Raw genomic sequence first — 72089 nt, forward strand, 5'->3', positions numbered from 1 at the left:
ACGGTAACCTTACCCATTTCTAAGGTAACTTTCAAAAATAGGGACCTTTAGCTCAGGATTTGGTTAATATAGTTCAATATTTTTATTAGTTGTATATGAAGTATCTAAATTTCAGGCGTCAAAGCGCGCGAAAAGTAGGATTGTAGGCTAAAATGTATAAATTTTACATCAGGTAAAGGAGACCTATGTCGAAGGGTTTTTTCCTTCAAAACAAACCCATGAAAAATTAACAGGTCCGTAATGATATGAAAAAGTGGGGTGAGGGTGAGGGGGTTGTGATTACAGTACTCATCCCCCATGGCATACAGTGTGTGTGGAGGGAGGGCTATATCCTCACCCCAAGGATCTAATCCCATGGGTGAGGCGTATATTATGGTGATTTCTTAAGTCTAGATCCTATTTTATCTTTCCTAGTTTGGTATCACTGCGACACCCTAGAATATAATGTATTTGTTTCGAAATCCCCGCCCATATGTTGCCAGCTCAACATGTGTATAATCTATAATGTATCTATTCTGTTTATTTGCAAGTTTTATTATTAAGTTGTATTCAATATTAAAACATATTAGTTATGCATGCAATGTATATTTCATCTGCACTGAAAACATAATGTCGTAAGTTCTACTAAGTAAAAGTTAGTAAAAACGATGTCTCGTTCTACTAATCAATGATTTGTACGGCATGACAAGCGATGCTATATGTTGGTTAGGCATGCTTAACTAACGTGCCTTACCAACGAAATGATTAGTACGGCATGGGTTTTACGAATTTCAAACCTGCCGTACTAACCTATAGGATCGTAAAAACGATGTCTCATCCTACTAATATTGGTTAGTTGGACAGGCTCAACTAACTAATATTGGTTAGTTGGACAGGCTCAACAAAGATTAGAACTCGTTTGACTGGCGGAACGAATCAGTTGTACAAATGTGATGTACGATGGTTGTGAAGGTGGAAAAGTATGCATACAGGTAATATTTCAAGTTATTTCTCTCAAAATGAGCACTAGATATTGTATTGATGGTGTAAGCTTCTTTTCTGTATGATCAGAAATGCTGTGCACATGTACATTGTGGTCGTAGAGACTAAAAGTCATAACTGCGTCACATCGCATGTAAGCTTATACATGTAGCTTTAAGCTTACATGCGATGTGACACAGCATCGTGACTTTTAGTCTTTACGACCACAATGTACATGTGGCACAGCATTTCTGATCATACAGAAAAGAAGCTTACACCATCAATACAATATCTAGTGCTCATTTTGAAAGAAATACCTTGAAATATTACCTGTTAGCATAGTTTTTCACCTTCAAGTTTGTCGATGCACAACCGCTATCAGTCGTCTGCAAGCGTGGTCGAGTGCAGAACACATGATCGAAACAGCGGGAATGTTTAAAACATCGTAAAACCACCAGAGCTTTGTAAAACCAAATGGTACAACGAGTTCGTAAATGCTGCGATGACAGGGTTTACGAATTATCGATGCTGTACTAAATGTTGCATTGTCGTAGAACTTCCAAATCCAATTGGTAGGACCCACTCAACAACTATTATTCCTTCATTTACGAGTCTTGCATACGTCCGCTTAGTTACATATATCGTAAGACATCGTAAAAATTGGTAGAATGCGCTCAAGCAGTTTATTTTACTAATTTAAATTAGTAGAACACAACGAAAAACAAGCTTTTGTTTTCAGTGTGCTTGTTCGTGTGATTTACTCGTGTATTTGTCATGTGTACTGAGTTTCCCCTAGGTAACTAAGGGGTCGTCCATAAATTTTGACATGTGTGCGTAAGAAATATGGCGATTTGTTCGAGTAATAAAAAAAAGGAGTGAAAAATTTCACTGGTATTTTCCAACAGTTTATTCATAACTTAGTAACCAATTAAGGGATCTGGAATGAGCGTTTTGAGCGTTTCGACAGTATTTTTTATGGAACATGAGAGCATCTCAGACGTATCGAATTGCATTCTGAATACGAAGCATGTCTTTCTGATATCAAATAATTTTCATTTTTGAAAATCACGATATAATACAAATTTTATGACAAATTATAAAAATTTGATATTTTTCAAATTTTTGATATATAACAGTCCTCGAAGTAAATTTTATAAATCTAATGATATATTCTTAAAGTGTATATAGCTGGGAGGAAAAGCCGACGATCAATTGAAAATTTTGACCTTTCGTATTGAAGATATGGATTTTTTCCTCAATTGATCGTCGGCTTTTCATCCCACCTACATACACGTTAAGTATAAATCATCAGATTTATAAAGTTTACTTCGAGTACTGTTAAATATCAAAAATATCAATTTTAATGATTTGCCATAAAATGTGTATTACATTGCGAATTTCAAAAATCAAAATTATTTGATATCAGAATGTAAAAAGGTATGAGTAGTTATTCGTTTTACAATGTCATTATTTAAAGACGGACTCAATGCTGGCAACATCAATCCATGCATGCTTTAGCAATTGCGAGTCTGCAGTCTTATTAAGTGTCAGTGGACCAGTGTAACATTAAAAGGCAAATTGAGTTAGGGCCTTTCTTTTGTTTAAAGTAATGATTTAAATAGTGTAAAAATGATGCATTAAATGACTTCATTTTGCAAAATTTCCCAACTTATGAGGAGGGAAACATCCCCCTCAGACACCCCCTGCGTATGTATAAAGAAGTGCCCGTTTTCGCTTTTGCTTTGGATACCCGGCATTTAATTTATACAATAACGATAATAACGAATGGCTTCAATTGGGCCGCCATTTCACAAATTTGCGGTTTCTTCAAACTAAACTTTCACAAAATAATATTGCCAAAATGGTCCACCAAATGGTTTCAATTAGGTCGTCAGTTTGCAAAAATTTCACACTTCCCAGAAAGGCACCCCCACACCTCAGACACCCCAACGCGACGCGACACGATTCCGGCTTCGCAGTCATTTGTTACATTTTCTATGTATTTCTCAAATTAAAAAACTTTTGCAAAATGAAGACGCAATTGAAGCTATTTGGTGGACAATATTGGCATTATTATTGTAGAAACTTAAGTTTGAAAAAGCCGAAAAATTGCGAAATGACGACCCAATTAAAGCCATTCGTAATATGAGGAAAGTGTGATGCTTGAGTGCTCATGAAACCAGGTTAACCCAAGTCCAGAGACCCCAGAGCACACATTTCACTGCATAAGGTGGACTTTTTATTAACAAACTGATCAGGAGTGCTTAGGCTAAGGTGACAGCGCTGTGTTCTACCAATGAACTATCCTTTCATAACACTCTTCGTAGCTTTACACTAGTCCACCCCGTTGCCTTATTTATACCACGAGTCGACCGTTGCAATAGTACCTACGAAGTACCGTGGAAAGATCAACTTGTAAACTAAATGAAGATTAACCCACCAAAGTTTGGTCCCAAGAAAGCATTCTAAAAGTATTGCTAACAATGAGCTTGCACCTGGGTGCAATGTTATTTAGATAAGGGGCTGTATAATTATTATAAACCGGGCGAGGCTAAAATTGGCTAAAAAGCAGGGCACCTTTTAAATAACACGCTCTAAAACTTAGGAAGCTTAGGAAAACACTACAAAAACGTTTAAATATGCAAAATTTCCTACTCGCTACGCTCGCATCATAAAAAATAGTTATCTAGACCATTAAAGCGTTACAAATTTGGAACCCACAAATTGTCCATGTGCAAAGGGGGCGGGGCAAAGATTTTTTACCGAACGGGGGGGGGGGGGTAACCTTTTTGGGCAATGGGGAGGGTTGTGGCAAGCAATTTTTGGCACTACTGGGGGAGGGGGGGGGGAACATATAATTATTGCAGTGTCGTTTGACCATTATTATGTTTTGATGAGTCCAAGTGTGTGAAAATATTGGATCCAAAGCATAATAATGATAAAATTGAATATCAATATACAAGTACCTCTGTCTGGAGCCCTCTATGTTATTTGACCGGGTATTCCATGGTATTCTGGAGTATGGGGTATCACTGCGGTATTCGCACGAACTTATTTCCGTCGTGTACTGCTGATAAGCATGCATTCAGATCGTGATTTTGTGCCTTGTATACTAGTATTCAGCATGTTCAATTTGCAAATTCCCATTTAATACAATCATTTTATTATGTCCGTGGATATTTTATGTGTACAAACATTGAGAGCTGAAAATAATGACCTGGAAACATCCTTAGGAGATCTTTGGTTTCGGCACAGTAATCAGGTAGGCAATTTACTGTAATTATTTGAAAAAAAGTTTACCCAGCCTGGGTACATTGCTAAATTATAATGGACGGTAGCTTCCATTGGTGTCTCGTCAGCCATTACATAATAATTAACTACCCATTATCATGAATATTTATATGTTACGTAGGTAATAATGGTATTTAAAAAAAATTAATTTCCAAAATATAAAACCAATTACAATCATGTTCATTTTTGAACCTCTATCTCGGTTAGGATTACAGTTTTATGATGAAAAAATAAAAATGTATGTGCAATAATATATATTTTTATTATGACCCTGGTGGGAGGGTAAAATTGAGTGGGGGCATGAAATTTTTGGCGAGCCGAAGGGGGTGGGGGGCAAGCAATTGTTGGTAAGCCGGGGGGCCGGGGCCACTCATATATGAAAGTTGTCTCAAAACACTCATTTTACTGAAAGAAGGGGTGTTTTTTAAGGACGATCCTCGCTTAGGGTAGTTTTTTTGTAATTAACCAATTAACATTAGTTTTGACATATTTATCAAGTTATTCGGCACAACAGAGTGGTTTCTGAGCAATTTTACTAACTAGATTTTTAATAAACGGAGCCGACTTCAACAGCACCAATTTTAAGCTTACCGATATTATCACTGTCACTGAATGACACTCTACCGACACACACAATGCCTATCCTAAGGGGGAATTTCAAACCAATTCTTCGCTTTTTAATACTTACTTACTGCTCCTTTAACCGGCTTGGTCGTCGGGGTACCACTGATGACATCTTGACAATCTCTCTCCATCTGTTCCTGTCTTCCACTGCCCTCTGTGAGGTGGCAAAGTTCAGGCCAGTCCATTCTCTTATGTTGTCTTCCCATCTCTTTTTCTGTCCTCCTCTTCTTCTTGAGCCATCCACTGTACCCTGTAGGATTGTCTTTGCTAAACCAAAGGAGTTTACGTTGCCTGACTGTTGTTAGTAGGTCATCGTAGGGACCAATAGCTTGCTTCACCCTGGTCCGCACCTCCTCGTTGGTCACATGGTCTTTATATGAGATGTTAAGGATCTTACGGAACACCTCAACTCCAGTGCTTGTATTCTCCTTTCCAAGTCAGCTGTCACCACGTTTCACAGGCATACAGGAAGATGGATATGGCGAGGGTGCACATTAGTTGGATTTTTGATCCCAGTGAGATGTTCTTGTCATTCCATAATGGTTTTAATTTTGCCATCGCACTGGCTGTTTGTGCAATCCTGGAAAGCACTGGTTACTGTGCCTAGCCTTTGCTGACTTATTTCCACTGCTTTGCTGATTCTTGATGGATTGTTGGTCATCAGCTTGGTCTTTTCTGCACTTATTTCCATTCCATACCTCTGTGATGTTTGATGGAGTATATTAATCAGGGACTTTAGTTCTTTCTCACTGCCAGCTAAGCCATCTATATCATCAGCGAATCGAAGATTAGATACTGCTCTGCCTCCGATGCTAACAGTTCCTTCATGGTTCTCTAGTGCATCAGCCATAATTCTTTCCAGGAACAAGTTGAAAAGCGTTGGTGATAGCAGGCAATCTTGTATCACCCCGACTGATGTTTGAAACCAATTTCCTATGTTTCCATTTGCCAGCACTGCACTCATGGCTGTTCGATGGTACGCACTATAGTGTTGGGTTGATGTTATACGCCCTAGTGGCCCAAAGTGCAGCATGCAACACCCTATCGAACGCCTTCTTAAAGTCAATGATGACATGGTATCGGTCCTGCTGGTGTTGCAGATGTTTTTCACACGATATTCTAAGGTTGAATATCTGTTCTGACTGTGTGGTAGTTCCGACAAAGATTCCCTTTCTTGGGGAGTGTAATCACTAGAGACTGTGTCCAAGAGACTATGTCAAATTCTTCGCTTAGGGTGTTTTTATTTGAGTAAAATCCACGTTTAGGGTTAGTTTTACAAATTTTCGACATCCTAGCTTAGGGTCATTTTTGAAAGTCAATTCACGCGGATGCTTACAACGGGGGGACCGATTTTTGGTTAATGCAGCACCTTTGTAATAAAACGCTCTCAAAGGCTTAGGAAAACAGTACGTAAACGCTTAAATAGGCTGTGCAAATTTTCCTGCTCGCTGCGCTCGAAACGTGTATCTAAACCATTTAAGGTTTGCAAAGTGGGATCCCCAAAAATTGGCATGTGCAAGGGGGGTGCAAAGAATTTTTTCAGGCCAAGAGGGAGGGGAGGGGGCAAGCGATTCTTGGCAGGTCGAGCAGGGGGGGGGGGTGCAATGTTTGGCATGCCAGATGGAAATTTTACCCCGCTCATAATTATTGCACAGCCCCTAAGCAATCTTCTTCTATATCAACTTGTGTTAGGGACGCACCATTCGATTTCAATGGGGGTTAGGAAGTTTTGAAAAAACAACTTCCCCCACTACATGGGAAAAAATGTCCCCACCAACACTAAAAAAACAACTTTCCCCACCTAAACTGTGTATAAATGCATGAAATTTAAAAAACAATTCCCCGACCCAAACTTCCTAACCCCCCTTGAAGTCTAATGGCGCGTCCCTTACATAAGTAAAACGGACGTATTCCTTGCCAAGTACTAAGGCTACGGTTTAAAACATAATTCTGTCTCATTTATTATGTCTTCATAAAAATAAAGGCCCATTCAGTGATTTGCTCATCCGGACGATCGTAAAAATCATCAAAATGTTGGTACCTTTGTCATTGTCATAGAATGATGTGCTAACATAGCCTGCAAGTGGTTCAGCCGAAAGCCGTGTATTTAAGACAAACATAAGACATTTGACACAAATCTGTAATTTAGATACTGACAGTATCTAAAGTAGCTACATGTATTTGAATGGGGCTCCAACTTCGCCAGTACTGCTGTTTTCTTCATTTTTTGCCAAATTTGTCATTTCAAAAATACGAGATGACAATTTGAATGACTTACCCTTCACTTTTAAGCAATTTATACACAATTTTAATTTTTTTACACTTGCGTTGGGATCACTTAATGTCATGATTATAGCACTCATGAAACAAATAATAATCATAATGCAATAAATAAGCGAAAGCAGCTTGAAATAGTTTACAATACGTAAGGAAAGATAAGGCAGACTTTAAGCTGAGCCCCACCAGAGCAGTTCATCAGGGGTGAACCAAACCTGCCTGGTTATCAAATCAATCAGTAACAATTGACAAATGACTTAGTTTTTGACTATGTTTATACAATTTTTTGGCAACATTTTCTTAACATGAACAAGGATATTTCACTACTAAGGGTTTGGTTCACCCTAGAAGAACTGCTCTGGCGAACAAAGTTTTAAATTTTAACCCTCTATGACCTTGTTAAGTCGACAGACATACACACAGACCACTCATTATTTTAGTATGGTAGGTGTAAAATTATTTTTATTGATTTCGAATTTTCGCCAGCCCATAGGGCTGGTACCTAATTCTGAGATGGGATTTGTGTACACTAAAGATTAGCTAAGATTATAGCCTTCTTCTATTGGTATGAATTTTTTTTACTTCTTGTGGTGGAAATGTTTTTGATGTCTGCTAATTCGATTTGCAAGGAAAAGAAGGTATGTTTTGCCGTTTCAACGAACGAAAACGATTGAGTATTGCCAAAGTTATGTTTGAATTAATTATGACTTAAAAAGTTATCATAGGTTAGGCCTACACATATAAACATAAACTTGTTCAGCAATCAGCATATCAAAAATATGACATGGTCAACAATTAGTAATTAGCGGGGAATGATCACTGGAACAAGGTCATATCAGTGGACTACTGAGCATAGCATGAGCGCATAATTGATGTTGATAACAGATCTAATAATGTTGTAGAATCAAAATCTTCATTATATGGACCACATTGAAGTCAAAGTAATTATCTATCCTATCCTGTATCGTTTTATGGATAAAATTGACTCAAAATGTTATTGATGATATTATTGCTATCTTTAACATTAGTTTTGTCTTTTCAACAGGAAAAATCCGATGGAAAATAAAGTTTTTAGGGGTTAGTAGTAGTAAGAGTATGAGCGGCGTGAGCCGCGAATATTCTTTCAAACTAGTAGCACCCACCAAAATGCTCTTATAAGTAGGAGGTGTGCTCTTATAGCCAGTTGTCCTGGTCTCAAACTTGTCATCAACTCCAATATGTTTATCTATAAACCTGTCACCAACTCCAATTCCTTTACCTTTGACAAGAGTTGATCTACATGTAGGGACAAGGCAGATAATTGGGTAATTTATTGCATGGGTCTGAGGGAGCAAGGTATGTGGTCATTGTATGTCTCTGGACTGGGTTTGAAAGTTTGTTGTTGTGTGGCAGCCTGGATTCCTTCCTATACATTGATTTTTCATTTTTGCCTTTCTTTCTTTCTTTCTTTCTTCCTTTGTTTCTTTCTTCATTATTTTCTTTCCTATCTTTCTTTCTTACTTTCATTCTTATGATTCTTTCTTTCCTTCTTCCTATACATATCTTTCTTTCTTTATTTCTTTCCTTCTTCCTATGCATATCTTTCTTTCTTTCCTTTCATCCTTCGTTTCTGTTATCTTCCTTTTTTTCCTTCTTCCTATACATATCTTTCTTTCTTTATTTCTTTCCTTCTTCCTATGCATATCTTTCTTTCTTTCCTTTCATCCTTCGTTTCTGTTATCTTCCTTTTTTTCCTTCTTTCTTTACATTTTTCCTTCCTTTCAATTTTCTTTCATTCTTTCTTTCTTTCTTTCTTTCTTGAAATCCAAACTATTATTAATAGTTTGGAAGAGTATCTTAGCTTTACTTTAACCAACTTCATATTATGATGTTTCAAACATCAGTCAAATATGGTACATATCTGTTGTCACTACTACTAATTAAAAGGTGGTCTCTTAACAAGAATGATCTGGTTTAGTTTTGTATGTGAGGTGAAGGTCAGAGTCTTTGCAAATCCAAAATAAGGGTATTGGTTTTACACCTACCTATGTTTACAACATCAATCTGTCTCAAAAATCTGTTATTGGTCAAGTATGTCATATATCTGTTGTCACTTACTACTATAATTGAAGTGTTCTCCTATAGAAAGTTCTCTTCCAAAAAGACACAATGCACAGTTCATATTGCATTGTACAATTTATTTATGGGAAATTATAGCACTGCTGGAAAAGGGTACGGTGTGCTACTAGCTATAATATTGAACAATAAATCCCATATTTTGGCATGCACTTATAGAAAATAAATAAATTATTGTCTTACTTTATAAATTATAAATACTGTAAAATGACACATAACTAAAGTGAGGCCACTTTCTATCTTTTTTATTTGATTAATAAAATTACATTCAACAAAATGATTGAAGACTGAGAAAACACACAATGCAGACTATTACAGAATGGAGTAGGTAAGATGCCATGTCCATAGCTTTGCAGGAGTTTCGGACTAACAATCAATACATTAAAAAAATACAGTTTAAAAGTGAAGATTGTAGTGAATGATCAGTCCTTTTATCATGTGCTTGCCACTATCTACTTTATAGTAAACTATACATTGCGAAATAATATAAAATCATTTTAAAATAAAATGTGCATGTAAGTTGAGTTTACATAGCGAATTAACTAACAACTGCAGTGTATTTCTTGATTTTAATAATAAGCATGGGTAAAAAGCAGTAAAGACAAAAATACAGAACAATTTGGAGTAATGAATTAAGAGTTGACAGGAGTTATAGGAGTTAATGCTTTTTGCTGTTTCAGTGTGCATGTTCTCAGCATTGATGGTTTGGTGAACTGTCATGTAACATGGATGTAAACGTGATCCTAAAAATGCCTGTCACGGTGACCCAAACTATTTACAAGACCTCTTCTGCATTGAGGCTGGCCTTCCCTTTTAAAGGGAATTTTTATTATAGTTTGTACATTATAGTCGCCAGTGTATGTGAAATTTCACCGTCAGTTGGAATTCCCCAGGTCATGTAAGCAGTAATTCTGATTCGCTGATAAAAAATAATCACGGCGTATCCAACCAGACAACGTCGACCTTGCTGAGCGTGCCATTAAAGGTCATTTCATGAGTAGGGGATTCCCCGTGCTGACAAATATTGCGAAATATCCATTATGCTGAATCTATAATTTCTCTACTCAGTAGAGAAATTAGCTACACGTGATTCGGTGCCTGCCCATTCACCATGTACAACATGCAAATTCACATTTAATACAAATACTGATTGCAATGAAAAACTAGCTTTATTTAATATGTTTGTGGATATTTGAGGTGTACAGGAAATAATGACACGGAATCCTCCTTATCGGCTTATGTGATCTTTGGTTTCGGTACATAATCAGGTAAGCAAACTACTGTAATGATTGGGTTAAAGGTGTTTACCATGTCTACGGTGCATCCAGCCTGGTTACATCGTTATCAAAAATTGCAAAAACACAACAAACAAACCATTGCTATGAGCCTAAACCTTGAAGTTGCTCGTCAGCCACTTAACATAACTACCCATTAGCATGAATATTTATATATCCCAGATAGCAACACTACGTTGGCCTAACGTTGGTCCAACGTGGGCGAACTGACCTTACTACGTTGGGCCAACGTTGCTTTTCGACGTTGGCCCAACGTGATTTTGGCCGGGCAGCCAACCACCACAACGTTGGGCCAACGTCGATCCAACTTGGACCCAACCGCAATACAAATGTAATTTGCGACTTTGGGCCAACATCAAATCTTTGATGTTGGGCCAACGTTATTTGACCAACGTTGATCCAACCATTAGCCAACGTTGATCCAACCATTGGCAAACAAGCCCAATGAGAAAAAAAAACGAAAAAAAATCAGTTACTTGTGTATACTGTGCTTTAAGTTTCAAATTACCTGGCTCTCTTTTTTACAACGAAGACAACTTAACTACCTTAAGATAAGGATAATGAACTGAGTGCAATGCATTCGTCAAGATAATCGCACGCGCCGTGGAGTTATTGCATTTAGCTTGAGAGCCGATAGGCTCGAAAGCTAAATGCAATAACTCCATGGCAAGTGCAATTATCTTGACGAATGCATTTGCACGAGTACATTATCCGTCATACACTTTGAGTGTAGGCCTATTAAAACAATAGGCAATATTAATTGCTGCATTCATTATATGACCCCGGCTTGGCATGGGGCATGTTTGAAAGTTTATTTATTCCCATCTGCGATGTTCACGCCCCATTTAGGCAGGTTAAAATCCCAAACAATCCTCCTCAGTGGATTGATGATGATTATATTGCGTGCAGACAAGACCTTGTGCGTGCGAAATCTCATGCCCAAAATACCTGCTCTGAGGTTGACTGGGATGCTTTTAGGTACCTCAGAAACAAAACTAACAATCTTGCTACCAGGCTCAAGCGGAATTTCTTTGAGTCTTCAATCAATGAAGCTGGAACAAACTCACATAAATTGTGGAAAACAGTTAAAACTGTGCTTCCCGGTTCTAAACAACAATCAATCAACAGCATAAGAATAGGTGATGAAATTGTCAATGATGGTAATTTAATTGCTAATCATTTCAATGTTTTCTTCTCAAACATAGGTCAAAATCTAGCCGATGCCATTTGTTCCAACCAAACCCCTATGAATGTCAATCTACCTTGCACTGAAGAGACGATACCGGAGGAGAGTCCTTTTATTTTCTCTAAGATATCTGAGGAGGATGCTCTTAAGCTTCTCAAAGGTACTGATAGTAAGAAAGCCACTGGTCTGGACAATATCAGTCCAAAACTCCTCAAAATTGGGTATGTGCAATTATGTAGGCCACTAACCTACATCATGAATCTTAGTCTCTCCACCGGTGTCGTACCTTCCGCATGGAAGAAAAGCAGAGTTTCTCCAATATTTAAAGAGGGTGACCACATGGACACTAGCAATTATAGGCCAATATCAGTCATCCCGGCCTGTATGAAGGTGTTTGAAAAGTTGGTCCATGGCCAGCTTTACAGCTACATCACAGATTGCAATCTTTTGTCTCCTAACCAGTCAGGCTTCAGGGCCATGCACTCTACTCAAACATGCCTTCTCGGTGTTACCGACTACCTTCTCGACAATTTTAACTCTGGTTTTTTCACTGGTGCTATCTTTTTAGACCTGAAGAAGGCGTTTGATACGGTGCACCACAACGTCCTGATTAACAAACTTCATAGCATAGGTGTGCATGGCACTGAACTTGACTGGTTTGGATCCTACCTTAGAGATCGCCAACAAGTCACTAAAATTGGTGATGTGGTTTCCAGTCCTGCTCCAGTAAACTTTGGAGTCCCGCAGGGATCTATACTGGGGCCCCTCCTCTTTACCCTGTACATCAATAATTTATCAAGTGTTATTACCCATCCTGACTCCAAGGTAGCATTATATGCTGATGACACTGCTATTTTTGTCAGAGCTAAAACTATCAGGGCCATTAATGACATTTTGAACTATGAACTCACCCATGTTGCTGAGTGGCTAAACCACAACTTCATCACACTCAATGTTAAAAAAACCAAAGGGATGATTTTAGGTACTGCCCAAAAACTTGCTCGTAAAGACATGGAGCTTGAGGTTTACATCAATGAGTCTGTCATCGAGAATGTTGAGAAGTTCAAATACTTAGGTGTTTGGCTGGACCCGTCCCTCACTTGGTCTTCTCACATTGAGAAGATTTCAAGCTCCGTTTCTAAACGTAATGGTTTGTTAAGAAGGCTGAGAAACATCTTGCCCAAGGAAACTCTCATTCTTTTGTATAAAACGCTCATCATTCCGCAACTTGATTATTGCGATACTGTGTGGGGCAACGCTGCTAAGACATCCCTCAGTAGACTTGATAAACTTCAAAATGCAGCTGGTAAGATCATTCTGGGGCTCCCACGCAGATATCCCACCGAAGTACTTCTCAACAACCTGAAATGGGATAAACTGGATTGCCGCCGAAATTTCCATCTAAATATAATGGTGTACAAAAGCCTTTGTAACCTACTCCCATCACCCCTGTGCAATATATTCCACACAGTTGCTTCGAGTCACAACCACCTGACTAGAGCAGGGTCACAAGGTAATCTGGTCATCCCACTTAGTAAGAGCGAGTCGGCTAAGCGAAAATTTACATCCAGAGGCGTGGTCTCTTTTAATTCATTGCCAACCCAGGTTAAAGTACCATTACCTCATACACTAGGCCGTTTCAAAGCGATGTGCAATTAAATTATTAAATTATTCAGGTTGTTGCATGATGGTCGGCTGCAGTGCGGACTCTGTCTGCGGGCTGTCTTCGAAGCCTGCCGACATTGCTGCACAGATGTGCTTCCTTGGTTTGCATGTTCATAATGATGTTATTTGTTAAATCCATGGTATGTAATTCTTTGTATTTCATTTGTATTTTTGATGTATTTTGTTTGACCCCTGGGCCAGACTGGAAAACAGTGTGGACCACTGAGTTTGTTCCCCAGGCAAAATAAGATCTAATAAATAAATAAATAAATAAATATATTAGTTTTAATATTAGGGAAAATATCTTACATTTTAAAAACACCGTCAGGACATTGACCAGCTACGTAGCATTTAACTGGTAAAGAAAATCAATTCCTGTAATCAATGGTATCGATTGCGCCATACGTCATACTTAGGTAACTTATTCACGCATGGTTTAATTGACTTGACTTTATGTTGTGATCATTTAATATCGTGGTTTCGAATACAGAGAGCACTGAACCAGTTGGAAACGATCGATTTAGATGTCAGACTAGTACTACGGTGAATATCAACTGGACTTTATAGCTCTATAATTTGAACTACTTATATTAAAACACACGACATTGGGATTTAACAATTTGTTCAGTATTATCATAGGCCTTCAAACACATGTGTTTAAAGGCCTAAGGTATTATAAAGCATGATCATGATATTATGCGCTAGTGTGTGTTTCCCGGGCCCGGCTATGTTATTTTAGATTATAGGCCTACATGTATTTCATTTGTAAAATGCTGAATATTTTGCAATGGTGTCATCTTGTATAATTATGATCCACCTGTTTTTGGCCCTTTTTAATTAATAGAAGCTCGATTATTCTCATTTGATGTTTGATTTATTTGAGGTCATTAATCATAATTTATGACAATGATATTTGCAAGGGTGCAACTCTACTAGTCTTATTACAAGACTGCTCTATCCCAACCCTAAACCCTAATCCTAAACTCCGTAAACGAGGACTGGACTCAAGTCTAGCGAGTTGCACCTTATTCGGTAATTGTACACTATTATAGAACACCGTTTGTAACTATACCATTTTAACACCGAGATCTACTCTCTTTCCCTACTCGTCTCTCTGCCTATATATCGAACAGACAATTATATAGTTATGTGATCTCTGTGTCTAAAGCGCCACCTAACTCTACTTTATGGTTATGTGAAAGTAGTATTTCTAGTATTTGAGCGTGCACGTATTATCTAGAATCTATTGTTTAGCGTGCAGGTTTTAGATAATGCATTGTTTAGCGTGCAGGTTTATATAATTTGGGCTGTGAAGGGTAGTTCGCGAAAATAATGCACGGGAGAAGAATACATAACGATGAATAGAAACGGGCACTAGAAGTGTATATTTACATAAGTCACTTGCCTTAGTACCTACCGGGATTCGAACCAGGGACCTTCTGTTTATAAGCCTGATGCTCTACCAATTGAGCTAACTGGGATTACATAGTTGAATAAGTGTTTGAAGTTAATATAAGCTATATTTTCATGACTAAACCTGCCAAAGTGCATCTTTTTAGGGATATTGATCAAATTTACTGTGAATATTGATAACATTTGCTATAAATGTTGATTTAAAAAAAAATAATAATATAAAAATATAATTCTTATTGTTGATTTAATTCCAAAGCAATATTGTTACTACATGTATTATAATTACATACCTAGTAGGGTATAAGCATTATCATTATTATCATCATCATTATTATTATCATTGTCATTATTATTCATTAGGCCAATTATTATTATTGTTATTGTTATTATTATTATTATTATTATTATTATTATTTGATATTATTTAATATTATTATAAGTTTATCTAGTGGGGCTTTTATAGTCTTTATTTAATGTCACTCTTTAAGGGCTGGGGTATGAACGTTTGGACAGTATTTATTTTGGGACATCAGAGCACATCAGACATATCGAATTGCACTCTGAATACGAAGAATGTCATTCTGATATCAAATAATTTTGATTTTTGAAATTCGCAATTTAATACACATTTTATGGCAAATCATTAAAATTGATATTTTTGATATTTAACAGTACTTGAAGTAAACTTTATAAATCTGATGATTTATACTTAAAGTGTATGTAGGTGGGATGAAAAGCCGACGATCAATTGAAAATTTTGACCTTTCGTATTGAAGATATGGATTTTTTTTCCCAAAACACCAAAAAAAATTAGGTCTTTTTGGGAAAAAAATCCATATCTTCAATATGAAAGGTCAAAATTTTCAATTGACCGTCGGCTTTTCCTTCCTGCTACATGCACTTTAAGAATATATCATTAGATTTATATAATTTACTTCGAGGACTGTTATATATCAAAAATTTGAAAAATATCAAATTTTTATAATTTGTCATAAAATTTGTATTATATTGTGATTTTCAAAAATGAAAATTATTTGATATCAGAAAGACATGCTTCGTATTCAGAATGCAATTCGATAGGTCTGAGGTGCTTCTCTCATGTCCCACAAAAAAATACTGTCGAAACCCAATAAACGCTCATTTTAGATCCCTTAATACGCCTTAATAGTAAAAAGAAAATAATTATAAACATGATCATTTCCATGACTACAACAGTTTATACCATCGTTGGTCCAATGTTGGGATTCCAACCGTTTGTGCGACGACATTGGCCCAACCTCCACGTAACAACCGTCATTTTACGACTGGCTGGCTACGTTGGTGCAACGTTGGCATACCAACTATCATTTTAAGGTTGGCACAACAACGTTGGCCCATCCTCGGCGTACCGTAAGGTTGGCTTGCTATGTTGGCTCGACGTTGGCATATCGACCATCATTAAGGTTGGCACAACAACATTGGCTCAACGTTGGCATACCGACCGTCATTTTAAGGTTGGCTGGCTACGTTGGCTCGACGTTGGCAGACCGACCATCATTTAAGGTTGGCAAAACAACGTTGGCCCAACGTTGTCATGCCGACCGTCATTTTAAGGTTGGTTGGCTACGTTGGCTTGACATTCCCATACCAACCATGACTAAAGGTTGGCATGTCAATGTTGGCCCAACGTTGGCTTGGCGTCGGCTTACCGACCGCGACCATGCCGACCATTGCCAACGTTGGGCCAACGTTGTCTTGCTATCTGGGATGTTACGTAGGTAAAGGTATTTCTTACAAATTAATGGCCAAAATGCACAAAGGAAAATCATTACATATACAATCATGTACATTGTTTTAATGATGTAAACCTATCCTGGGCTACACTGTAAAAATCGGTGACGTGTGACGCGTTTAGAAACTAAATAATTGCGTGACATGTGACGTGTATAGAATCTGAACACAGAGTTTAGCTGGGAATCTAAGTGTTTAGCTGGTGAACACATAAATAAAGATTGATATGCTAAGCATAGTGTTTAAAATAGGTGACATGTGATGCGTTTAGAATCTAAACATGTGACCGATAATGTGACGTGTATAGAAACTGAACACAGTGTTTAGCTGGGAAACTAGATGTGTTTAGCTGAGCGGTCAGGCTGTTAATAACAAAAAGACGTGTTTCTACATCACCGGGAAAAATCTACCCTGAAATTACATCTTTCAGAGGGTAGTTGTTCCAGTTGTTGCTCATAGGTGAAGAAATACTTTGTTAGCGAATGCTACCAGGTGAATTTGCTGCAAAAGGTATAACTGTAAATAAACATGTTCTGCATGGCAAGAATTTTATCATCAAGCTTATAGAACAGCTTGGTGAATTCTGCAACCTTGTACTGATAGCCTGGGCTACATGTAGGAATAAGTAGTCTAATTTTGCATTCATCATAGACACATAGTGCCAAGTCAAGGAAGCTACCATCAACTACTGACTATTATTCATCCGCCTAAGTCCACCGGTGCTGAAATCTGAAATGGCAGTTGACATTAATAATGGTGTCTTTTTTGCTTTAACTTTTCTTCAAATTTCTGCTAGCTGTGATGATGTTTTAACAACAAACTTTGAGTCATGCACCCTCCTAGAGAAGCTAGACTCCAGCTACATCTACTTGCGTCATAAATCTGTTTATGAACACTCTACTGTTGAATGTTCATCAATATTTATTTGCCCTATATACATCTACGATTCAAGTAACTCAATGACCAGAAAAAGATGCGTTTCCCACACTTCAATTTTTCAATTTGATTCATCAACAACTCTATTCCAGTTCATGCTGAAATGAGGTGATGATGGGTCTTCTACTTCATCCTGGCCCAATACAACAAGAATTGTCATCAAACTCCAAGAATGGCCCGATTATTCCTGCCTTAACAAAAAGGACTACATTTTATTCATCTAAACGTACGGTCACTTCATCCCAAGATTCATGGACTCTGAGAACTTTGGTTATTAGGAAAAGCAGCCGTCATACCCGGCCGTCATATCTATAAGCGAAACTTGTATTGATGATTCTGTGACTGATAGTGAAATAATGATAGTTGGCTACTGTGCTATAAGAAAGGACAGAAATTGAGAAGGGGTGGGGTTTGCACTTTTATCAGAAATGACATTGCCTTTAGGAATAGAGATGACTTGACCGATGACTGTTTAGAAACCCAATGGTTTGAGCTTTTATTACCAAAAACCAAACCAATTGTGGTAGGCACTGTTTACCGTACTCCTGAGCAGAATGATTTCTTAGAACATTTTAGGTTCTTACCCAAATTAGGTCAGATGTTGAGGTTCTTATTTCAGGCGACTTCAATATTTGCGTTAAAAAATTTTGCCCTTTTCAAAAATACTCCGATATTCTAAATCTGTTTTGTCTGTAACAACTCATCAAGAGTTACACACGTATTAAGGAGACCTCTGCTACCATCATTGATCCTGTTTTATGCAATCAGATGCAATACACCAAATAAAATTTCCCAATCGGGGGTCATTCCAATCGGCTTGAGTGACCAATTTATAATATTTTGCACAAGAAAAACAGTCAAAGTTCAACAAGCACAAAGTTATCAAAATTAGATCACTGAAAACTTATGATGCTGTTAGAACTGTCAACTGTAAATTGGCAAGACATTTCATCTATTAGTAATGTGAATACCAAGTTTAGACAAAGTTGCTAAATGTCAATTTGTTCACAAATTCTGAAAAGAATGTGTTAAAACATGGAAATGGTTGAAGGAAGAAATGTTTTTTCTTAAATTTGATTCATTAATAAAATGACAAAGAAAATGGAAGGTTTTTGTATGGTGTAGGAATGAAAATCTATATTTTGGTTTAAATCACATTATACATGTCACATCATGTTCAAGATTAGGTACGTGATTGAAAATCCTAAATCTTGGCTAAACACATTGTCCTAAACATGTCATGTGTTGATTGTTCAGTTTGAACAGTCAATGCCATATTTAGAAACTAAACACTATAGTGTCCAGGTCAACTAAACACTATAGTGTTTAGGTTCTAAACATGGTGTTGACTGCTGTAGAAACTAAACGTGTCACAGTGTGTAATAAGTGTTACAGGTAATTAAACATGTCACAGTGCTTAGTTTCTAAATGCTTTGACATGTTTAGTTTCTACAGCAGTTGAGCAAGATTCATGGACTCTGAGACACTATATTGTTTAGTTTCTAAACATTGTGTTGACTGTTATAGAAACTAAACACTGTGACATGTTTAGAAAATAAATACTGTGACACGTTTCATAAGTGTTACAAAAAGGTTTTAGAATCTAAACGTTTGAATTTTACAGTGTAGGATTACAGTTTTTCCTCAGGAGTTTCTTTGGAGAAGAAAATTAAATCATAATTATATTTAGGCAATCTTCTACATCAACTTGTGTTCTGAAGACCGTCACGAGACGTCAGTAACACGAACATATTCCTTGACATGTAGTACGGCTACGAAAGGTAATTTTTACAAATCTGGGCTGGGATTCGAGTTTCATGAGGAGGAAATAAACTTTTATCGAAAGCAGCTTAAAATAGTTCACGAAACATATGATAATGTTCTTTTAATCTTGTACATTGAATCACATCCTCGTTCCTGATATTATTTCTTTTGTAATTAGTACTATTAAGAGAAGCATGCATATGTATAGTTGCTTACCAAACAAACAGTGTAATGCTTACCGTTGTGGCAAGACATCAGTATAAGAGCTTATGATCATGGGTAGGTTTTAGGGATTCCTTTGTAACCATAAAGGTTCCCCTTTTAGATGCGAACGTAATTGTTGGAATTAGTAAAGGTTATGAATGGAATAGCGTCCCTTATTATTAAAGTATTACAAATTCTTTTATAAACATGTTAAATTGCCATGCTATTCAGTGCTAATTCTCTTTATTGATTATAATAATTACATCTAGAGATCACATGAGATTGGAATAGCAAAACCAATAGTCACACCACCATGCAGGTCACAAATAGTTTAAATGCTAAAGTCCACCGTCAAAGATAATGTTAAAGATGTCAGTCTTGTAAGTTTTGGCCTCTTTTTTACATTCTGATTGTGAAATGTAACAAATTTAATCTTATGTAAGACTTTACGAAATACATTAAGATCATAATAAGTTGACAAGATTTAAAATAGAAAATGAGTGCAATATTTGTATCTTTTGATAGATTACTCTATTATTATATTTGGCTGTGTTAATTTCCCCGCCCCATATGATATCATAAAGCTGTCGAAATTACTTTTGATCTGCGTATCGCTTTAATCGCATGCTTCTAAGTTCATGACCAATGGCCATAAAGATAAAACATCGTTAAATTGTCACAACGATAAGTATTCAAATTGATTATAATATCTGAATATTAATTGTTAAACATTCGATAAGTCGAATGGACCTTCACCCTCCGTTATTCAGAAATTATAAAATTGTATATTATATAGGCTATCAGCTTCGATATAATGAATCTAATTTGGAATAACATTCTTGTTTCGTTTTACAGATCTTATGATGGCAACTAAAGTGACAGACGCTTCCTTGAAGTGTTCCATATGTCTTCGGAGATTTAGGAAGCCAAGAACCCTTCCATGTCTTCATAGTTACTGTGAAGAATGCCTAAAAGAGTATGCACCATCCGGGACACCTATCTTGATGTGTCCATTATGTCAAGAAAAGATAAAGATCCCCGATGGCGATGTCAGAAAGTTCAAACTTGACTTCAGACTTCAGAGTATGGTTGAAGATGCTCATCGCTATGAGAGAGAAGCCGGGGTAGTTAGCGAAGTGCAAGTGTGCAACTGCTGCAAAGACGAAGGCGAAGCTATCGCAAAATGTGAGATGTGTAAACAAATTCTGTGCAAGTTCGGTTTGAAGGCACATGAAAATCTGGCCGGACTCAGAGATCATATTGTAAAGTCACTGACAGATGACGACATCCTTACGTCAGGTAAGCATGAGCGTAATTTAACATTCCCCATTGAATTATCTAGTGTGTGGAAACGCCCTTAAAACACACCGGTATTCCGCCGACGTTTTCTAAAAAGAATATAGCAATCTCACCCAGAAAGCAATATGAAATGAAGTATGGCATGGTGTGAGTGTCCAATTTCAACACTTTTACACAATTTTAAAATCAAACGATGGCAAAGTGTGTTAGAGCGTTTTATCCTTATGTGGGGTATCGTGTCCCGACAAGGGGGGGGGTTGGAACTGACATAATGTACCCCACAAGAATGAACCCCACATATACTATGTATAGTATACCCTTATGCGTGTTTTAATGACATAAAATTTGAAAAATATTGTAAGGAACACTTGAGGTTTTGACTTTTAAAACCTACATTTTGGTTAAAAAATGTGCTTGAATAGGTAGTTTTCAGCAGATTTACCATATTCGCCTTGCTATAACATTGAATTGCGTTATCTGTTGACCTTATGTAAAAAAGGGTTTTAGGGGGAAGTGTTAGCCTTCATTCGATACAAAAACATATCTGATTGAATGAAGGGAACGCTTGAGGTTTTGGCAAAAACCAATCACAGATTTCTATTTTCCACTAGATCACACACAGCTCTTATGATGCTATGCAACCAACCGTGTAGTATAACACAGAGTGTATGGAGACTAGACTCGCTGTGTATCGAGGTGGAAACTGTGCGTAGATGCATTTATAAGAGAATCGTTTTTGTAGTCAAAGCTTTTCATACGCATAGGAGGACGAGTTAAAAAGGATGGTCTGATTTTCCACCGAACTCGTGCAATACTAGTATCTATATATTACTAGTATCTATATATTATGTTCGAAAGCAGGTTCCCGCAAGAAATCCTGGCTACGCCCCTGCTCGGGTATGAGAAAGCTCATGCTATTAATGCTATCTATTATTTAGGCAATCTACCGGAGAACCAGACTGAGCAGACAATGGCCAATCCAGATTCTATAGATCAAGGTGAAGAAGAAGAGGAGGAGGAAGAAGTTGCAATAGAGAAGCGAGCCATTCTCATCTCCAACCTCCCTCGGCTACAATACTCTCCACAAAGAATTCGTTATATATTGACCATACATTTCCAAAAGAAGCGCAATGGTGGAGGTGATGTTGACAGAGTTCTATATCCTTTAGGAGGTTGTCCTCAGCATGCTATTGTCATCTTTACACACAGGCAAAGTATGACAGACATTTACAAAACCATCTTTGTAATCTTTGCCTTGTTTACTTTCTTCATTCCTTCTACTCTCGTCTTATATTATGTACGGACTTTAGTCCTCCAGGAAAAGGCGCAACCAAAATAATATATCAAATAGAGCATTTTACGTAGCATCACACGCCGTTGCTCCATCAACTCGTAAAGAAAATATGTTTTTAAACAATATCCAAAACCGGGATCTAAAGTTCATATTAGAGTCTAGTAGATGAAGCCGTGGAAAACGATCTTATGTTATAAACTGAACTAGCACAATTTGGCGCTTTAACCGCAGTGTTGGCAACATTGTACTCTATTGTCATTGATTTATATACCTTTTGTTCTGGATCGATGAAGATGCAAGTTGTGAATATGCTCTTGTAAGCCTATATATTAATACGTGAATGATATTTTTATAAGCCTATGAACAAAAGGACAAACAGATAGAAAACGGCCGAACCTGGATATTTCAGATGAAATGATAGAATAAATAATAACCCAATTTAAATGTGCTAGTGTGCGATGCGTAATTCTTCTTTCCCCTGTATATTGATATATTAAGAATAACGATTAAGCATCATTAATTTGATCTCGTGCGCTAGTTGTAATGTTTGAATGTTTCCATGTTCCAGTGTATGATGCGTAAGCCTCTTCCTCTGTTTGTATGATTATATTAGGCTGGCGGGTAAGCATCATTAATTGATCTCGTACACTGGTGTGTAATGTGTTGTTTGTACTGTTCACCCTTGACTGCTCATATCCATAAGTACCAGACTTGAGTCCTGTTTATCAGGGACAGTCTGTGTAGCTCAGTGGTTAGAGCGCTCGCACGACAAGCGAGAGGTCTGGGGTTCAAGTCCCCGCACAGGCAGGTATGTCCGGAGTTTTTCTCTGGTATATCTGCCTATGCATGTTATGTTTCCATTTGTAAATTCATGTTTAAATGTGCTAGTGTGCGATGCGTAATTCTTCTTTCCCTGTATATTGATATATTAAGAATAACGATTAAGCATCATTAATTTGATCTCGTGCGCTAGTTGTAATGTTTGAATGTTTCCATGTTCCAGTGTATGATGCGTAAGCCTCTTCCTCTGTCTGCATTAAAGTTTAAACTTCATGATAAGCTGAAAACAAATGCACGTCAGGTAAAAAATGCAACATTTTTGGGATATATTCTGTCTCAAAACAATTGCTATGATCAACGGCTTCATCAAGAGTTGCAACTCTAAAATCATTTGGCAAAAGTGCCTCAGGAATGTTTTTTGAGTAAAATTATAAAATATATCTTCTTATTGCCCATTAATCCCAAAAATTGTATTATCATTACGTCGATTTTTTTTTAAAATGTTCGGGACTTTTGGTTGTTTTGGCTAAACTTGATACATTTACTAACCGGTGTATTTCATGGACTGTTATACACGCACGGAAGCAGTATGTACGTCCAAGCCTGGGTCACCAAGGTTTTATATGAATAGACCTATTGTCTTCTAACAGACGTGACTGTGGTTTAATTCCTTTGTTATTTGGATAGTGCCGCACAGAATTTTGTGCCGGGCATCAAAATCTAGATTTTAAGCACTAGGGGAACATACTATGCAAGAGATGGACGTGAAAATGAGATGAAAGCATATAATAAATAAGAAGCTATCTTCCTTCCCGGTCTTCTTTTCAGAAGCTGTTGAAATCTATTGTAAAATATTGATCTTTTATTCTTTATTTTATTTATTTATTTATTTATTTATTTATTTTGTAGCTTGCGACTCTGTATTACAGTCTGACCAACATCTTGATGACTTCCAGATTAAGCTGTTAGTGGAGCCATTTCCACAGGTAAATTTGCATAGATTAACACGATATAAATAAACAATTATGTTTCTTTGAACCTCAAGGCCTTTTCATTTTGGTTTACAAAAGCCAAAGCTATTATCGGATTTAGCATTTTCTCTATCAAGGGTGTGCATAAACATCAATTAAAGTTTTGCATTCACAGTCCGTTCTGATGGCAAATGCTTTAGTGCAAGCACTTTTTAACTTGGAAATCTCACTCGGTAAAAAATGATTTTTTATTTTTTTAAATTTAAAAAAAATGTTAAATAACATTCGGCCGAAGCCAGGCTAAACCCAATAACCCTAAACCTACTAAATTCAAGGGATGCCATCCGGATATGACGGGACAGGGATATGGGAACAGGTCCGATTTTAGATGCAGGAGGAAAACCGGAGCACCCGGAGAAAAACCTGCGGGGACGAGCATGGATCGGCAACCAAACTCACATGTGGCACCGCGGGGAATTGAACCCCGGCCACAGTGGTGAGAAGCGAGTGAGAAGACCACTACACTAACCCGCCCTCCATGATTATCATATAAATTAGAATGTTAAAGCTCTGGACAAACCCTTATATTTTCTACTCATTGCAGCCTTATAAGACAGTTGCAGCACAGTTCAATACATTCTATTGGAATCTTGTTCCGCGATTGACTACAACCAAACTGATCGATGAAATCTCAAAGATGCTTGGAAAACACAATCTCCAAGTAAGAGGGAACCTCGTCACAGAGGTAACATGTACAATGAACCAATTAGACCAAGTGCAATCCGCTATCATCAATGCCGTCGCATTACCTGCCACATCTCACGGCAACTACTCGGCCATCGAGTGCGGAATATTTATCAAGAATATTCCTTACCTGACGGATGAAACACAGCAACTTCGAGACGAGCTCAAGAAACACCTTGAAATAGAAGGCGTCAGTCAGCTCCAGACATTGGTATGCCCAATCAAAGGAAATGCAGGTGAAGCTATCGCTATATTCAAAACATCCGAAGGTAAACTGAACATGTTTAAGGTATTTGATACAAATGATTCATGATTTGACCACAATAAAAACAATGGGGGGGGTGGAGATCAATTTCACTTATTGATAATTAACTATGATGGCAGTGTCGCACTGATATGCAGAACAACGGTACTGAATTGGTGCACTTATATATCAAGGTTTGACATCGAATTATTTGAACGTTATTTGCTTATGATATTGATCAGTGACGTAGCCTCACAGGGGCACATGCCTTCCCCCCAATCGATCTGAAAATTTAGACAATTCCAAAAGAGATTTGCCGGAAAAGGGCATGTCCCCCCCCATTTCATCGTGAGGTCGGTGCACGTTACGTCACTGATATATGGATACAAATGTGATATGTCATGTCAGAAGGAGACACTTTTGGGCAGGATAGTAAAAAAATGGAGAAATAGCCAAAAATCTGCCCGGGGATGATTTTTTCACAATTTGGGTTTGTTGCGAATTTGAGATGTTATTAATGTTTAAAATATTGTCTGAGAGTTTTAGACCGGAATATAACTGGCATCTTGTATTTTTTGAGACATTTTTCAAGGTAATTCCTACTCTGAACATTGTCACTTTTTAAAGGCCAATATCAATTTTATAATAACATAACTTACGAACTCAATATGTTCTCTTAGGAATGTCCAATTTCATTGGGGAAAACGGCGTTGTGGAGCAAAATATTTCTATATTTAAGATAATTATGTAAAACCTCACAATTTATAACCTGTCCAAAAGTGTCTCCTTTTGACATGACACGTCACAAAATGATAATACATTCTTAATTTCAGATCGTGATGGGTACCTAGTGCAAAGAGATAAGACCTTTTTTGGAGAACCGCTGGACGTTGTCAAATTACCTGCGGTAAGTTGCCATTATTTCATTGGTATTAATATGTTAAGGCAAATATAAGAAAACGTAATGTGTTTTTAATAACGTCATTTCAAACCGTTTTCCGACAAGTTCATATTGAAGACAACGCTGTAAGCAGATGAAATGCATCTCGCACGTGACAAGAAATTTGAAGCATATAGCAATCTACGATGCAATGTTCTAAACAAGTTCGAAATTTTATGATACAATAAAGTGATAAAGATTTACATATTGTTTGTAGGTTTTCAACCGCATTAATGCTCGTCTGGAAGATTTCTTTGTCAAAATCTTAAAACATCTCGGAATTGAATCACTCCGTTCAAAGCTGCAATCGACTTGCGGACAAGATCTGGCGGTAACTGACACTGATTTTACTGGCAATGCGCAACATCTACGAGCTGCGTCAACGACGGTTTTAGAAATTATTAGTTTATCCGAAGCAAGTGAAATGTTTCGAAACAAACCGTCCCTTGAGAGCACAGTACAGGTAGATTCTACTCAAACAGAAACAAAAAGTAAGTTGATATTTAACTTCTTAAAAAAGTTTGGTCAAATTTTGCAAATCGTGGGGTTAGTGCAAAAAAAGTCAAAAGAGATATTCTTTTAATTTTCAGAGAAACGTTCTGTGTTTTAATATTTGAACTTATTAATTTAATTCGTAAAATTTGGATTTTTTGATTTATTTGATGAAAATTTAATAATCACTAATCGTTTACATGTATATAGCAGAATAGCTTGAATATTTTGCCTTTACCCATAATTTCATAATCAATTCGCTCAAAATGTCACTTACGACTTTCTTGTCGAAATATTTGTATTGCAAGTCTCACGACTACATACTAGTACAGTACATTGTTGAAATGCTTGATGTAATTCTAGTTTACGTTTTTAAATGATGAATATTTGACCCCAGTTAGACCACCAAGATCTAATCAATCATGTCATGATCTCTTCTAGAAATATAGCCAAATACTGCAATTCTTATGTTCCACGATATTCTCAGCATTTTGGGCCAGCACCACATTTCAAAAGCCAAGATCTTTTTCATATCTGCCATTCCAACCCATCACAGCCATACAAGGCAATCGGTAACACAAAAGCATCCATATGCAAATCTTGGTAGCTTTTAGAAACGCCTCTGTCTTTCCATATATCTAGCAAATCAATTGCGGATGTTCTTGACATGGCTAGGTGTCTTCTGATTTCCTGTGAACTGCCTACTACGTTGTCTATGAGTGATCCCAGAAAGTTGAAAGTGCCGCTGCTTACTTTTACTCTGTCTATGAGTTCCTGAAGCTCATCTGATAACCTTGCGATAAGAGTGTCGTCAGCGTATCTGGTTGTTTATCCTTCGTCCTCCAACTGATACCTGACCTGTAACACCGTCAAATGCTCTCCTCATGTTGTACTCCGCATAATGTTCAAAAGGTACGGTGACAGAATGCATCCTTGTCCTTGGCCGCTCACTGTCTCCACTTCTAACAGTGGCTTCTTGGTTGTGATCTAGTGAGCGAATCAGATCAGTCACATGCTCAAATAGGTCCGGTGGCGTAACCAGACCTGACCTTCCGGGGGCGGGGGAGGGCAAGATTTAAAACTTTCCCTATTTCTGTTCAAACGTTGTAGTATTTATGTGCGAGCCGCTTGCCGCGAAGCGTTAAAACGGTTTGTGGCGTATAATTTTGCTGGCAGTACTGGCTCATCATTTGCGTAGTGTAACTGTAACATTTGCAAAGTGTAACGCCACAGTAGCAACATTACAAAATATCCTCCTGCATATACCACAACGTTGGCCGGGCATGACAGTATGAAACCAGTATCACACTCTCAAGTAAAAAATATTTTACCTCATAGCAAAACTTAGTATTAGTTAGAATGGCCATTTTCTATACGCTCTCTAGCAAAAATAAATTTATGATCTGCAGACTGGGCTTACCTAATGCATTATATGCCTGACAGAACTTCATATTTGAGATTATTGGTTCTTGAATGCATATTCGGTGTCATTAGAAAAAAAAACATGATAGGCGTCGTATTTCTAGGATATATTGGTACCAAAAGAAAGCTCATAATGATTATTATTTGCTGTTTTTATAGCGTTGTCAGATAAACAGAATGCTTTAAGAGAAGCAGAATTCGTAGATCCAGATGAAAGGAGTGTGCTGGTTGAAAACATTCCTGTGGTGACCGGTGTCGGACAACTAAAGGATCACCTACTAAAACATTTTCAAAACACATCAAATGGAGGCGGAGACGTGGAAAAGATCATCTACCCTGTTGGAGGCGCAATGGACAAAGCCATAGTTGTTTTCATGTCCACCAATGGTAAGATTTTTAACTACTGCTCTGTACACACTGATGTAATTCAGTAGCGCTTCGCCTCATTCAATAGAGACCTTTGGTATGTTTACTGTAGCGTTAGTTTAAAATCAACGAAAAGCACACCAGTCATCATCGGCAGTCAATCAAAGAAGTAAAACAATCAAAAATACTAGTTGGAACTAGTTAAATAGTTGTGTAGGAATAATGGAATGTTGGCAGTGATGAATATCAGTTCAATGTCTAAAGATCGATAATACCTAAATGATTTACAGAATAAACGATAGAAATGTTTCATTTTCGTGTGATGGAAGACAGGCGGGTCCAATAATGCTACAATATTCAATTCGGTATCCACTACGGTATTCCTGATTAGTCAGCTAATCATTTTAATGATTAAAATAACTAAACATTATTCTATTTAGCATACATTAAGGTTGCTGCAATCGCGTGCGTATAAACGCTCTACATACCCGCGCCTCGACAAGCCGTTTCCGAATATAATTAAGTCGTTACAGGCGAGAATTAATCGGGTTTTGTTATTTTTGTTACTGCACGAATCAATAAAGTCTCAACCTACGCCCGCGTATAGGTTCACAAAAGCGCGCGTCCGTCACACAATACGCAAAGGGCGGTTCGCGTAGGTGCTTAGTCCAGCTGTGTGTACGCCATTCTATATCAATCTGCAATGTTACGAGTCCCCCCTTTTAAGGGTGGTCTTAACCCTGGAATTATGGAAACTTTCGGCCTCATAACTGCTAAATTGTTGGTCTAAAGTATATTAAAGTGTACATATTTAGAATGGGAAAGGCTTGATAAATTCATTTGTGAGGTCAAACTTGGGCCAAATGCTCTTTTTGGAGGAAATCTCAAAAAACACAATTTTTTTCGAAGACGAAGGTATTACCCAGGATATTGTCCATAATTATGATGATAACATATAAATACGAATAGGATATACATTTCTGTACAGTAAGTATGATATGAACTTTTTAAAGAAGAAGAAAAAGAAAAAGTGTGGTTCCATTAATGAAAATGCAAAAGAAAACGTTATTATATACCTTGATCACAATAATGGGATACGAAAACGAAACGGACAACACAATCAGTTATGAAATCCAATAACTTTGAAAAACTTTGATTGGGCGGTTGCCGCCCATTCCTCGCCCGGACCTCAACCTCTTACCACTTTAAGTTCATGTATGTTATCTTTACTTAACTTCTTATTCTGACATAGCGCACTATTCTGATTTGTGAATTAATTTTGTCAAAGATCCTTCTTACATGTACTTTGTAATGCCTGTTACGTACTTACTGTATACAGGTATCCAATACTTTTTACGAATGTTACTTGCATATGTGTTCTATGCCTTGAATAATTTAGACATGGATTCCTTTCTGGTGCTGAATAGCAAGAGGGAGACTCAAGCAAGATCACTTGGGAAGGAGCTTACTGTGACAAAGTTACCACCGGTAAGTATCATTCCATTGTCAGCTATAGGCAAGCCATCTCCTGATGAGAACAACAGTGTGCAACCAGCCTTTCAATATAATCTCAAGTAAAGATTCAATACGGCTCTATGCATAAAATCGAACCCGGGCCGAAGCATTGACAGACGAGTGTTAAGACCTAGAAAATCACTCACCCGCCCGCTATCAGCGCTGACTTAATTAACTAATTTCTTTGGTTTTTTTTCACACATTTTATAATAGGTATTTACCGATGTGACAGCTACATGTGATGCCTTTTACTTCAAACTGATTCCAAAGAAAGCAAAGGATGAGCTACAATCAGCAATGGAGGAAAGAGGTGGATCTGGGTTGACGATTAGGAAAAACATTATCAGCGGATCTTATCATCAAGTTTGCGAAGGAAAAAATGTCATTATGGAGGCTGTTGGGATAGATTCACACGTGGGAAAGTCATGCGTTGCATTACGGTCAAGGGTACCAGAGCTAAAGCAAGACCTTTCGGAAGTGGAAGAATTACAAACCAGGAGAAGCACAGATGTTGCAGCCAATCACGCAGAGAGTGACAGATCTGATGTGTCGGGCCAAGTTCTTTCTCATTCGATCTTGCCCACAAGCAAATCGACATTTGAATCACCAGACGGACTCGCAACTACTTCATCGTCGCAAGAAGAACCAGACGTATGTGCAGAGGTTGATGAGGTCATTTTCAAGTATGTCACACAAGTACGCACGGAAGAATATGAAGCAATTGGAGCAAAACATGATGTAAGCATAACTGCAAAACGAAAGCAGTCGTTGAGACCACGTGCTTTAGTTGTGGAAGTGAAAAAGAAAACCAGGCGTAAAGATAATTCAATCATAGATACAAAGAAAGACTTCATAAAGCTCTACAGTGAAACCATGTCTGATGTCATTTGCAAGTCTCTCGATTGCAGCGGAGTTTCAACTCAAAAACGACAAAGGGCAATCAGGATGATAGGCATAAAGTTCAAGGATCTTGTGTTTCACAAGGAAAGTGAAAAAATGTATATATTCTGTGGCAAAGAGGCAACGGTAACAGACGGGATGGACGAATTTCGTGCAGTAGCATGTATGAATGATGAAGAAAATCAGCCCCTTTCGGTGGACAAAATTACTTTCCAGTATTTGAAACAGAAGACGACAGAATTAGATGACTTGGGGAGAAAGTACAACGTATACTTCGATTTAATGAATACCTCATCAAACACGCCTGAGCAGCAAGAAGTCTACATTAAACCGCTACATTCCGGGAAACAGAAAAAGAAGGTGAAAGCTGAAGATATCAAACAAGCCAAAGAAGATTTCATTTCGCTGTATCAAACTACATTCTATGCTATCAAGCGTATAGACCTTACCTGTCGAAGCGTTTTGAAAGAAAAGCTCACAAAAGCAGTAAGGGTTACTAAAACGAATTTCCCGGATGTTCTGATCATACCAAGAGAAAACAATGACTACATGTTATGCGGGAAGGAAACTGTGATAGATGGCGCTGTTAACGAGTTTAGGCGAGCAGCTGGCCTTTTACCACCTGGCAGAAAACAGAAGAAAACGAACTTCCGAGAAGATACTCCAGAGGATGACGGCAATTTCGACAAAGACCCCAAAAGATCCGCTGAATCTGAAAGCCATTCTGAGGGTAATGAAGCCATGTTGAGCTCCCAGTCAGCACATCAAAAAAGGAACGAAAAAGAAGAACTTCCATACACATATGTCACAAACGAAGGCATTGAAATAATCGTTCTCAAAGGAGATATTACTAAACAAGAAGTTAACGTCATCGTCAATGCGGCAAACAACCAATTGAATCATTCTGGAGGAGTAGCCAAGGTGATCTCAATTGCAGCAGGACCAAAACTACAAAATGAATGTGATCAAATGATGAGAAGGCGCCCACAGCTACAAGTAGGCGAGTGCGTTACTACAAGTGGTTACGATCTACATTGCGATTATGTAATTCACACGGTGGGTCCTTTCTTTAACAAGAAGCTAGAAAAAGACGTGTTAACGTTTGTTGGTAACCTTAGAAAGACTTTCCTGAATGTATTGATTTACGCTGACGGGACAACAGGAGTGAGGACCATAGCAGTTCCTCTAATAAGTTCCGGAAACTATGGCGGTCCTAAAGAAGCTTGTACAGAAGCGTTAGCTTTGGCCTTATCTGACTTCAGTCAACTTATGAGTAGAAAGCAACTGCAACAAGTTTTCCTTGTCAATATAGATTCAGAGTCAACAGATGCAGTTCGACAATCGCTAGGTGCACATTTCCCTTCAACTCTCAAACAGGAAACCACTTCCACCAGTATCGGCTCAACACAATATCCACAGTTCACCAGATCACTGAAGACAAGAGAAGGTCTTCAGGTAGTGATAACAACAGGTGATATTACTACCTTGAAAGTTGATGCTATTGTGAATGCTGCAAACGGACATCTTCGACATGGGCGAGGCGTAGCAGCTGCCATAGCTACAGCGGCTGGTCCTCAACTCACAGAGGACAGTAAGCAGATATTAGCAACCAGAAAACAGCAGCCATTGCAAGTCGGAGATATTGTAGAAACAGGTGCTTATCAACTACCGTGTAAGACCGTCATTCACGCAGTTGGGCCAAGATACAAAGAATGTCCGAGTGACGACGCATTTTTTTCCATATTGAAGCAGACTTGCGTAGCCGTTCTTTCGAATGCAAATGCACGAGTTGAAGCAGCGAGTGTTGCCCTTCCACTGATCAGTTCCGGAATATTTGGTGGACCAAAGGAGTTGTGTAGCAAAGCGTTAGTAGAAGCAGTACAAGAATTCAGCGAAAATACAACTACTCTGATAATCAGGTCATTGCTCCTCATAAACAGAGATCATGAAGCTACAAAATCAATTGATAAAGCATTTGAAACGTACCTCCATATACCAACAGGAAATCAAGCAACAAACATGACAAGCCAAGTATCTCCCAGAACCGATGGTCAGTTCGTTACATCAGAGGGTATACATATATATGTGCAAAAAGGCGATATAACTCAGCAGGTGGTAGATGCGATTATAAACCCTTCAGATAGTACTCTCTCACACAAAGGTGGTGTATCTGAAGCAATTCTGAAAGCAGCAGGTGACAAATATAAAGAGGAGTGCCGAGATATAATCAAGCATCGTGGGTTTTTGAAACCAAATGAAGTGGTGTACACAAGCAGTGGAAACCTGCCAAACAAGTTTGTTTTGCATGTGTCAAGTCCACAATTCAACAGTGCTCGTCCAAAATCAGAAAACAGTGATGCTCTTAAAGACGCAATTAAGGCATGCATGCGAACAGCTAATCATTCGCTAAAACTAACATCGCTAGCGTTGCCTTTACTGGGCTCGGGAAAGAGTGGGGCACCAACAGATGTTAGCATACTCGCACTTGTAAAAGCTATAGAGGAAATGGGCAGGAGTAAAACAACAAAACTGGTCCTGAGGCAACTTACAGTTGTTTGTATTGACGACAAGACTGTGCAAGACGTGATTCACCGTTTTCAGAAGTCATTCAAAGCAGCAACGGGGAATACAAGGATGGAAAGTTCCGTAAGCCCATCTCCAAGACAGTTCTATCAAGGCAGTGAAAAAAAGGAAATACAACATCAAACAACAAAACAAGTATCTGCCAAAAACGAAGATCAATTTGTTACATCAGAGGGTATACATATATGTGTGCAAGAAGGTGATATAACTAAGCAGGTAGTGGATGCAATTATCAATCCGACAGATAGCAAACTTACACATGCAGATGGTGTATCACAAGCAATTCTGAAAGCAGCTGGTGATAAATTTAAAGACGAATGCCGAGAACAAATGAAACATCGGAGCCATCTTACAGAGAATGAAGTAGTACATACAGGCAGTGGCAACCTACCCAGCAAATTAGTGCTGAACGTAATAAGTCCAGTTTTCAAGAGTTTCCGTAAAATTACAGAGTACTGCGATGCTCTTAAAGCTACCATAAAGGCGTGCTTGCGGAAAGCCAACCGTTCGCTGAAACTGACCTCGATAGCGTTGCCTTTACTGGGCTCTGGAAAGAGTGGGGCACCGTCAGATCTGAGTATACTCGCACTAGCAAAAGCCATAGAAGAAGTAAGCAGGGACGAAACAAAACTGGTACTGAGGCAAATCACAGTGGTGTGTATAGACGAGAAGACTGTGCAAGATGTGAATCACACTTTTGAGAAGTCCTTCAAAGGAGCCACAGGGAATAGGGATATTCTTGTAGCAACATCTTCAAAATTATTTACATCAGATCTTGCAAAGGCTATCAAACGCTTCAGTAAGGTTATTCCGGATACTAGTTTTCAAGCAGTAGTTGGCTTTAACGACGAAGCAATCATAGCTAAAAACAACGTTTTCTCAAAACACTTGAAGCCGATTCGACCAGCAACTGCAAATGTCCACCCTATATCGGATGGCTCATCACTTACAGCATCAAGACAGACAACTAACCCACAAAACCCCGCATACGACCAATCATACCACGATGCACCGAAGGTATCCTCAACACATTCCCAAGGAATATCATCAATGTGTCAAAAATGCTACAAAATTAACGATTTAAGGTGTCTTGAAAGCTGTAAGCACATACTTTGTCCCGACTGTATCCAACGCATGTCACTGACTTCAGCATGTCCAATATGTAACGAGTTTTACTGCACAGCTGAAGAGAAAACTTTGAATGGAAAAATGACTTCTTATCGCCGAAGTGACATCCACCTCCAGGGCAGCACCTCTGCAGGAGCCATCTTCATTGTCTATGACTTCCCACCTGGTATGCAAGGGGTAAGTCAAATTCCAACTCAAAGAACAAAGTAGCACTGTCGAGTTTGGGTGGGAAGGGCTCTCGAGCCTGAATTAAATGCAACATTTGCCGAGGAAGACGAAGTTTTGTCAAAATTCTGATTTTACATGATTATACCTACTTTGGTAAATTAACATACCCTGTAAAAATTGAGGCTTTAGGTGCTGCAGCTGTGACAAATTTCAGAGATTTTGAATAAAACGTCTAAATATGTCGTTTAATAATTACGATCGAAATATTAGACGAAGGGGTTTGCGATACACATGCATGTAACACTGTAACTACACGGACTACGGGAATGTCATAACACATCAAAAGGATTGAACTCAGTCACGAGAGTGACATATGCCCCAATATTAAATAGCCATTTTCTCATCTGTTCGGGTCAAAATTGAAAAGGGACATATATGACAGCGACAACTAACGTCTTTTTAAGTTAAGAAATTTTGAAAAATGAAGTTAAAATGGTGCGATTTGTTGCATACTTTTACGGCAAGTTTTCAATGAAATGCAGAAATATATACATTGTGTACATGGTGCAAAAATTGAAGTTCTTGTTTAATAGGTCTAAATGAGAAGATTACAGTATTATACACTTTTGGTTTGAACAATATTTTGATATAATTGTGGCACTAACTCACCCTGATTGAGGCACTTACCGTGACACTTTGATCCCTTTCCCATTAGACTTAATCCAAAAACCTTGAAACCACAATAACTTCGTCTAAGGTTGTTTTTCTTCAAAACAGATCCGTGCAAAATAAATAGGTCCGTAATGATATGAAAAAGTGGGTTTCGGGGATTGTGATTACAGTACTCAACACCATGTTAAAAAGTGTGGGGATGGCTATATCCTCATCCGCAAGGATCTAATGCCATGGATGGGGCGCATATTATGGTGATTTCTTAAGTTTAGGTCCTATTTTATCTTTCCTAGTTTGGTATCACTGCGGCACCAGAATATGATGTATTTGTTCCGACAACTAACATCTTGTGGAAAAGACATTTATTATGGAAATGTTACAATATGGCTCAAATTCCGGCGCTAAATCACCTGAAAAATAGTTTCATTTGTGTCATTTGTGTAATTTGCATGCAAGCCATTGCCATTTAATTGTTTCATATCTTTGGATATCGCTGATTCATTCTTTCTGGTATATTTGCAGCTTCTGAAACAAATATTCCCCTTTTAAATACCCACACCACACAAATGCACCGCCATATACCATATCAAAGTTAATACGGATCCACTGAAATGTTTCCATTCTTTTGTAGTCAAACCATCCGCGTCCTGCTAAGCCATACAAGGGGACGAGAGCGTTGGCCTATCTACCTAGTAACTCGGAAGGGTTTTTAGTTGTGAGACAACTAAGGGAAGCCTTCATCGCAGGCTTAACCTTTACCGTGAAGTCAGATGGTGCTGGTGGCCACGAAGTAGGTTGGTCAGATAAGATACCTCACAAACGCAATACGAAAGGAGGAAAGTAAGTAAACGCTATTTTCAACACCTAACATGTAAATGGTTTTCCACGGTATTATTGAACATTTGTATTTCAGGAATGATTTTCTATGTTCTAGTAAAACGATCTTGTTGTCCAGATAACTGATCTCTTGGGAAGTGCAAAATTAGAGACTTCTAACACTTTTATAGGGTCAAACTTTAAAACTCCTCAAATATTATTAAATGCAGTACCAACATGTTTCTCTGACATAATTTCGGAGTTAGATGAAATTTGCACAAATAATGATAGTTACATTCGGTTTTCATTAGCAGTTTAGCACAACATGATGAATGTACGTGGGGCCAGTAAAAATCACTTTACCATGACCATTTTGCCATTTCGACGGACGCAAAACGTCGTATAGGCCTACATGTATGAAACTGAATAACAATATCGGCAGATGTTGTTAGCCCTGGGCACTTTAGAGAATAATGCTAGTGCCTTGAAAGGTCAACCCAGGTTAAATAATAAATCAATAAATATTAATTAATTAATTAATTAATAACCCCTTTTTGGCTACTGGAAGGGAAAGAAAGAAGAGATAAAGAGAAAACGATCAAAGAAGTTGTTCTCTGGTCGGGATTCTAACCCGCGACCACTCGCGTGCCAAGCACTAGTTCGGTGACCGGTAGCCACGGGTCTTTCGCTGGCCCATTGCATATATTATGTACCTGGGAGTGTTTAGTTAAACTATGTATATGATATTAACTTTTTGATCTTTCAACAGGTGGAGATATGGCTTCCCTGATCCTGATTATATGGATCAAGTAAAGGCTGCTTTAGACAAAGCACTTGCATCTGGCCATTCCAGTTCTGCGGGGAAAAGTAATCAAGGAAGTGGCAGCTGGTGGTAGTTGTTTTACTTGGTGCAAATCGGCGCGAATCGCCGTCCAGAGTACCTGTGCGACACAGGGGTGTATGTGAGGGGGGATGTGTCCCCCTCAGAAGTTAAGACATTTTGAAAAATGAAGTTAAAATGGTGCAAAAATATACATTGTGTACAAAGTGCAAAAATTGAAGTTCTTGCTTAGTAGGTATACATGAAAAGATTACATTATTATACACTTTTGGTTTGAACAAAATTTTGACATAATTGTGGCACTGACTCACCCTGATTGATGCAAATACTGTGACACTTTGATCCCTTTCCCATAGACTTAATCCAAAAACCTTGAAACCACAATCACTTAGATTAAAATGTTTGAGGTTGTTTTTCTTCAAAACAGACCCGTGCAAAATTAATAGGTCCGTAATGATATGAAAAAGTGGGGCTAGCGGTGTGGGTTTCGGGGGTTGTGGTTAAGTACTCAACCCGTGTTAAAAAGTGTAGGTGGTAGCTATATCCTCATCCGCAATGCCATGGGTGGGGCGTATATTATGGTGATTTCTTAAGTTTAGGTCCTATTTTATCTTTCCTAGTTTGGTATCACTGCGGCACCAGAATATACATACTGCAGTTACTGTCCGTTTTCCTGTACACAATACACAGTGCTCTTTCCATTGACGCGTGACCTCTACAAATAGCGTATGTTAGAAGTATAGGATATTTCCTAGTTAACGTCACTGTGTGAAAAATAACCGGCCAATATTTAAAGTATTCTCTGAAATTCTAGAAAATATTGTTTTGTAACATGTCCTATATTTTAGCTAATTTAGGTGTTTGGAAATATTCGCACTTTGGTGTTTTAGTGTATGTTATAGGTAATAGGACATTGCCTAGTTAACGTCACTGTGTGAAAAATAACCTGCCAATATTTAAAGTATTCTTTGAAATTCTAGAAAATATAGTTTTGTAACATGTCCTAAATTTTTATCCAATTTAGGTGTTTGGAAGTATTCGCACTTTTGTGTTTTAGGAAGGATATGTAAACGACAGATAACACCAAAAAATATGAAGAAATTATTTCCAAACCGTGTTAAGTCAACAATCATTACGTTGCACATTTTCAAGAATGCTGGTTAACAATAAGCAGACTATTGTCTCATTTCGTGAACAAAGGCCACTTACTATTGTTACCTTGCGTATGCTTTATAATCTGTTACCCAACTGAATCTATAATACCAGCTCATTGCGATACCGCACAGGTAAAACAGAAACATGTGTTGTGTGGTCGTGGTGAATTCTACTGTAGACATGACTGCATCATGAATGTATTTGTTCCGAAGTCCCCGCCCGTGTGTTGCCAACTCAACACGTGTATCATCTACGTGTATCTGTATCTATTCTGTTTACTTCCAATTTTATCATTAAGTTCTTATCTGTAAAATTGTAAGAACTAACATATTGTAAACGCTTGTAAGTATCAGATATACATACTTACGTTTATAACTTAAACTGGTTGCCTTATGAAAATATATGTAGCCTGTAATATATAATAATATAATAATTCTGTAGACGTAGATGTGTGTGAGGTGGGTGAGGCTGGTGGGGGGAGCTTGATGTGTGAAAATGGCTATCATCTACTATTTACTCAATATACACCCACCAGTTCAAACTAGTGAGAGGGATATTGAGGCATGAACACACACAAAATATCTTTGGGATGAAACCAAGCACCCCTCTCACTCAATTGGAACTGATAGGTTAAACGAGTAAATGGATAATACATAGAATATTATGTTAAATATGGGATTTATGATTTATTATATATTGGTTAAATCTGATTTTTGTCTGATGAAAATTGTACGGTTGAATATCATATGAATACGATAGCTTAATTGTTCTAGCATGGGCTTGGTCACATGCGTTACTGCTTTCTTTTGCTTTTTTGATGCATGTTGCTCACATTTATTTGCTTTTGTTCAGAATCCCATGCTCAAAGACATTCAAACAGTCTGTCCACTTAGAAGTACAAACCAAATCTGTGGCATCGGGGGTTGATGCTTTGGGTCACACGCGTGCGCGACGCGACGCGTAAAGAGCGTGGTGCACAAATCGCGCAGCAGTTGGCGTGCCAAAGAAGCATTGCACTGAAATAATTATTCTCATACCTCCAGTTTCCGAGGTCTATTTACTTTGTACTATAGTATAGTTTAGTATAGTTTAGTATGATTTACATCACGTTATGTGAGTGTATTGTACCTCATAACAATTAAGTAAAATGTATTTACCTCAGAACTATGTAATATTTACTAAATTATCTATCTATTCTTCCTCAGTTGCCTTTTGCTTACTTGTTTTCCTACATGTATTAAGTGTATTATATGGAAATGACTATATATATGCGGCTAAAGCTGCTGAATCGTTCCCATTTATAAGGTAACTTTTCCAAAAATAGGGAGCCATATCTTAGAATTTTGGATAATATAGGTCAATAATGTTATTGGTTGAATATGCAGTGTCTCAGCATAAAAACGGTCCATGGCACATTTGCCATTTAAAAAAAAGGGAAATGAATATATGTTTTCTTTTGCTTCTAGCAATACATTTGGAGTGTTTACAACTTAGTAACTTCAGTGGCAGGTAAATTGAGGGCAGTATGGCACTTTCACCTGAAATTCTGAATTTTTGCACAACTGTGCCAGGGGCCGTTTTTATACTGGGACACTCTTCGCGCGTACGAAGCGTATACGTGGGATTTTAGGCTCAAATGTGTTAATTTTATCTTACTGTGTTTTTAAATACACCCATATCTATGTCAAAAAGGGACGAGGGGTATATCCTCACAGCAAGGCCCGTAACCTGGATTTATTTTTTTGCGGGGGAGCTGATTTTTAAAACGTCCACTGGGGTGGCTGATTTTGAACAAATGTTTTTTGTTTTTCAAATTTGGATCCTTTTTGACCAATCGCAAATGGTAGGGCGTATGTTATGGTGATTTACTTAAAAGTTTTGGTTTTATTTCATCATACCTAGATTGGTATCACTCCGCCACATCGTATATAATGCATTAAAAAATTGTTCCTTTTTGCACGAAATTGAACATGTGTTGCCAGCTCAATACGTGTACTATATCTGTATCAATTCTGTTCACTTGTAAGTTTTATTCAATATTAAATGTAAAGTCAAGGTATTTTTCTGCTTGTTCGTTTTTGTCTATTTGGCGTGTGTTCTGAGTTTTCCCCGGCTAACTAATAATTACAATTTCGTCGCCATGATACCTTGGCAGCGAAATATTTAAGATACTCAACAAAAACACCCTCTTCACCCTCTAGTTCCTTAGCTACAACAATAAGAGATTATAATACACTCCTTAACGTCTTTGATCCTCAGTTGCAACACCAAGAGATTATATTACCCTCTTTCATAGTGGTCCTCAGCTGCAACACCAAGAGATATGTGACCGTACAGCACGAATGAGCCGTAAATTCCCTAAATTGTATTCTGAGTTACAGCGTAAAATGTGTACGAATGTCGTATTCAATGTCGTTGAAGGAGCAAAGTTTAACAAACTATAACCCCGCTTCTGGGTATCGTTGAAGTCAAATGATATACCATTTTAAAGCTTATGATGTATATTTGTTAAACATGAAATAAAATAAAATTGACCGGGGGAGGAATTTACGGCTCATTCGCCGTGAACGGTCACATATACCCCGGGATAATACCCTCCTTCATATCCTTGATCCTCAGCTACAGCACTAAGAGATTATAATTGCCTCCTTCACATCTTTAATCCTCGGCTGCAACACTAAGAGATTTTAATACCCTCCTAGACATCCTTGATCCTCAGCCACAACACATAAAGATTATAACACTCCTTCATTTTCTTGATCCTCAGCTTCAACATTAAGAGATTATAATAGCTTCCTTAACATCCTTGATCCTCAGCAGGCTAAAACACAGATTATATTATCCTCCTTTACATCCTTAATCCTCAGCTGCAACACTAAAAGATTATCATACATCTACAACTCCAAGGGATTATAATACCCTCCATCACATCCTTTATCCTCAGCTGCAACACCAAGAGATTATAGTACCCTCTTTCATATCCTTGATCCTCGGCTACAATACTAAGAGAGTATAAATACCCTCCATCACATCCTTGATCTTCAGCTGCAACACTAAGATATTATATTACCTTCCTTCACATCCTTGATCCTCAGCTGCAACACTAAGATGTTATAATACCCTCTTTCACAAGCTATAAAACTATAAAAAGAGATAATAATTTACTCCTTCACATCCTTGATCCTCAGCTACATCACTAAGAAGTTATAATAACCTGCTTCACATCCTTGATCCTAAGCTACAACACTAAGATATTATAATACACTCTTTTACATCCTTGATCCACAGCTACAACACTAAGAGATTATATTACCCCCTTCAAATCATTGATCCTCATGCAGCTACAACCACTAGTGGAAGTTTTGGATGAGAAAACGGACATTTTGATGAGAATCGGCCAAAATGGTGAGAATTTAATTTTCTGATTCTTTTGGATGAGAAACTTCCTGGTGTGTGTGTCAATCATTATTGTCTTATTAAAACTGGTGAGAATTGCTAATCCCCGCAAAATAAACATTATTATTTTCTCATCCAAAAGAATGAGAAAATTAAATTCTCACCATTTTGGCCGTTTCTCATAAAAATGTCCGTTTTCTCATCCAAAACTTCCACTAGTGTAGGCATCATGATACTCTATATACTGCTGGCTATCTTTTTTTCTCGTGTTTTGTCTTAATTTGATTTATCTGATGACCATGGTCCCAACAATGAGGCTATCATACCAGCACGTGTTACTTTACGATATTCTAGTATAGGTGTTTTTTTTTGGGTTTTTTTAAAGTTATTAAGCATATATAAAGAATTTAAAAAACGATTTTTAAGAAAATTTATTTTCGGGTGCTAAATTTTTTCTTGAGAAATGCATAGAAATGATCAAAAATGTTGGTTTTCTAGCATATTTTCAAATTACTGCAGATATCTAGTTTCGTCGATTGCGCAGGCCTATACATTTTAAACATTGAATATTGATAAATGATTGATTGATTATCTATAATCAATAATCGATAATCGATTGTCGATAATCGATTATCGATAATCGATATCGATTTTTATCCACCTTCAACTACACACATATTACCGCCCCCACCTAGTCATCCTTAGCGACTGCGATTGAACATGACAGTCTGTGATCATCATTTGCGTGTTAGGTTTTAGAATTTAATTGAATATTGACAATTAATTGATCATTGATTGTCGTTTACCGACTGTCTATTACAGTGCTTTCGCATGCGTTCGCGTCGAGTAGGCTTGATTGTTTTTTTCGGGCGGGTTGATGCATTTTTATTTAGTTCTATTTACCAATATTTTAGTGATAATTTTGTTATAGAAACAGCAAAAAATTTGTTTTCTTTTCGTGCATGATTATATATAGCTTAATGAATGCATCTTACTTGTTGAGAGTGAAATTGTACAAAATAATGCACGTGTACTGAGATGTTGATGAGTCTAATGCACGAGTCGCAGCAACATCTCAGTACAAGTCCATTATTTTTTACAATTTCTCGAGCAACAGGTAATGCGCATTTAATAACCTATCACATACAAGAGAAGAAAAGCCGTGATTTTTGCTAACTTTATAACAACATTGTCTATAAAAATATTGGAAAATACGAGCAAATATAAATGCATCAACCCGCAAGGAAAATGAATCAATCCTACGCGATGCAAACGCGTGCGAAAGCACTGCGCGTAGTACCCGCAGTGCGCGCCCGTGCATTTATACAATATTAATGCACTCCGCGTATTTTTCTAACGGCCTTTCTGATTGGCTATGTGGTTCTAAAAGAGTATAAAGGTTACTGAACGCGTATTACTTGTTGCTCGAGAAATTAGACGTATCAACATCAGCGCGCGTGCATCACATCCGTGACATCCTTGATCCTCCGCTACAACACTAAGAGGTTATATTACCCTAATTCACATCCTAGATCCTTAGCTACAACATTAAGAGATTATATTACCCTCATTCACATCCTTGATCCTTAGCTACAACACTAAGAGATTGTATTACTCTCCTTCACATCCTTGATCCTCAGCTACAACACGAAGAGATTATATTACCTTCATTCACATCCTTGATCCTTAGCTACAATACTAAGAGCTTATATTACCCTCCTTCAAATCCTCGATCCTCAGCTAAATACAACGCTGCGAGATTGTATTGCCCTTCTTCACATCCTTGATCCTCAGCTACAACACTAAGCTATTATATTGCCCTCCTTCACATCCTTGATCATCAGCTACAGCACAAAGAGCTTATAATACCCTCCTTTACATCCTTGATCCTCAGCCGCAACACTAAGGGATTTTATTACCCTACTTTTACTATCCTTGATCTTCAGCTGCAGGATTATATTACCCTACTTCATATCTTTGATCCTCAGCTGCAACACTAAGAGGTTATATTACCCTCATTCACATCCTTGATCCTTAGCTACAACACAAAGAGATTATATTACCCCTTCACATCCTTGATCGTTACGTATAACACTAAGAGAACGTATTACCCTGCTTCACATCCTTGATCCTCAGCTCCAACACGAAGAGATTATATTACCATCATTCACAACCTTGATCCTCAGCTACAACACTACGAGATTGTATTGCCTCCTTCACATCCTTGATCAGGTACAACACGAAGTGATTATTATACCCTCATTCACATCCTTGATCCTTAGCAACAACACTAAGATATTATATAACCCTCCTTCACATCCTTGATCCTCAGCTACAATACTAGTAAGAGATTATATTACCCTCGTTCACATCCTTGATCCTCAGCTACAAACACTGAGAGATTATATTACACTCAATCACATCCTTGATCCTTAGCTACAACAACGAAAGATTATAATACCCCTTCACATCCTTGATCCTCAGCTGCAACACTAAGCTATTATATTGCCGCCTTCACATCCTTGATCCTTACGTATAACACTAACAGAACGCACTAAGAGAACACATCACATCCGTGACATCCTTGATCCTCCGCTACAACACTAAGAGATTATATTACCCTCATTCACATCCTTGATCCTCAGCTACAACACTAAGAGATTATATTACCCTCATTCACATGCATTTATACAATATTAATGCACTCCGCGTATTTTTCTAACGGCCTTTCTGATTGGCTATGTGGTTCTAAAAGTGTATATAGGTTACTGAACGCGTATTACTTGTTGCTCGAGAAATTAGACGTATCAACATCAGCGCGCGTGCATCACATCCGTGACATCCTTGATCCTCCGCTACAACACTAAGAGGTTATATTACCCTAATTCACATCCTTGATCCTTAGCTACAACATTAAGAGATTATATTACCCTCATTCACATCTTTGATCCTTAGCTACAACACTAAGAGATTGTATTACTCTCCTTCACATCCTTGATCCTCAGCTACAACACGAAGAGATTATATTACCTTCATTCACATCCTTGATCCTTAGCTACAATACTAAGAGCTTATATTACCCTCCTTCAAATCCTCGATCCTCAGCTAAATACAACGCTGCGAGATTGTATTGCCCTTCTTCACATCCTTGATCCTCAGCTACAACACTAAGCTATTATATTGCCCTCCTTCACATCCTTGATCATCAGCTACAGCACCAAGAGCTTATAATACCCTCCTTTACATCCTTGATCCTCAGCCGCAACACTAAGGGATTTTATTACCCTACTTTTACTATCCTTGATCTTCAGCTGCAGGATTATATTACCCTACTTCATATCTTTGATCCTCAGCTGCAACACTAAGAGGTTATATTACCCTCATTCACATCCTTGATCCTTAGCTACAACACAAAGAGATTATATTACCCCCTTCACATCCTTGATCGTTACGTATAACACTAAGAGAACGTATTACCCTGCTTCACATCCTTGATCCTCAGCTCCAACACGAAGAGATTATATTACCATCATTCACAACCTTGATCCTCAGCTACAACACTACGAGATTGTATTTGCCCTCCTTCACATTCTTGATCAGGTACAACACGAAGTGATTATTATACCCTCATTCACATCCTTGATCCTTAGCAACAACACTAAGATATTATATAACCCTCCTTCACATCCTTGATCCTCAGCTACAATACTAGTAAGAGATTATATTACCCTCGTTCACATCCTTGATCCTCAGCTACAAACACTGAGAGATTATATTACACTCAATCACATCCTTGATCCTTAGCTACAACAACGAAAGATTATAATACCCCCTTCACATCCTTGATCCTCAGCTGCAACACTAAGCTATTATATTGCCCCCTTCACATCCTTGATCCTTACGTATAACACTAACAGAACGCACTAAGAGAACACATCACATCCGTGACATCCTTGATCCTCCGCTACAACACTAAGAGATTATATTACCCTCATTCACATCCTTGATCCTCAGCTACAACACTAATAGATTATATTACCCTCATTCACATCCTTGATCCTCAGCTACAACATTAAGAGATTATATTACCCTCATTCACATCCTTGATCCTCAGCTACAACACTAAGAGGTTATATTAGCCTCATTCACATCCTTGATCCTCAGCTACAATACTAGTAAGAGGTTATATTACCCCATTCACATCCTTGATCCTCAGCTACAACACTAAGAGATTATATTACCCTCATTCACATCCTTGATCCTTAGCTACAACACTACGAGATTGTATTACCCTCATTCACATCCTTGATCCTCAGCTACAACATTAAGAGATTATATTACCCTAATTCACAACCTTGATCCTCAGCTACAACACTAGGAGATTGTATTGCCCTCATTCACATCCTTGATCATCCGCTACAACACTAAGAGGTTATATTACCCTAATTCACATCCTTGATCCTTAGCTACAACATTAAGTGATTATATTACCCTCATTCACATCCTTGATCCTTAGCTACAATACTAGTAAGAGATTATATTATCCTCATTCACATCATTGATCCTCCGCTACAACACTAAGAGAGTATATTACGCTCATTCACATCCTTGATCCTTAGCTACAACACTACGAGATTGTATTACCCTCCTTCACATCCTTGATCCTCAGCTACAACACGAAGAGATTATTTTACCCTCATTCACATCCTTGATCCTTAGCAACAACACTAAGATATTATATTACCCTCATTCACATCCTTGATCCTTAGCTACAATACCAAGAGATTATATAATTACCCTCATTCACATCTTTGATCCTTAGCTACAACAACGAAAGATTATAATAACCCCTCACCTCCTTTTATCCTCGCCTGCAATTATACTCCTTCACATGTTTGATCCTAAGCTGCAACACTAACATATTATATTACACTCCTTCACATCATTGATTATCACTATACATTTACATCCTTCACGTCCTTGATCCTTAGCTACAATACCAAGAGATTATATTACCCTCCTTCACATCCTTGATCCTTAGCTACAATACCAAGAGATTATATTACCCTCATTCACATCCTTTATCCTTAGCTACAAACACTATGAGATTATATTACCCTCATTCACGTCCTTGATCCTTAGCTACAATACCAAGAGATTATATTACCCTCATTCACATCCTTGATCCTCAGCTACAAACACTAAGAGATTATATTACACTCAATCACATCCTTGATCCTTAGCTACAACAACGAAAGATTATAATACACCCTTCACATCCTTGATCCTCAGCTGAAAGTATACTCCTTCACATGCTTGATCCTAAGCTGCAACACTAACAGATTATATTACACTCCTTCACATCATTGATTATCACTATACATCTACATCCTTCACGTCATTGATCCTCAGCTCCAACACGAAGAGATTATATTACCATCATTCACATCCTTGATCCTGAGCTACAACACAAAGAGATTATAATACCCTCACTCACATCCTTGATCCTCAGCTGCAACACTAACATATTATATACACTCCTTCACATCATTGATTATCATACATCTACAACAGCAAGGGATTACAATAACACCCTCCATCACATCCTTGAGCTGCAACACTAAGATATTATATTACCCTCCTTCACATCCTTGATCCTCAGATGCAACACCAAGAGATTATAATACCTACCTTCACGACCTTGATCCTCAGCTGCAACACTAACATATTATAAACACTCATTCACATAACTGATTATCATACATCTATAACACCAAGGGATTACAATAATACCCTCCATCACATCCTTGATCTTCACTGAGCTACAACACTAAGAGATTATGTTACCCTCCTTCACATCCTTGATCATCAGCTACAACACTAAGCTATTATATTGCCCCCTTCACATCCTTGATCCTTACGTATAACACAAAGAGAACGTATTACCCTGCTTCACATCCTTGATCCTCAGCTACAACACTAAGCTATTATATTGCCCCCTTCACAACCTTGATCCTTACGTATAATACTAAGAGAACGCACTAAGAGAACACATCACATTCGTGACATCCTTGATCCTCAGCAACAACACTACGAGATTGTATTGCCCTCCTTCACATCCTTGATCCTCAGCTACAACACGAAGAGATTATATTACCCTCATTCACATCCTTGATCCTTAGCAACAACACTAAGACATTATATAACCCTCCATCACATCCTTGATCTTTACTGAGCTACAACACGAAGAGATTATGTTACCCTCCTTCACATCCTTGATCCTTAGCTACAACACTACGAGATTGTATTGCCCTCCTTCACATCCTTGATCTTCAGCTACAACACGAAGAGATTATATTGCCCCCTTCACATCCTTGATCCTTACGTATAAGGGGCTGTGCAATAATTATGAGCCCTGGGGGAGGGTAAAATTGGGGGGGGGGCAAGACATTTTTGGCGAGACGAAAGGGGGGCAAGCAATTTTGGCAAGCCGAGAGGGGGGGGCAAGCGATTTTTGGCACGCATTCACGGGGCACCTTTTAATCAAATGCTTTAAAAAGGCTTAGGAAAACGGTACGGAAACGCTTAAATATGCAAATTTTCCTGCTCGCTGCGCTCGCAACATACATCTAGACCATTTAAAGTTTGGAATTTGGGATCCCAAAAATTTGGCATGTTCAAGGGGGGGCAAAGAATTTTTGGCGGGCCGAGAGGGGGGGCAAGCGATTTTGGCGGGGCGGGCCGGGGGGGCAAGCGATTTTGGCGAGCCGTTCGGAAATTTTACCCCCCCGGGGGGCTGATAATTATTGCACAGCCCCTAACACAAAGAGAACGTATTACCCTGCTTCACATCCTTGATCCTCAGCTCCAACACGAAGAGATTATATTACCATCATTCACATCCTTGATCCTGCGCTACAACACTAAGAGATTATATTACCCTCTTTCACATCCTTGATCCTCAGCTACAACACGAAATGATTATATTACCCTCATTCTCATCCTTGATCCTTAGCTACAACACCAAGAGATTATAATACCCTCAATCACATCCTTGATCCTCAGCTGCAACACTAACATATTATATACACTCCTTCACATCATTGATTATCATACATCTACAACACCAAGGGATTACAATAACACCCTCCATCACATCCTTGATTTTCACTGAGCTGCAACACTAAGATTTATATTACCCTCCTTCACATCCTTGATCCTCAGATGCAACACCAAGAGATTAGAATACCTACCTTCACAACCTTGATCCTCAGCTGCAACACTAACATATTATAAACAACCATTCACATAACTGATTATCATACATCTATAACACCAAGGGGTTACAATAATACCTTCCATCACATCCTTGATCTTCACTGAGCTAAAACACTAAGAGATTATGTTACCCTCCTTCACATCCTTGATCCTCAGCTACAACACTAAGCTATTATATTGCCCCCTTCACATCCTTGATCCTTAGCTACAACACTACGATATTGTATTGCCCTCCTTCACATCCTTGATCCTCAGCTACAACACGAAGAGATTATTTTACCCTCATTCACATCCTTGATCCTTAGTAACAACACTAAGATATTATATAACCTTCTTCACATCCTTGATCCTCATCTACAATACTAACATATTATAAACACTCATTCACATAACTGATTATCATACATCTATAACACCAAGGGGTTACAATAACACCCTCCACCACATCGTTGATCTTCACTGAGCTGCAACACTAAGATATTATATTACCCTCCTTCACATCCTTGATCATCAGATGCAACACCAAGAGATTAGAATACCTACATTCACAACCTTGATCCTCAGCTACAACACTAAGCTATTATATTGCCCCCTTCACATCCTTGGTCCTTAGCTACAACACTACGAGATTGTATTGCCCTCCTTCACATCCTTGATCCTCAGCTACAACACGAAGAGATTATTTTACCCTCATTCACATCCTTGATCCTTAGCAACAGCACTAAGATATTATATAACCTCCTTCACATCCTTGATCCTCATCTACAATACTAACATATTATAAACACTCATTCACATAACTGATTATCATACATCTATAACACCAAGGGGTTACATTAATACCCTCCATCACATCCTTGATCTTCACTGAGCTACAACACTAAGAGATTATGTTACCCTCCTTCACATCCTTGATCCTCAGCTACAACACTAAGCTATTATATTGCCCCCTTCACATCATTGATCCTTAGCTACAAAACTGCGAGATTGTATTGCCCTCCTTCACATCCTTGATCCTCAGCTACAACACGAAGAGATTATTTTACCCTCATTCATATCCTTGATCCTTAGCAACAACACTAAGATATTACATAACCTCCTTTACATCCTTGATCCTCATCTACAATAGTAGTAAGAGATTATATTACCCTCATTCTCATCCTTGATCCTTAGCTACAATACCAAGAGATTATGTTACCCTCATTCACATCCTTGATCCTCAGCTATAACACTCAGCTATTATATTGCCCCCTTCACATCCTTGATCCTTACCTATAACACTAAGAGAACGCACTAAAAGAACACATCACATCCGTGACATCCTTGATCCTCCACTACAACACTAAGATATTATATTACCCTAATTCACATCCTTGATCCTTAGCTACAACATTAAGAGATTATATTACCCTAATTCACATCCTTGATCCTTAGCTACAACATTAAGAGATTATATTACCCTCATTCACATCCTTGATTCTTAGCTACAACACTAAGATATTATATAACCCTCCATCACATCCTTGATCCTCAGCTACAACACTAAGAGATTATATTACCCTAATTCACATCCTTGATCCTTAGCTACAACATTAAGAGATTATATTACCCTCATTCACATCCTTGATCCTCAGCTACAACACCAAGCTATTATATTGCCCCCTTCACATCCGGTTACGGTTCGCTATCTCTAAGGTTCGCTATCTCTAAGGTTCGCTATCTCTAAGGTTCGTTATCACTAATTACGAAAAAGGTCCGCTATCTCTAAGGTTCGTTATCACTAATTTCGATTAGGGTTCGCTATACCTAAGGTTCGTTATCACTAATTTTAAATAAGGTCCGCTATCTCTAATTTTAAAAAGGTCCGCTATCACTAATTTATTGAAGGTTCGCTATCTCTAAGGTTCGCTATCACTAATTTAAAATAAGGTCCGCTATCTCTAATTTTAACAATCCCGGTATCCCTAAGGTTCGCTATCTCTAATTTCAAATAAGGTCCGCTATCTCTAAGTTATAATAAGGTTCGCTATCTCTAATTTTAAATAAGGTTCGCTATATCTAATTTTAAATAAGGTTCGCTATCACTAATTTCAAATAAGGTTCGTTGTCTCTAATTCCAAATAGGGTTCGCTATCTCTAATTTTATATATATCTCTAAGGTTCGCTATCTCTAAGGTTCGCTATCACTAATTTTAAATAAGGTTCGCTATCTCTAATTTCAAACAAGGTTCGCTATCTCTAATTTATAATAAGGTTCGCTATCTCTAATTTTAAATAAGGTTCGCTATATCTAATTTTAAATAAGGTTCGCTATCACTAATTTCAAATAAGGTTCGTTGTCTCTAATTCCAAATAGGGTTCGCTATCTCTAATTTTATATAAAGCCCGCTTCATATCTGTAATTGAAAATAAAATTCGCTATTTTAAAATAAAGCCTGCTATCTCTAATTAAAAATAAGGCCCGCTATAAGGCCCATCTAATTTAAAATAGGACGCGTTATTTCTAATTTACTGTAAGGTTCGCTATGATCAGTAATTTTATTTTAATAAACATGATAAAGTTTGCAAGATCGCTAATATGTATACTGGTCCGGTCCGAACAACCCAGAAAGAGATTTGAATCAGTTCACCGTCGCGTACCAGTATAGGCCTACAATTGATAGCCGATCGCGTTGCGCTCAGGTGTTGGGGATATATGTTGTGTCTCCCTAAGAAGTGAGAAACCTTTCCAAAATGAAGACCTAATTAAAGTCATTTGGTGGACCATTTTGGCACAAGTTTTTCTGTTATAATTGTAGGCCTATAAAATAATTGTGTTAAACATAAAGTACCGGGTGACAAAAACGAAATCGGCGACTTGTTTATCCACTATTGTCTATGCAGGTAATTGGGGAGGGGCAATTGCCCACCTGGCAAAAATTGCCTATTTGGGGCCCCGCCCCCTCAGACCCTGCGCCCCCTAGCGCTATTTGGGCCCCCGCACCCTAGCGAAGGAAAAAAGGGAAAAAGGAGAGAGAGAGAGAGGAAAAGAGAAGGGAAAAGAGGGGAGATAGGGAGAGGAGGGGAAAAGAGATATGCAATACCATACGATTATTGTCAATAAGCCTGGCAAAGATTGTCTATTTGGGCCACCGCCCCCCTAGTGCGGGGAAAAAAGAGAAAGGATGGAGAAAGAGGAAAAAGATGGGGAAGAGAAGGGAAAGAGAAAGAGGGAATCCATAGGCCTACGATATGTAGAGCCATATACGATTATTATCAATATACTCGACAATATACTTGTAATGACTTCTTGAAGACAAAGAAATATAAATCTTTTGAAATGCTAATTGCACAAAAGCACCTGTAGGAACAGTATATTGACTAAAACAATAAAATGGTCAACCCAAAAAGAAAAGTCGAAAAAGGTGGTCAAGAAGGCTGTGTCCGACATGTTTCTTTTAGCATGCCCCAACCGAAAATTTTCAGTATCGACACAAAATTGGCCGATTAAGTCATTTACCATTGAGCTATTTCAAACTTGGGGCCGGATTTACGATTAGACCAGATGGGTACCGGGTCCAGGCCCTAAAATAGCCTAAGGTATGTTCCCCAAAACACCATGTTTTGGACCGAAATATGGTAATATTGTTAAATCTTGCGCGCTTCGCGCACTAGCCTTTACGTAAAATTTACCTTCATTTTGGGTTAAAATTGTCTGAAATTGGAAATTTTTAGCGAGCTTCGCGCGCACTTTAACCAGGAAATTAGCAAGAATTATGGCCAAAATTCATTTCTATTAAGACCAAATTAGTAATAAATAAGCAATTTTTCTCAGTAATAACCCGGTTTACCATTTTCTCTCTTGGGCCACTGTATTGCCAAATTTAAACGTATTTACCTTTGTTTTTATTTTTCTCTGATATATTTGAAAGTGTACTTTTCTTTGAAAGTACACTTTCTTTTCGGTGGGGGTGCGTCGCACCACTCGCACCTACCCCCATTTTCGTTTGGTGGATTTGGGCCCCCGCCCCATACAGGCTTGCCCCCCCCCCCCTGGAAAAAATCCCAGCTACGCCACTGCTCTGATCACACGCATACATGAAGAACCACGAATATCAGTAAGTGACTTCTGACATCATTTAACCTTTACGTCATGTTGACTTATTCACGTTCCCTTCACATTTGACCTCATATGACCTTTGACATTGTGTAACCACAGGTTGACCTTTTCATGCTCCCCTCATATCAAGGATGATTTGCACAAAGTTAAAGCCCATTAAGGGCCCATTTTTACAAACTAGTTTGACCTTTGAACTCGGATAAACTCAGCTTTACTTTTCATGTTCACCTCATATCAAGGATTATTTGCACCAATTTTAGGCCCATTTTAGCATTTGACTTTTGACCTTGTCATGTTCTTCTCATATCAAGGATGCTTTGCACTAAGATGAAGTCCATTCAGGCAAATTTTAGCATGTATCCCCATTTGACCGTTGACCTCAAGTAACCTCAGAACTTTTTCATGCTCCCCTCATATCAAGGATGATTTGCACCAAGTTTAACACAATCGGGCCCTATAGTTTCTAATCTACAAGCTGCTTTTGGGTAGGGCATGATATCCATGATGTGAGGGCACAGACTGCGGCTACTTATAATCACTTATAGTCACTTTTGATGGATTCAGGAATTTGGGAAATAGGTAGAGCCTACACACTCAGGTCAGGCCCGTATGCACAAAAGAGTTAGACCGGGTCTAAAGTTAGACCTGGTCTAAGTGGAATTAAGTTCCATCAGGAATGGTGCTTTGCTCTTATTTCCTTCCTAGAGTAGCTAGCAAAATCTGATGATTTAAAAATTCAAAAATAATACAAATTAACTTCAGAAAATGTTAAAACGTCCTTTCTCCTGGTACTAAATTCCACTTAGACCAGGTCTAACTTTAGACCCGGTCTAACTCTTTTGTGCATACGGACCTCAAAGTCTCTAAAAGTTGCACCCTTTTTTGAATGGATGTGCAGCAGCGGTGTCTGAGGGGTAAATGCCCCTAAGAATTGGTTACCAATGCTTAAAACGCAAAGTGTAGGGCCTAGAGTGTCTAAAATAGAAGCCAACTCGGACATACTGCAGTTACTGTCCGTTTTCCTATACACAATACACAGTGCTCTCACCATTGACGCGTGACCTCTAAAAATGATGTACGTTGGAAGAATGGGCACTTGCCTAGTTAACATCACTGTGTGAAAAATAACCAGCCAATATTTTAGCTATTCTCCAAACTTCTAGCAAATATATTTCTCTAACATGACCTAAAATTACAGCTAGGTTAGATGTTCAGAAATAGTCGCACTTTTGTAAAATATGAGTGAGGGCAAGGCATAGCTAGCCAACTCCCCGTGTTAATTGAATGGAGATTTGACCGAAAATATTGGTATCGGACCGCTCACTTCTGAAGGATGCCACAAAAAAACGGTACAAGCTACATTTTAACTATTCTAAATAGGTTCTAGAAAATATAGTTTTGTAACATGTCCTAAATTTTTTATCTAATTTAGATGTTTGGAGAGGGTCGCACTTTTGTGTTTTAGGAAGGATATGTAAACGACAGATAACACCAAAAATATGAAGAAATTATTTCCAAACCGTGTTAAGTCAACAATCATTATGTTGCTCATTTTGAAGAATGCTGGTTAACAAAAAGCAGGTCTTTGTCTCACTTCGTGAACAAAGCTACACATACAATCGTTTCCTTTCGTTTCCTTTATAATCGGTTAACCAACTGAAGCTATAATACCAGCTTTATTGCGATGTCGCACATTGAAAACAGACACTTGTGCACAACCAGAGAATATCTGATTTATTCAGTTGAGCTGCTTCAATGAGTGTTATCTTGGTTTAATAGCTTTTAATGGGGTTTAAGTCCTGCAAAGGTCGAGATGAATTATACTGTAGACATGACTGCATCATGACACTTCTTGATCCATACGGAGGTGCGACGGTGTGTGATGGGTTGTGCCCTCTCAGTATTTAAAATATAATCAAAATAAAGGTCCAATTGAAGCCATATCCGGAACTATATATTATGACACTATTGTTGTTATTTTTGCTTAAAACAATATAAGTGTATAGCCTACAGGTCACCAGTGTCCAAAACAGAAGTCCGACTTTATTGAACGGGCACTTCTTTATCCATACAAAGGGGGCGAGGCCCTCCTCAAATTAAATGCCGCCACCAAGAAATGAGGTGCCAAATGAAGCCATTTTATGTACCATTTTCACACTATATGTTATCATTTCTTAAAACAAAAAGTGTACTAGGCCCTTATGTCCAAAACCGAACCAGACCAGCGCAGCGGTACCTCGGCAGGCCAACTCTGTACAGATTCTGTACAGTCCGACAACGGTGCAGTTCAGTCAGGGTCGGATTACAGTGGGCTGTGTACTGCCCTCTACGATAATCTATGCTAATTTTTTTATTTGATTTGATTTGTTCGGGTTTTGACAACCCTGGATAACCCAAGAAAGCCTCTATTGAAGCTTATTTCCATTGGGGTCCATTTGAACACCGGGACGGGTTGGGAACAGTCAGGGATTAACACCCTACTCTTTTCGAAACTGGCTGCGAAATACATATACAGGTATGGCTCTCTGCACACGGGACTGACGGCTTAACGTCCCCTCCGAAGGACGGAGTACTTTCATGATTCATTTACCCAATTCTAAATGAACCATGGGGAGAGCGGAAGTCTGAATTTAATCTACAGAAGTTGCCAATTAATTTCAGACTTTTTCCCTAAATCTACGTGCTAAATAGGGGGGCGCGTTTTAGGACATTAGTCGAGTTACCTCCAACTTTATAATAATATTGTTGATATCATAAATCAGAACAAAATTCCGCATATCTGAAAATGACACCACATTTTTAGGTATAGGCCTACTTTTAAGAAAATTAGCGACAGATTTTCCCGTATTTAGACCCTACATCTGACTGCTAACCACGTTTTGAACTCGTATGTTCATGCGCACATAATCGTAAACATTGCTCAAAGTTTCGCATTTTATTTTCAAATTTATAGAGATCACATTCACAAGATCTGTAAAACACGATTTTATGCAAAGTTGGGACTATAGGCGTGATAAACTTTTGCCGGAAACTGCTTCACAATCATTAATTTTTGGGTTATTTTCTTTTATATATACTTTAGACACGCTGGCGAATTCAACGCATTATCATTGCTGATTTGCAATTTTCATGAAGATATCAATAGATGTTAGGAATAAAAGTCGTTTGAACATCTTTTACAAGTACCATCATCAAAAATTGAAACACAAACAGGCCTATCCCACCCATCCAGCATCGGATTTAACCCGTTTTGTCCAATAAGCAAATGTGATGATTGACTATTTCAAATTAAATTTTTAATATAAATTCAACTTTGATTATTAGTAATAATTTGGAACACACTAAACATTGGTATAGATAGAGCAAACTAGAAACCTATATGAATTATTTAAAAAAACCTTAATTTTTATGCAATTTAATCAAAATTGAAGGCCAAAACTTGAGTTTAAATTACAAAAAAAAATAGTTAAAACAGCTAACAATAACATTGAAAAGTCTCTTTGTAATTTAAACACCAATAAACATTGTTTTCTATATTTTAAAACCCTTCTTTACTCATATTAAAAGGTTTCTAGCTTCTTCCAAAATCGGAGCTGTTATTAAATTGGAATTCCCGGCAAACGCACGTACAGCGAAAAACCTGGTGGCGTCCATGCACGCGCTTGTGGATGTCCTCATTTTTTCACGTGCATTTTAAATATAGATAAAGACACGAAAACGCATGGAAATGCTCCTTAAATGGTACATACCAAAAAAAAAAAAACTTTCCACAGACTTTAGGTGCTAAATAGGGGTCGCATTTTTAGGCCATACGTCGCGGCGAGTTACTTCCATCTTTAAATATATCATTGATATCATCAAAATAAGAACAGGGGGTCCTTTATGCAATTTATATCTTCCAAACAACATGTGATGGAAAGGAAAACAAGGATTTTTCCCAACAAAAGGGGTCACTTTGGGGTCAGTGTCATTTGGAACATCCTACCATAAAGCAGTTACATCAATAACACATCAGGCTTCAGATCGGCAGCTTTACCAGCCATCCGAAGATCGCAGTCTCCTGCTTCCATCAACAGGTGGTAACTCCCACATCAAGTTTATAGTAGCAGGCCATGAAAATATGCATGACAAAATTCTCTATCTATTGACTACTTTATCTTGTAATTTAGTTTTAGTGTGTTTAAGAAACGGCTTTTTTTTTTTTTTAAGAGTTCGTGTAGCTACTTTATGTGTATATTTTCACCCGTATAAACTATTCAACTCGAGGGCGCCTTTCCCGCTTTATTTAAAATAATTTTTAAGTCAGAGATAGTGGGCTAATTTAAATTAGACAGAGCGAACTGTATTGAAAATTAGAGATGTAGGCTTTATATAAAATTAGGAATAGCGGGCGCTATTTGAAATTAGAGATAGCGGACCTTATTTAAAATTAGAGATAGTGGACCTTATTTGAAATTAGAGATAGCGGACCTTTTTAAAATTAGAGATAGCGGACCTTTTTTAACATTAGAGATAGCGGACATTTTTTAAAATTAGAGATAGCGGACCTTATTTAAATTAGTGATAACAAACCTTAGGTATAGCGAACCCTAATCAAAATTAGTGATAACGAACCTTAGAGATAGCGAACCTTAATTAATTAGGGATAGCGAACCTTATTTAAAATTAGTGATAGCGAACCTTAGGTATAGCGAACCTTTATTGGAATTAGTGATAACGAACCTTAGAGATAGCGAACCTTCAATAAATTAGTGATAACGGACCTTATTCAAAATTAGTGATAGCGAACCTTATTTTAAATTAGTGATAGCGAACCTTATTTAAAATTAGTGATATCGAGCCTTAGAACTAGCGAACCTTATTTTAAATTAGTGATATCGAACCTTAGAAGTAGCGGACCTTTTTTTAGGTATAGCGAACCTTTTTCTCTATTAGAGATAGCGGGATTCTGTCTCCATAGACTTTACACGTTAGTTATAGCGAACCTTAGAGATAGCGAACCTTAGAGATAGCGGACCTTAGAGATAGCGGGATGTCACCTCACATCCTTGATCCTTACGTATAACACTAAGAGAACGCACTAAGAGAACACATCACATCCGTGACATCCTTGATCCTCCGCTACAACACTAAGAGGTTATATTACCCTCCTTCACATCCTTGATCCTCAGCTACAACACGAAGAGATTATTTTACCCTAATTCACATCCTTGATCCTTAGCAACAAAACTAGTAAGAGATTATATTGCCCTCATTCACATCCTTGATCCTTAGCTACAATACCAAGAGATTATATTACCCTTATTCACATCTTTGATCCTCAGCTACAAACACTAAGAGATTGTATTACCCTCATTCACATCCTTGATCCTCAGCTACAAACACTAAGAGATTATATTACACTCAATCACATCCTTGATCCTTAGCTACAACAACGAAAGATTATAATACCCCCTTCACATCCTTGATCCTCAGCTGCAATTATACTCCTTCACATGCTTGATCCTAAGCTGCAACACTAACAGATTATATTACACTCCTTCACAACATTGATTATCACTATACATCTACATCCTTCACGTCCTTGATCCTCAGCTACAACACTAAGAGATTATATATTGCCCATTCACATCCTTGATCCTTACGTATAACACTAAGAGAACGTATTACCCTGCTTCACATCCTTGATCCTCAGCTCCACCACGAAGAGATTATATTACCATCATTCACATCCTTGATCCTGAGCTACAATACTAAGAGATTATATTACCCTCTTTCACATCCTTGATCCTCAGCTACAACACGACGTGCTTATATTACCCTCATTCTCATCCTTGATCCTTAGCTACAACACGAAGTGATTATAATACCCTCCATCACATCCTTGATCCTCAGCTGCAACACTAACATATATCATATATCATACATCTACAACACCAAGGGATTACAATAACACCCTCCATCACATCCTTGATCTTCACTGAGCTGCAACACTAAGATATTATATTACCCTCCTTCACATCCTTGATCCTCAGATGCAACATCAAGAGATTAGAATACCTACGTTCACAACTTTGATCCTCAGCTGCAACACTAACATATTATAAACACTCATTCACATAACTGATTATCATACATCTATAACACCAAGGGGTTACAATAATACCCTCCATCACATCCTTGATATTCACTGAGCTACAACACTAAGAGATTATGTTACCCTCCTTAACATCCTTGATCCTCAGCTACAACACTAAGCTTTTATAATTGCCTCCTTCACATGCTTGATCCTTACGTATAACACTAAGAGAACGCACTAAGAGAACACATCACATCCGTGACATCCTTGATCCTTAGCTACAACACTTCGAGATCGTATTGCCCTCATTCACATCCTTGATCCTTAGCAACAACACTAACATATTATATAACCCTCCTTCACATCCTTGATCCTCAGCTACAATACTAGTAAGAGATTATATTACCCTCATTCACATCCTTGATCCTTAGCTATATACAATACCAAGAGATTATATTACCCTCATTTACATTCTTGACACTCAGCTACAAACACTAAGAGATTATATTACACTCAATCACATCCAGGCCCGTACGCAGGGGTGCGGGGGTGCAACCGCACCTCCCCAAATTTGCAAAAGTATACAAAAAGTCCCAAAATAGCAGAATTTGCGAGCGTATTGGAATAACACGGCGAGTTTGGATAGATGGTAGGATTTCTTTTTAATAAAATGTATGTTCCCCCGTTATTAAAGCTTGTACCGGGTTGAAGATTCAGATATTTGGAAAAGAATAAGTAATTGAAACATAGAGCAAGTACTAAAATCATAGCTTTTATACTTTTTGATATATGATGCTAACTAGTTCATCACGTATAGCTACAACACAGCGCTACCAGTAGGGTTCAATTGCCTATTGTGAGTGCCCCTGTGTTGTGTGCATACATGTTGTTAACAATAACTGCATGATGTCGTATGCTTAGCCTGAGTCGCTCGGCCTATCTCGAACAAAATCACCATGCGTAGCTGTTGAAAAACTTGAGGATTCATCGTACTTTCACGGCAATTTTTGACACGAAGATATAGGGATGATGACGGTGTGCCTCAGCTACAAATCTTGTAGTGTACCCTTCTTCACATCCCATCCTTGTCGATCCTCAGCTACAACACTAAGATATTATATCACCCTCTTGCACATCCTTGATCCTCAACACATTGATCCTTATAGCCGCAACACTAGGTGATTACAATATCCTACATCCCACAGTGTCATCGCCCCGATATCTTCATGGCAGAAATCGCCATGGTAGGTTAATTTGAATCCACATCCACGCATGGCCATTTTGTTCCGACCTTTGAGACGCATAATGACAATAGCCGGGTAATTGATTTCTCTGTATGTGAGTAAGCTTGTATACGCCATTGAGGTCAATGGTCATCGACTTTTATACTGCCTCAACGGGAGTAGTGAGGGCGCACATCACTAAATAATCGTCCCATTGAAATACACGGGAAAATACAAGAAAGTAAGTTTGTTTTTCTACCCCATGTAACAACATTTTTAATATTTTGATCGAATCAACGTCTTAAATAAAGATTAAACTTTTATTTAAATTTGATTTTTTGGACAAGTTGAGACAAGCTTAAAAGATACGAACTCCTGAACAGCGCCATCCCGAATTTCGGCCGACACTCTCGCCTCCTTACCAGTTCCGGCCATGATATTGTTCCGAGGGCCTATTACCCATGTACATTCGATTCGGAACATTTTCTGAACAGATTTGAAATGTTGAGCTCCTATTCTATCGTTTTTATCAAAACAACCAAGAGTCACTCAAATTTGGTTCCCTTGGGACGCCGATATGTTTCGCATAGGCGCTATTTTTTACCGGAACTATGAAGGGTTACACCAAATGCGGAAGGATTTAGTGTAGTGCACTCTTCTAAGAAAAAATATTTTTGAGATTCTTTATTTTTGGAATCAGTGGTCAACATCCTAAAAAAGTGTAATTGCTTTTTATCGCTAGTCGCTCTAAAGTTATAAATCAGGGCTCCAAACAAGCTGGGACTGGGTGAAATATATGATACTTTTCGCAATTTTCGGTATTCAAGGGCCAGAGCAACATTTTGACCATGTTAAACTGTATTTAGAATCCCATTAACATCAGGAAAGTGACTTTGTTTGTTAAAAGTATGTACAATCACAAATATAACATGACCGAAAAGCGACATGTGATCATTTCACCCCCACCCTTATATCATGCATAATATAAGGACGTGCAAGTAGTCATGTGCCTAAAGTTTGTGGGGGGGGGGGGTATGGGTAGATAGAACGTCAATTTGACACTCTAAAATGTTAAATTTCCCAGTTATGTGTATTATTTTTGCAAGATCTAAAATTAAGAACCCCCATCATTAGAATTTTTTGATAAATTTCTCTCTTGGGAATTGAATATTTGGTCATATAATAAAAATGCCGTCATTTTTCCATCATTAGGCCGTAATATAGCATGCTTTGACTTTAAATGTCTATTGAGACCCAATTAAAGGTTCAGTGATTATTTTCAAAACGGTTATAATTGAGTTTTGATCTTATAATTACATTTTGCATCAAAATAATTCCAAAGATGTTTCATTTTTTCTGCACCGAGATAATCAAAAGTGACCACTTCTATGATATTGTGGCCAAAATAGCTCAATTTCAAAAGCCCGGTCTTAAATTGTCAATTCGACGGGAACTTGTGTTTTGAAGCGAATTTCTCGCGCGTTTAAGAATGAAATCGCGTATTTGTAGACGGAAATAGAAAACAGATCTTTTTTCTTTGCAAAAACATCAGTTTCAGACAAAAATCTCAACTTTTTGGCACTTAAAATCAGGTATTAATCATGTCCATAGCCTATAAAAATGAGTCTTCGAAGGGCGCACATCACTAAATAATCGTCCCATTGAAATACACGGGAAAATACAAGAAAGTAAGTTTGTTTTTCTACCCCATGTAACAACATTTTTAATATTTTGATCGAATCAACGTCTTAAATAAAGATTAAACTTTTATTTAAATTTGATTTTTGGGACAAGTTGAGACAAGCTTAAAAGATACGAACTCCTGAACAGCGCCATCCCGAATTTCGGCCGACACTCTCGCCTCCTTACCAGTTCCGGCCATGATATTGTTCCGAGGGCCTATTGCCCATGTACATTCGATTCGGAACATTTTCTGAACAGATTTGAAATGTTGAGCTCCTATTCTATCGTTTTTATCAAAACAACCAAGAGTCACTCAAATTTGGTTCCCTTGGGACGCCGATATGTTTCGCATAGGCGCTATTTTTTACCGGAACTATGAAGGGTTACACCAAATGCGGAAGGATTTAGTGTAGTGCACTCGTGAGTGCAGCTATAGCCTACGCGCTGTAGTCCACACAGGACCACCGCAATATAAAATCTGAATTTTGGTCAGTTTTTGAGTTCAAGACGCACACTTCTTTCTCAATACTCAAGCTAATGACTATCATATCCTTTCAACACATATGTTCAAGTGCAAGGATCTAAATATGGCTTCTTTAGAACAAAAAAATTACGGGGGATATTCATCATTTTCTACCCCGGTATCCAAAGATTTATCGTCTGAATATCTAATCGTGCATAGCACATTCACGTGTATCGATCCCGGGTATTTATTTTAGTATCTCTGTTGTACCAAGTAATTATTAGCCAGGCGATGTCGGTGTGCATCCTTGATCCTCAGCTACAACACAAATATATCATAATACCATGAATACCCTGCTTCACATCCTTGATCCTCAGCTGCAGCAGTAAGAGATTAAAGTACCCTCTTTCACATCCTTGGTCTTCAGCTATAAAACTAAGAAATTATATTACCCTCCTTCACATCCTTGATTATCATGCATCTACAACACCAAGAGATTATAACAATAACAACAACAACAACAACAACGACGACGACAACAACAACAGCAACAACAATAACAACCATGCAAAAACTTAATGCATAAAATTTTGGGTTATTAAAGCCATATTATAACATTTTCAAACAAAATAGATTAGCATTTCTTTGCCATAAAATGTTAGCTTTTACTCTCAGATATATCGAGACGGAGAAATAAAGTTTAATCTATGTGGTAAATTAAATATGAGCAAGGTTTTTAAGTCAAGTCAACACATACATAAATGACAGCCAGTGAAAAAATTTCACTGACTATCCAGGATTTGAACCTGGGACCTCTAGATAGAGGGCGGGTATTGAACTGAAGGCCTATAGATAATAACATCACTGCTCTTCTCCATCTGACTTATTAGCTCAGTTGGTAGAGCATCGGTCCGGTGATCCGAAGGTCCCAGGTTCAAATCCTGGATAGTCAGTGAAATTTTTTCACTGGCTGTCATTTATGTATGTGTTGACTTGACTTAAAAACCTTGCTCATATCTCAGATATATCCCTTTTATTTTTGAGCCGAACAACTACGGCAAAGCAAAGAAAATTGGAATTTACTACCAGCGCACATGTCGCCAATACGTACCACTCCGTCGGTCATGTTGTGGTACGACCCTTTGTGGTGTATATCACCGTCCCGCACGCCGTGTACGTACTGTGTGTTATGAACATCGTGTATGCGTTCGACTAATAATTCCATCGTAATAATAAAGCGCCGAATCCGGCGTTTTATTCAAAATCTCGGATTTTGACAAAACTACAGCACCTAGAGTCTTGATTTTTGCAGGGTATATTGGTTTAATAAAGTACAATTTAATCGTGTAAAAAAATGAATTTTAAAAATTCAGTGAGGGCGTCTTCCTCAGCAAATGATATAATATGGCTTTAAGTGTTGAAAAACATTTTGCAAAAATGTTTGCTACCAACATTTTGCAATTACATTTTGACAACATTTTAAAAATGTTGCTGTAGTATTTTTTTTTTTTTTTTTTTAAGGGGGTACTACACCCATTGCATTTTTTTTTTGCATTTTTTTGCATTTTGTGAAGAAATGAGAAAAAGAAATTGGACAAAGTGGTATGCAAAATGAAGGGACAAATCTTCTCGTTCAATTGGTGGCATCAGTATCAATGACGCGTACATACTTCTAATGGTATAAGCCAAAAAGTGGTACATCACTGATGTTTTAAATTCACTTCATTTTGGAAAGCTTACTATCAACGGATTTCATTAAAATTTTGGATATGTGTTGCTAACACATTAGGGAAATAATGTTGATATGTAAAATGGGAATAAGTGGTCCCTGATTTCTTTTATGACTTCATGAACTTGGTGCTCCACAACTATCAAAAAACGAACCGGTTAAAATGCTTCTATTTTCAATGTTGAGCTATATTTTGTATTTTGAACTTGCGACACTATTTCACTGAAACTTAATTAAGCCATAGGTAACAGGTTACCACAACCGCACTACAGCAATGTTGAAAAAGATTGTATTTTTTGTCACCTATACCACCATATTAGGTAGTTTTCCGTAAGCTTCATTTTTGTGATTTTGGTAACTATTTTATATTTATTTGCCCAATCCATCTCAACTAGGCAATCTAAATTGTACTCACCATTTACATCCCAAGGTATTTTAGTATATCCACCTCACACATTTCCATTATATATCCAGTAACAGACAAAATATCAAAATTGATGCCTCATTATGACATGTATGATATCACAGACTATCACATGTATTCAAAATTGATGCCTGAATTTGACCTGAACCAATTGACCTATAACCTGACCTTTAATGACCTTATAGCCTTTTTTAATCTCTTTTCCTAACAACACATTATAGAAGATACATTCATGGTGTAGTATTAAATTGTCTATGTGGAAGAGATTATGCGTATTTAATTTATTCAGTGTTATAATCAGTGAGTACATTTCTATAGATAGTATAACAAAGGATTTAATGTATTCTATTCATGTATTCTACTTGGACATGTTCAATAGAATAAATTATGGTTTGTTATGAAACACACATCTCAGTTACTAGGATACAGTAAACAAAAAAATATATAGGGGGAAAATGACTTACTAAAATGGTTTAAAAACACTTTGTATGTAGATATATTTTATAAGTTCATGACATGAGGTGATGAACATATTTATGTACTTTATAAATTTGCAAGAAAAAAAAGAAGAGGGGTAGGCTGATGAAAATCAGGGTATTATTCCCCCTTAATATATAAACCGTTTTAAAAACGTTTTCAAGACCTTTATATAACCCGACATTGCTATAACGTTTATTATTATTAATAACAATTAAAACGTTTTGATCCGGGGTTATATGACCAAAACCAAAACGCGTTTTTAAGTTTCATCATCATCGTCATCATCATCATCATCATCATCGGTCGGCTGCGGAGTAGCCGACTACAAGCTTTCTCTAATTATTGCGATCTTGGGCAAGCGAAACAATTTTCTTTGGCTGCAACATCCTTATGTGTTTACAGGGTCTCTATAAAATTATAGGCCTATCGATTCTGCAAAAATAAATAGTCATTTGGAAGACCGCTAAATTCAACTTACCAAATTAGTTTTATTTGTGCACATTTTCGCTAAATGATTAGGATAAGGATTTAGCTATATATATTTCAAGACCAGTATAGATAATATTTTTCAATTCAAAAACATTAGGGGGCTGGCATTTTCTTCGGAAGGGGGGTCACAAATATGTCGGTGACCAGAGTCAATTTTTATGACCCCCCTATCACGGGACCCCCCCTATCGCGGGTCGAAAAATTTTATGACCCCCCCCCCCTTCCAACTACACAGACTCAAGAAAAATTATTCATTGCCGGAACTAAGGCGCGGAGCGCATCAAAACTTAAAAGTGAAGAAAGTGTGTGGAGCGCGGTAAAATTTTTATTGTAAGTGTAAAGAAGGCGCGCGGAGCGTGTAAAAATTTTGCATAGATTGTACGCACATTTCGACTGCGAAGTTAAAGAATGCGCGCGCAGCGCGCGAAAATTTTAAGTCACCAGCCGGCAGCCCTAAATAATTCTATAACCCCCCTATTTTGGGTGTTAAAAAATTATAACCCCCTATTTTTGGTCTGAAAATTCTATGACCCCCCCAGTATATTTGTGACCCCCCCCCCCCACTTCCGAAGAAAATGCCAGCCCCTTAGTGCTCTATTTTTCTGGAATCTGGAGCAAATTTGTAGTGAATATTTATTGATTTGTCTATATCGAGTAAAACTGAACGCTTTCATCAGGATAACCATGACAACATAAGGGAGCGATCGTTATTTATGGCAGGGGGGGATGGGTAAATTTAGGGGGGAACACGAAATTTTTTTGTGGTCTTGAGGGGAACCTGAAATTTTAGTTGAACCAGGAGGGGGATTGTTAAATTTTAAATGGAGAAAATTGGGAAAACAAGGGGAACGCAAAAATTTTGAGCGGACGCGAGGGGGGAACGCGAAATTTTTTGTCGATATTTTTGCCAAAACACCCATTCCCCCCCCCCCTGCCGTAAATAACGATCGGTCCCTAACCATGGTGAAGTTGGCCGACCGGGGATTGGAAATTGGAAATTGGAAATTGGACATTCATATCAATATTAAAGGAGTCTTTCGTGATCCCAGCATCCTCTTTTTATAACATTTTTCAGTACATATCCACGAAAAAAGCATATTCCCAATTCCGATTTTGCGTTTGCGAGTTATACATGATTATGTGTATTACACTGCTCCATAGACAATACGTTGTAATTTCGTTCTGGTGCACCAGAACGAAATTCAAATTTCACGATATCTTTGCTAAACGAATTAATCTGCAAGAAATATGTTGTACATAAACATGTAGCCAGAGTATTCCAGTGATATAAAAATCTCAACTTTTTTTTTGAGAAAAGTGGGGGATGAGGCTGTGGATCACGAAATGCCCTTTTAAACCAACTTGATTTTCTGCACATTGATCTTGTCACAAGTTCTTGATATTTAAAATTCTGGTCAAAAAGTTAGGGTGAATTTCGATCTAAAAAGAAAAAACAAACCTTTGCCCATCCGGGCATGGAATCATTTGACACCAGGACATTTAAAAAGTCTGAAGCCGAAATAATACGGTGCCAATTTACTTTAGGCCTACTTTTACTTACTTTACAGTTGTGCACCTCGACATGGACACGTGATTGATTTTTCCCCCTTTTGTGGGTCAAAATTTTATTTCCAATGTCCAGAAGTGGTGTAAATTACTCCAGGATACGTGATTGATACAGATAAAGAAATGGTTTTACAGCAAAATTCGGTTTAATGTCCAATATCTAATCTCAGCTCCGGGCAACTTTACCAAGCTACAATGTAGGCCTATTTTTATTTCTCAAAATTCGAATCTACCTTTCATGACACTCTTTTATTTCATTTTATTTATTTATTTATTTATTTATTTATTTATTTATTTATTTATTTATTTATTTATTTATTTATTTATTTAGTTAGTTAGTTAGTTAGTTAGTGAGTTAGTTAGTTAGTAGTAGTAGTTACTTAGTTAGTTAGTTAGTTAGTTAGTTAGTTAGTTAGTTAGTTAGTTAGTAGTCGTAACTTAGTTAGTTAGTTAGTTAGTTAGTTAGTTAGTTAGTTAGTTAGTTAGTAGTCGTAACTTGGTTAGTTAGTTAGTTAGTTAGTTAGTTAGTTAGTTAGTTAGTTAGTTAGTTAGTTAGTTAGTTAGTTAGTTAGTTAGTTAGTTAGTTAGTTAGTTAGTTAGTTAGTTAGTTAGTTAGTTAGTTAGTTAGTTAGTTCATTTGAATATTTATGACCCCTTTATTCCTCTGCTGTGATATTTTTATTTCCAATATTTTGCTCTTCAAAACTTTTCCTGGGTGCTGCGTCACTGATTGGTTACCTTGGTGTCTCTGACGTCAGATGAACGCTTTGAGAAATTTGCATAATTGATAGAGTCTCGAAGTCGGGGACCAAGTTCGCTAGTATGCTATTTGTAAATGGAAACTCAATGACTTTGACGCGTAAAATGACAGTAACTTTACACTGCGCTGTTTACAAAGCAAAATCTGACGATGTCGTGATATTTTGTGTGTGAGATGGTATAATTTGAAGAATGTATTCCATATAAGAATGAATATTTAATTTCAGAGGAGCTTTGAAAAGCATGAGAACACAATGTTAATTTATGTAGAAAGCAGTGCGTTCGCGGTAAGTTTTAGAAGAATTTATAGTCATGATAGTAAGCTTATCAAGGAAGTCTGAAGGTGCAAAATTCTGCAGTTTGACCACTATACTAAAATGCAGTAAACCTTTTACGAGCGCGTATTGTAAAGATACATCGCATATTTACTGCGTTGCACGCACTTGTCTCTGATTGGCTGCTAAGGCGATAATGTTGTTGCTGAGTGGAAATTTATGAATGAACTGCGCCGTACGCGTTGTTAGCGCCGAATTTGCAACATCACCGAAGTCGCGCTCGTCTAAGGTTTGCTGCATTTGAGTATAGTGCACTACTCCTTGATCGAAAAATCTATCTTTTTTATGCACGACGACACGATAGTTACTGTGTGCATAAGATAGAACTTGCTGGTATTACAAAATTCGTTTGTGTAGCGTTGTCACTTCTTCTACGCTTTTAAAACAATTGTTCCAAATGTCCAATTTGGCTACAATTTTGCTGGACAAACATTTATGTATCTTAGCCTAAAATTTAGCTGAAGTGTTTGCTTACTTTTAACCGGAAACACAGGCGCTGAAGTACAAATTCCGACCATAGATATTATGAGTCCGTTTAATTCTGCAACCTTGCTTGATCAAAGTTGTTTTGACGACTGTCAACTGCGCGCTGATTGAAGATTTGAGAAAATCCAGTGCTGGGCAAATCAATCCATCTCCCGATTTTCAAAGGTTCGACTTGTCATTGCAAACTGATGGTGATACCCTTCCGGTTCTTGAACATGTGAGCCCAGCACTACACGTGTTGATCACCTAGCACATGTGTCACTAATATGTCAAGAACAATATCCTCATATACATGTATTTGAGACAATAATTAACTTGAAGGAAGAAGTTTTTATTCATATGCATGACATTGGGCCCTGTATGGCAACCGTGTACATGTGCCAAACAAGTCAAAGTACGTGACATTAGCGCAAATACTTTAACATTCTAACTTTCGTATGGACAAGCTATCGGTTGTTCTGAATACGAAAGTTAGAAATTTTCGAACAAACTACTCCTGACAAATGTGATCATAAAGACAGGCTCACACAATAGGATATTAAAATGCTTAGAATACATCAATCATGTTTCCTTGTTGTTCATCACCGATTAAGAATGATGCGTCTGCGTCGTTTACTTCGCAGAGTTGTTAAATCGGTGATGAACAACGCCAACGGAACGGCGAAACGGTCATGATTGAATCCATTCAAATTCAATAACAAAAACAAGCCAAAGATATAGTAGGAATTCCAATTGAATGAACGCAGCTTTCAGCAGCTGTACTCCATCCAACCGCGATAGTATATCGCGTATTTCAAATTACAATGCTAACGCACTACCTTGGATAGAATGCTAACCAATCACAAGTGCGTTGGCATGGATGGATTCACTTCGGCGTGACTCGCGCACAGTTGCACACGCTGGCGTACATCGCGCAGTGTACGCAAAAAATAGTCACGCTATTGAAAGCTCATTCAATTGGAATTCCCACTATTATATTTACATGATTCTTTCATTCGTAATTTCTGGCTGTCGTTGCCACTCAAGCTCAACTTTACAAGATCGGTGATTTCTCTCTTGATATCAGCAAAAAATCTAAAGTGATAATGTTTATTAGCTGCTACTTCCAACATAAGATGGTGTTTACGCATAAATTCCAGGCAATTAAATGTGCACGTCATCAGATAAGCAGTCAGGTCTTGGAAATGAATGAAATTGTATAAACCGCTCAGGTAGGCCCTATAGAAAACACGTCATTCATTGTATGCAAGGGTGACAAATTCGGAGCTTAAAAATGACATCCATTACCTGCTTTATGATGCAGAACTCATCCAAGGCTATCATCCCCTCAATCGAATGAATTGGACATCTCCTCCTGAACATAATTCTTATTGAATAATAAATTAATATTTTTATTCTTTATTTATTTATAATTCTCAATATTACGGACTTCCAACGTAACCATGCAATTGGCGATTCCCGATCAAATTGATAAACAAAGTGACAATAAGTGTCAATAACATGTGACGTGAAGGGGAATCCCTGCGATGACGACGTTTGAGATACGTTTTGACGGGTTTCCGACTTGCTCATCAGGGCGAGCCACATGGCAAACGACCCCAAGACCCGGAAGAGGATGCAAGTATCATGCAACCTTGCGTGTGTGATGGAGTATTTCAGGCATTTTGATATAAAAATCATACAAGGATCATACACTAATGCTAGCCTTATGCTATATAACTGAACTGGGATTATTTTATTAATTTTGACACTGAGTACACAGACATTGAAGAACAATGATGGAAAATAATAATCGAGTAGGCCTACTACATGTACAAGTAAAGTTATATCGCGGTATGGATAAATTATACGCACGGCGCGGTGGGGAAATGTGTGTGATGATCGTGATTTGACGGGGTATTGATAGAATGCTAGAGGATCAAATAAAATGCCAACGTCAAGGGAATTGACCCAATTAGTAAGTTTAATAGTGAACAGCAACTTTTATTTATTCTTGGCTTCAACATCAACTTTTATTTATTCTTGGCTTCTGACGATCAGTAATAATGTATTTTTTTAACAGATCTGAATCACTACAACATTATTGAAATCGGTATAGGAAATTGGTAATTGATAAGAATTTTTCAGATATCGATCAGATGCAGATAAGGCTAATGAAAGTCGATTCCTTGTTTCCCGTTACCCTACTCCACTCAAAACCAATTGCTGGCCAAATATTTCATTATTTTGAATAAAATGTTGATTTCTAACCAACTTTAACATACCAATAAATAATTGTGGTGTTAAATATATCATAAATCTCTTTCTGTTGATTTTCGGGGATTTTCTTTGCAGTAGGAGCATGGTATATGGTTAATAATGAATTAATAATGAATACCTGTACTCACTTCTCTGTCCCGCACTTTTTAAGGCTCTGAGTGAGTCCGGGAATTCGAGTCCCGCCGATAATCCTATTACCGGGCAGGAAATTCCCTGCCGGGTACCGAAAAAAAAAAAAAAAAAAAAAAAAATTTTTTTTTTTTTTAAATTTTTTTTCCAAATTTTTTTTCGGTTTTGTAGTGTCTCTGGACCTAGACCTAAATGCTAGGATCAAAAAAAAAAAAAAAAAAAAAAAAAAAAAAAAAAAAAAAAAATTGAATTTTGCACATTGTTTTGTGTTTTTAATCTGAAAATTGATACATAGTTTTCATGTCATACTCTATTAATGATATCAAAATGCATTGAATTTGAATGCATTTTGATATCATTAATAAAGTATGACATTAAACTATGTATCAAAAAAAAAAAAAAAATTATTATTATTTTTTTTTTGGCAATTTTTTTTTTTTTGCAATTCGGTACCCGGTACCCTTCGAAAAAAAGTTCGGGTACCGGGGCCGAATTTCCGAAAATGAGAGCCTTAGCACTTTTTGATCTGCTCTGATCTCATCCCGTAAAAAATATTGTGCAACTTTTGATAATAGTTGTACAATCACCTTCATGTGGTTGTAAACTACATCTGTAAACTACAAACTGTGATTTATCACATGTATACATGGGTAGTTATTGGTTTACACCTGTAACAGATCTATGCAATAATGAAATGGTATGAAATAATGAATAATGAAAAATGAAATGGTCACCTACACAGTCATGAAAAATTGTGTAACGGGAAACAAGGAGTTGACTTTCATTGGCCTAAGGGCAAAATCGGGCCCATTATTGTTTTGCCTATGATATCGGTTAGACACATGCAAGTTTTCATCCATTTAAAATACTCAATTATAAAAGTTCAAAGACTCGCTATCAGCTAGTGTTAAAAAAAATGCGGGTCTGGGTACATCATGTTAGCCTTAAAATGGTCAGGTTAGGGGTAGATGGGATGGGGAAATCTAGATCAGCTAGAAAATCTTGTCCAAATCGTAGGGTATCCTAAAGGATAACTTTATTTTGTCATCATAATACTAATCATGGCGTGTCCATCCGTCCCTCTGTCCGCGCGCTATCGCGTGTGCGCGGAGCGATTTGGCTGAGGCCGCTTGCTATCATGTGCGCGTGGAGCGCTTTCGCTGAGCATCAACGGGCGTATGCGCAGTGCGTGAATCGGAAAGCATTAGACTTACAGTGTGACTAACAGGTGTATCTCATGGGACCAATAATAGGCCTATTTTCAATACATATTTCAATACAGAACACGTGCATAGGCCTATTTCAACAGAACATGACTGGAAGAGGCGAACGATGGGCGGGTTTCCAGATTTATGGGTACCGAAGTAAGCGTCACAGCAACA

At 37.8% G+C, this 72089-nt stretch overlaps 2 protein-coding genes and 1 non-coding gene across 3 annotated transcripts in view; all 3 read left to right on the forward strand.

Annotated features, from left to right (window-relative positions):
- The first annotated feature begins 10356 nt into the window (after positions 1-10356).
- On the forward strand, positions 10357-38258 carry LOC140148091 (uncharacterized). The gene is made up of 12 exons (XM_072169946.1): positions 10357-10535; positions 20356-20799; positions 21738-22013; positions 23783-23859; positions 24449-24857; positions 25666-25739; positions 25990-26263; positions 27846-28073; positions 29452-29540; positions 29781-34355; positions 35650-35858; positions 36604-38258. The coding sequence occupies exons 2-12, from the start codon at positions 20361-20363 to the stop codon at positions 36728-36730; spliced, it is 6777 nt and encodes a 2258-aa protein (XP_072026047.1). The 5' UTR covers positions 10357-10535; positions 20356-20360; the 3' UTR covers positions 36731-38258.
- Positions 38259-62930: 24672 nt separating this feature from the next.
- On the forward strand, positions 62931-63004 carry Trnat-ggu (transfer RNA threonine (anticodon GGU)). Its single transcript has one exon. It is a non-coding gene; the product is annotated as a tRNA-Thr (tRNA).
- Positions 63005-67604: 4600 nt separating this feature from the next.
- LOC140148092 (uncharacterized) overlaps positions 67605-72089 on the forward strand; it is a 20315-nt gene continuing 15830 nt past the window's right edge. Inside the window, exon 1 of the mRNA XM_072169947.1 lies at positions 67605-67785. Within this exon, the coding sequence (XP_072026048.1) occupies positions 67753-67785 (33 nt within the window). The 5' untranslated portion in view covers positions 67605-67752. The remainder of the gene's footprint in view (positions 67786-72089) is intronic.

Source organism: Amphiura filiformis, chromosome 3 (genome assembly GCF_039555335.1).
Source record: "Amphiura filiformis chromosome 3, Afil_fr2py, whole genome shotgun sequence".
Classification (NCBI taxonomy): domain Eukaryota; kingdom Metazoa; phylum Echinodermata; class Ophiuroidea; order Amphilepidida; family Amphiuridae; genus Amphiura; species Amphiura filiformis.

Coding starts and splice junctions, on each gene's coding strand:
- LOC140148091 (XM_072169946.1), top strand. CDS start 20,361: ATGATGGCAACTAAAGTGACAGACGCTTCCTTGAAGTGTTCCATATGT. Junction 22,014..23,782: donor CATCTTTACACACAGGCAAA/GTATGACAGACA, acceptor TTTATTTTGTAG/CTTGCGACTCTGTATTACAG. Junction 25,740..25,989: donor ACGTTGTCAAATTACCTGCG/GTAAGTTGCCAT, acceptor TATTGTTTGTAG/GTTTTCAACCGCATTAATGC.